The sequence below is a fragment of the Equus quagga genome, chromosome 2 (genome assembly GCF_021613505.1).
Source record: "Equus quagga isolate Etosha38 chromosome 2, UCLA_HA_Equagga_1.0, whole genome shotgun sequence".
Classification (NCBI taxonomy): domain Eukaryota; kingdom Metazoa; phylum Chordata; class Mammalia; order Perissodactyla; family Equidae; genus Equus; species Equus quagga.
The window spans coordinates 172,237,635-172,309,169 of record NC_060268.1 but is presented as its reverse complement, the minus strand read 5'-3'; the positions used below and the strand labels follow the sequence as shown (position 1 = coordinate 172,309,169).

At 46.9% G+C, this 71,535-nt stretch overlaps 1 protein-coding gene across 2 annotated transcripts; it reads right to left on the bottom strand.

The window, feature by feature from the left end:
• Positions 1-40,579: 40,579 nt before the first annotated feature.
• Positions 40,580-64,479, bottom strand: BAG3 (BAG cochaperone 3). 2 transcript variants are annotated; one of them, XM_046653777.1, is made up of 4 exons: positions 63,948-64,479; positions 47,367-47,696; positions 45,569-45,973; positions 40,580-41,940 (listed from the first exon to the last, which is right to left on the bottom strand). In XM_046653777.1, exons 1-4 carry the CDS (start codon positions 64,131-64,133, stop codon positions 41,116-41,118), a joined length of 1,746 nt encoding a protein of 581 aa, XP_046509733.1. In that variant the 5' UTR covers positions 64,134-64,479; the 3' UTR covers positions 40,580-41,115. The 2 variants fall into 2 exon arrangements, with proteins under 2 accessions (XP_046509733.1, XP_046509732.1); XM_046653776.1 differs by having other exon boundaries at positions 40,580-41,943; positions 63,948-64,410.
• Between the last annotated feature and the right edge of the window lie 7,056 nt (positions 64,480-71,535).

Sequence of the window (71,535 nt, the reverse complement as noted above, 5' to 3'; positions counted from 1 at the left end):
CTCTCCAGTTTAATCAAGTGGGAATTCTAGGTTGCTGGGGTCATGCTTATAAAGCTCCAGCTCGGGGGGTTCAGTTCAGTGCAGCATTGAAGTTAAAAAACAGATCCATTCCATACAATTAAAAATAATTTGAGAAAACTCAAGTCTTTTCTGTGTATTTCTCAAATACTGTAAAGCCCTCTGTATGTTTTTTAAAAATCTTATGTCTTATTTCTTTTCTTCTGGCCATTGTCCTCACGCAGCACAGATAACCCCATACTTCTCTCCAAACTCTTCACCAGGCTCCTTTCTCTCTTTCCTCTCATTGCTGTGAAATCTGACCAAACCACGTAGGGCTATCTCCCCTGGGAAGCCCACCCTCCTTGGAGGGTGGGAGAGGGGAAGAGATAGCACAAGGCTAAGCCAGAAAGCTCTCCAGCAGTGGGAAAAAGGGGACAGGCTGGGAACAACTCAGATTCTAACAAATCTGTCCCATCGCTTCAGCGTGAGCCTTTTCCCCCTGGGGATTCAGTAAAACTATTTTCATTTTGAATGGTAAAAACATGTGGCCTGTAGAAATTTCCTGTGGGGCCCTTACATTCAAAGGCCACAGACTAGTATCTGGACTTTTCTTCTCTTGTGGTTTCATGATTGGAACTTGAGTGTCTGGCTCAGACGACAGCAAGCTTTGGGGACTGCTATCTGCCTGCAGAGACCGACAAGCTCTAGACCTGAAGGCATTCCCCAAAGCACCACCAGTCCCTTGTTTTCTGCCGACGGGGCCTATTTGGAGCAAATTGCTTACTGTTCTGCCTGTCAGCTTGAAGCTCAGAAATCCAAGGCAGGTGGAGAGAGACAGGAAGGAAGGATCAGTATGGAGAGGCAGGCAGTTTAGATGAACTCTCTTGCCTTATTCTCTCCTACTCTACACACCACCACCCCCAACCCCAGGAAGCAGAAGTGTTTGCCAGTTGTGTTTACCCCACCCCGCAACCTCCAGTCAATGCTGGGAAGTGTTGAGCCCTGGCTCCCAGCCCACCTCCCCTATCAACCTAAGCTGTATGTGCTTGGGCAAATCTCCTAATTCTCCAAGGTCAGTTTCCCTATGTAAAATGGGGATATAATATAAAATTTCCTTTACAAGTTTCTTGTCAGGATTAAGTGTTTGAAAGAGTGTCCTAAACTATAAAGTGTTCTAGAAATGTTATTTTGTAATTTTTTAAAAATCTACTTTATGTGTAAATTTTTCCTCTCTAGATCTCAGATTATTTGACAGATTCCTAACATGTTATATATATATTTTTTTCTACATATATATTGTAAATATATGTGATTCAGATGCTTTCAGCTCAAATCACATCATTGGTAAATAGGAATAAAGGATATTAATCATATAACTAGAAGGTGCATATTGGCTGTGGTTCCCAACCAGAGACAGAGGACTCACCCTGAGGCTGATGAAACTTGAGCTTCAGGACAGTGGGGTTTTGTCCAAGGCCGTGTACCTAATTCTACATTCATTATTTTGTAGTCTTCTTTCTAAAAAGGACCCTCCATATTTTAAAAAGCTCTAAGTGCCACAAACATTGCTCCCAACACTAGCATAAAAGAACATTCTAGGAGAATTTTGGGGCCTGTTCTTTGTCTTCTCTTGATGTGTCCTTCTCTGTTTGATCATTCTCTTGTGTCACTTGAGCCCCTCCCCCTTTTCTAAACTCAGATGTACTTTCTGCTACCTCCAATTCTCTAATCCACTCACAGTCATGTAGCTGGGAGAACACACACACATACTCGCTTCTATCAAGAGATAAATTTAGAGATCGGAAACAGTGTGTGCAAGGATAGCACCATTCATCCCAAATGACTCAGAGAGAGCTATTCCCGTTAATGTGGAGCCCTTAGAGTGAAAATAGAGCTAGGAAGAATTCTTTGATTCAATAATGCTAGGGTTATAGATTTTCCAGGAGTGGATTCAAAAGTACTATTAATAGGAAGAAAATGTTTTCATCATGTGATACTAGTCTAAGATGTCTTTGGAAGAAATGTTACACTCAATGTAGCAAAGTGTGCCTGCCCTTGGGTGATTTGGAAGGAACCTGACCACAGCCATTCCTGGTCAAGGAACTCCCTGGAAGCAAGCAAGGCACCACAGTCCTCCCCTCATTGATAGCAACCCGAGCTCCCTCCCCCAACCCCCTGTAGAACCAACAGAGCAATATCCTCAGTAACATCAGGCTGAAGCCTGAAGTGGTAGATGCTTGGGGAGATAGAGGGCAGATCCCAACCTCTTGGAAGGGTTGGAATTTTCAAAATAGGGGCTCAGAGACATCAGACTAGAAGGGGCAGGAGGGCAGGAGACAGACACTCAAAAATTAGAGAGAGAGAGAATTGAGGGAACAGGTAGTATCCATTCAGAATATTCTCTGAAAGCCCAAACTGAGAGGCCCCAACCCCACCCTGAGTGGCAGGAGGAAAAGAGTAAGTTAGATGAAGGCAAAGCTTCCAGCCCTATTACTGGACTGTTTTAGGTTGCTTATCTGACGTTTAAATGAAAGCACAGACTAAACCCCTGAGGCGGCTGATCAATAGCCCTCAAAGATATCAGGCCCTAAGCCCTGGAACCTGTGAATGTTACCTTCTGCGGAAAAAGCGTCTTTGCAAATATGAGTAAGGGTCTTGAGATGTGATTAAAGGTCTTGTCCTGGATTATCCAGGTGGGCCCTAAATGCAGCCACGTGTATCCTTCTGGGAAGGAGGCTGAGGAGATTTTGCACACAGAGGAGAAGACGATGTGAAGACAGAGCAGAGAGGGATTTGAAGATGGAAGCCTTGAAGATGGAAGTGATACGCCACAAGCCGAGGAATTCCAGCAGCCACTAGAAGCCAGATAAGGCTAGGAACCGTTTCTGCCCTAGAGCCTCCGAAGGGAGCAAGGCCCTGCTGACACCTTGACTTTGACACAATGAGGTTGATTTTGGACGTCTGAGCTCCAGAACTGTAAGAGAGCAAAAGCGTGTTGAGTTACCACAGGAAACTAAGACAACCCATGACAGAATTCTGCATGTGTTTGGTCTGGCAAAGATGGGCAGCACTGGCTTCTAATCATCAGACGTGGTGGTGATGACTTGTGGGTGACCAGTGGAGAGGGCCGCTCGTGCCAGGGTCCTCCTGTCCTGTAGGAGGCTGTGTTGGTTCCCTAGGGCTGCTCCACAAATTACCGCAAACTTAGTGGCTTACAACAGAAATTTATTCTCTCACAGTTCTGGAGGCCAGAAGTTCAAACTCAAGGTGTTGGCCAGGGTTGCTTCCTTGTGGAGGCTCAGAAGGAGAATCGTTCCATGCCTCTCTCCCAGCTTCTGGTGGCTTCTGCAATCTTTGCCATTCCTTGGCTTGAAGCTGCACGGCTCCAACCTCTGCCTCTGTCATCACATGGTTCTTCACATGTGTATCACTCTGTGTATCTTCTCCTTTTCTATCTCTTTTAAGGATGTTAAGGTCTTTGGATTTAGGGCTCACCCTAACTAGGATGATCCCATCCAGAGATCCTTAAATTAATTACATCTTCAAAGACCTTATTTTCAAACATTCACAGGGGCTAAGTGTTAGGATGTGGACATAGCTTTCGGGGGATACTGTTCAACCCACTGCAGGGGCCAGTGCCCCCTGTTCCCACTCATGGGGCAATGATAGAGAATTCTAGCAATCATCTAGCCTAATGAAGGCTCAGCAAGTTGCAGCAACTTGCCTAGGATCAGGCAGCAAACTTCTGACATCAGGCCTCGCAGAAACCAACCTGACAATTTTAATCCGGCCTGATTCCCACCATACCACTAGCCGCTCAATAATTCTCTACCTAGGAACGAAGCTATTTCATTTACAATCAGCTTCAAGTAGTACCTCGCTAATCCTCCCACAACCCTTTTTGGCAGAAAAGACAAGCATATCATAACTAAACATTAAAACCAGGGCTTCGGGGGCCGGCCCCGTGGCTGAGTGGTTAAGTTGGCACGCTCTGCTTCGGCGGCCTGGGGTTTCATCAGTTTGAATCCTGGGCACGGATATGGCACCACTCATCAAGCGATGCTGAGGCAGCATCCCACATGCCATAACTACAAGGACCCACAACTAAAAATACACAAGTATGTACTGGGGGCTTTGAGGAGAAAAAGGAAAAATAAAAAATCTTAAAACCAGGGCATCATATTTCAAGTTTACATCTGAAAGATTTAAGATAATATTTCAGTTCCAATAGTTACCTTCGTGTACCTATTGTTGAATGATAATTCTTCTCACAAAGGGAAAGATTTCTCAAAAGTCAGCTGATTTTACATCCCGGAGCAGCTATTCTGATGTTTCAGAATATAGATCTTTACACTGGAGGTACCATAATCACCTCACAATTTATGAGGCATTCTCCAGTTCCAAAGCTCGTTCTATGTGTTAGCTTATTTGACACAATGGGTCCCCTAAGATGTCCTCATGGAACTTCAGTCAGTGGTTTCCACTTACTGTGTAGTGTGTTTGAAAGGAAGGGAGAAATATTTCTGAGGGTCTGTGCTAGACACTTTCCCACTTAGATAAGTGTGTGAAGTCTTTTCCACAGGTGCGAAGTCTCTTATTTGGACCTGTAGCTACTGAACAACACGAGCCATCAAACACTGTGCCTGGCCCTCCCCTGCTCACTTCCTGTATCAATTTTCTGGGGCTGCTGTAACCAGGTCCCACAAACTGGAAGCCTTCAAACAACACAAATCTATTCTCTCACAGTTCTGGAGGCTGGAAGTCCAAAATCAAGGTGTTGGCAGGCCTGTGCTCTCTCTGAAGGCTGTAGGCGAGGATCCTTCCTTGCCTCTTCCTAGCTTCTGGTAACTTCTGGCAATTCTTGGCATTTCTTGGCTTACAGCTGCATCACTCCAATTTCTGCCTCCATTGTCACATGGCCTTTTCCCGCTCTGTGTCTGTGTCTCTCTCTCGGTTCTCCTTTTCTTATAAGGACTCCCGTCATGGTGGATTTAGGGCCCACTCTAATCCAGTGTGACATCATCTTAACTAATCATACCTACTTGTAAACAAGGCCACATTCATAGGTTCCTCATGGACATGAATTTTGGGGCAATACTATTCAATCAAGAATACTTGCCTAAGGGAGATTTGTAGGTTTCTTTGGATGGTTTGGTTTTCTTTTACTGCCCCTTTTAATACATCAACTCCTCATGTCACTCAGAAAGAAAAGCCATATAGAGAGTAACTGAAGCCTGTACAAATTAATTGTATTGTTTCCTTCTATTTCTAGACAGTACAGATTTATTTACTCTTAAGGAAAGGTAAAACATCAGCCATCAGGGAGTTGAGTACGACAGCAACCAAATTATTATAGTGTGAATATTCGCAGCCGTCTCCCTCTGCTCCAGGAGTGTATGTTGTTACCTGCACCGCTTCCCCTTCCCTACCCTCAAGAAGGGGTCCATCTCTGCCAGCCAGGCCATATATAACGACATGCTCAGAGCTTTCAGAGTGGTACCAAGCAGATCTCCCAAGTGATGGCCACCTGTCCTCCTCCATGCCCCTCCCACTGCCCTTCACGCTGAGCCCCGCAGCAGGGAGGGACTTGTGGCCAGGACCCAGCTGTATTAGCATCTCGGGCTGCCATCACAAAGTCCCACAGACTGGGGGGCTTAAACAACAGAAATTAATTTCCTCACAGTTCTGGAGGCTGGAAGTCCAAGATCAAGGTTTGTCAGGGTTGATTTCTCCCAAGGCCTCTCTCCTTGGCTTGCCATTGACCGTCTTCTCATTGTGTCCTCACGTGATTGTCTCTCTGTCACGTGCTGTCTGTGTCCTAATCTCCTCTTCTTATGAGGACGCCAGTCCTGTGGCATTAGGCCCACCCATATGACCTCATTTTACGTTAATTACCTCTTTAAAGGCCCTGTCTCTAAACACAGTCACAGTCTGAGGTACTGGGGGTTGGGACTTCAGCTCCAGAATTTTAGGAGACACAATTTAGCTCATAACACCAGCCAAAGATCTCATCATCAGCTTTCCTACTCTCCTCTCTTCTTCCCATCTTCCCCTACCCACCGTGGGGTCCCTGCAATCACCCTACAAGATGTGAAATCCTTTCTCTAAGCACAATGTGAAACATGAAATCATGTGGACACATATAAACTGGATACTCTCAACAATCTACCCATGATTGACATACTCTGTAAAGTTCTTGGATAAATGAGAGTACCTATTAAAAATTATCATTTTAGAGACATATTGCAAATATCGTAACTGTGAAAATGGGAAAAAACAGAGTTGAGAAATTTAGTTTGTTTTTTTTTTTTTGAGGAAGATTAGCCTTGAGCTAACTACTGCCAATCCTCCTCTTTTTGCTGAGGAAGGCTGGCCCTGGGCTAACATCCGTGCCCATCTTCCTCTACTTTATATGTGGGACGCCGACCACAGCATGGCTTTTGCCAAGCGGTGCCATGTCCGCACCCAGGATCTGAACCGGTGAACCCCGGGCCGCCGAGAAGCGGAACGTGTGCACCTAACCGCTGCACCACCGGGCAGGCCCCCCTAGTTGCATTATTAATCTAATCTAAAACAACAGATTTGCTGTGTGCTAAAAATAGCACCAAGAGTCTGAATGAGCAAGATGATTGAGAATAATCATGGGCTTTTAAAAAAATTATAAAAACCTCAATCTCGGGGCTGGCCCCATGGCTGAGTGGTTAAGTTCGCACACTCAGGGTTCACTTTACTGGCCCAGGGGTTTACCAGTTCAAATCCTGGGCACAGACCTACACACCACTCATCAAGCCATGCTGAGGTGGCATCCCACAGGCCACAACTAGAAGGGCCTACAACTAGCATATACAACTATATACCAGGGGGCTTTGGGTGAGAAGAAGGAAAAATAAAATCTTAAAAAAAATAAAAATAAAAACCTCAATCACAACCAACAACTAACATGAGAAAGTATCTTCTTCTTAAAGCACACAAAAAAGGTGAACGATGGGCAACCAAAAGTCTAAATTTCAGAGACAGAATGAGAGCCAAAGGGTTGTAAGCGTAGAAAAATAAAACCAAATAGCTATTCATATTTTTCTTTAGGGCTTGAGGAAAAAGAACGCTGGTGATTCTCTAGAGAAAAGTTAATGCTGAAGCTGGAGTGTAAGCACACAGAAATATCTCTAGCACCAGAACAAAGGATTGCTCTTTCAACAGGCAGAGCAGAACCTGTTTTGGAGTTAGAAAACACGGGACCAGAGAGCTCATCACTAACGGTGATGTAATTAAGCACTGGATCTTTTTTCGGGTCCTCAGCTTCGTGTCAGTTGCAGGTTCTATATAATTCACTGTGGTAGTGAGAGGTGTGAAAAAAAGCTTGAGGTCAACACGGTTTATATCATTTTCACATATTTACAAAAAAAACCCACAGTGCTGGGGATGCATTCCATTTACACTCATCTTTACAACCTAACAAGAAAGGGAATCTTAACCAAAATATCCTTCTCTGCTATAAGTCTATGAATGGATTGAAATAAATAGCTGAGTTCTTGACAGAATGGAAAAAATACCACCTTTCCTTAGGTGTGGAATCACCAATGACATCAGAACAAGAATTATTGTCAGGTGCCAAGGAGAGGAGGGCTTGAGAGAAAAGATATGAAAAACAAGTTCTGAGGAACAGAAAGTCGGTTTAAAAAAAAAAAAAGAAGAGGAGGCAAAGAAAGATAAAATGCTACCTCTAATTTTCCACAGCAGCCTCTATAGAGCTCAAAATACTTGAAAGACGTAGCTTTCTTCTGATTTAGCAGGAAGTAAACAGCAGCATTTACAGACGGTTTCGGTGATGTCTGTGTTTTCCCTGCAGGATCAGCAGCCCTGGATGGAGCAGCACAGGAGAGGACTTGAAGAGAGAATGTCTCTTTTTTTCCTGGGAGCTTACCAACTCTGTTGTCAGAAAGTTTCCCCAATCCAAATCTGTATTATTTTAATATAAAAATACTGTGTATTAATAACTGTATTAAAGCATCCATCAGAAATCTCAAAGCTATTGACAGCAAGAATTAGTCCTATTCTACAGATTAGAATAAGAGAGGGAACAAAGAGATGTGGTCATCTGGTCAGTGTGTTAGTTTCCTAGGGCTGCCGTAACAAATTACCCGTGTAGGGTGGCTTAAAAGAACAGAAATTAATTCTCTCACAGCTCTGAAGGCTGGAAGTCCAAAATCAAGGTGTTGCCAAGGCCATGCTCCTTCCAAGGGCTCCAGGGGAGGATCCTTCCTTGCCTCTTCCAGCTTCTGGTGTTGCCAGCAATCCTGGGCCTTCCTTGCCTTGTAGATGCACCACTCCAGTTTCTGCCTCCATTGTCACGTGGTGTTCTCCCTGTGTGTCTGTGTCCAAACTTTTCTCTTATAAAGACACCAGCTGTTGGATCAGGGCTCCAGTATGACCTCATCTTAGCTTGATTACAACTGCAAAGACCCTATTTCCAAATAAGGTCGTATTCACAGGTACCAGTGCTTAGGACTTGAACATATCTTTTGAGAGGATACAATTCAACCCACAACAGTCAGTTTAAGAACAGGATATTGCTACCTAGGGGTAAATATGCTCAAAACCACCAAAATCCACGTCTCTCCAGGCAAAAAAGGAAGATAACACCGTGTTTACCAATGAAATAGCCCAGAATTTCTTTCTGAATAAGCTTTCTAGGAGTTCTTCTCATTGCTAAGATGCATGATTCTATGACTTGAAACTTACTGTCACACATAATCTATCTATAACATCTTGTGTGACTTTTCCATTACAAAATTTTCACATTCCCGTCCCTAAAGCTGGTAACAGCATTTTTCAGAGGAAATGTCTTCAAAAATGGGATGGTCTCCTCTAAATGATGCATCTACTCTTTAGAAAGAAAGGAAAAGAATTTCCGTAGGGGAAAAAACATATAATAAGAATAATTAACATTTTTGAGCTTTCATTCTGCATAAAATTGGGTGGTAGTCACCAAAGGTCTACTTAATCTATATGATTGGCCCTATTTAGGGACATGGAAGATGAGAGGCGGAGCCCACGAGGAACTTGCCAAGGTCTCATAGGCCCAGGAGAGTAAAGCATAAGCCACAGACAGATGCAGCCTATTTCTGACCCAAAAAGCAAGACAACTGGGACTAGAAAGAGGAGAGAGGATGGGGCGGGAAATGCCCAGAATGGAAGCTTCCTTCCTTCCCTCTGCGCCAAGCAATGGTTTGTTTAGGAGCTGCTGTTTCTGTTTGTGCAGTGTTGCCTCTGACTGACCAAAAGAATCAGAATAAGCCTCTCAGACAATACTCTACAACAGGGGCCCATTGTCATGTGAGTCAGGCGGCTGTGAGCTAAGCATTATTCTCCTCATCTGTATCGTGCTTTGTTGTGTGGCCGGAGGAAATCATGAAATGTAGTCATTCTTTCTGAGTCTGGTAACAGAGTTGAACGATTCATTTGTGGGCGCTCCCACATTGTCTCATTTTACCCTACAACATTCTTTGTCCACCTTCCCCTTAAAAAGCATTTGTTCACTCAATAACTACCGCGTGCTAGTTTTACAAGTTTATAGCTCAAAGTAACTACTAGATATCGGCTCTCTTTTTTTCTTTAGAGTTGCTAAACCCTAGAGAGGCAAGTCATTATAACTCCAGAAGATTTCATCTCAATACAAGAGAAATATAAATAACCAGATTTCTTCTTCTCCTCAGGCTTAAAAATGAAATTTCACGTCATTTATCTTTGCACTTCCAAGAAAACGTTAACTTCCCATTTCCTCCTTTTTACCTTGTTTTACTTCTTCATTTTCTGAATTATTTTATATTGTCTTCTTTGTCCTTGGAATTTTCCTTTTCCGTCATTTTCTTTTTCCTTTCTCCAGTTTCCTAATTGTCCCAGCTGTTTGACTCTGTCTTCCTTGTGGTTCTCTCTAGATCACAAAAGCATAGAAATTTAAGGAGAAAAGGACTTTCAGCTAGTTTGACAGCGTTTTACAGATAAAGGGCTAAGGTCAGGGAATTTAAGGAATTTGCCTAAAGTGATGCAGTTAATTTGTGGGAGGAGCCAGCACTGGAACCCGGGTGCCTTGATTACCTCCACACAGCTCTGGTTCCATCTTTGGAATTTTCACATCACTGCCATGCTTGTTGATCTCTTGTGCTGTGCAATAATGTCAAATCCAGACCCTGGCTCATCAAGTACAGATTTAGAAAAGTTAGTCTGCGGCTTCAAATTTTTGAGGAGTCATTCCTGGGTAGTTGGCAGAAGATGTCACGAAAGTTTGTGAAATGTGGCATCCTTATTCTTTAACTTTACAAAAAAGAGAAAGACAAAGAAAAGAAGAAAAGAAAAAAGGGGAAATGTATTACCAAGAGTAAAAGTGTTGAGAAAGAAAAAGGAAGTGAAATTATACAACTCAAAAATTACTCATGGTTTACTCATAAATTTCCCTCATGAGCACAATCTAATAATAAAACATTTAGGTCATAGGTCAAACAAGTAATTATAATCAATAGAGGGAAGACAATGCTTTCCATTGATTAGAATGCGACCAAACTTTATTCAGTGTTGTGTCTCCCCGGTCCTCACAGCTCCTGATGCATCATAAGTGCTCAATGCACTTAGTCTAATAAATGCTGATGGCAGTAGATATGTGGTCTACAGAAAGTTAAGTTAGAAGATCACCTCGACCCTGGATTCAGGGTTCTTTTTCTTTTTTTTCATTGTGGTCATAATAGCTTATAACATTGTGAACTTTCAGTTGTACATTATTGTTTGTCATACACCATATAAGTGCTCCCCTTCCCCACCCCCGTGCCCACCCTCCACCCTCCTTCCCCTGGTAACCACTAAACTCTTCTCTTTGTCCATAAGTTTGTTTATCTTCCACGTATGAGTGAATCATACATACAGTGTCTGTCTTTCTCTGTCTGGCTTATTTCACTTAACATGATGCCCTCAAGGTCCATCCATGTGGTCGCAAATGGGACGATTTCATCTTTTTAATGGCTGAGTGGTATTCTGTTGTATATATATACCACATCTTCTTTATCTAGTCATCAGTCGATGGGTGCTTGGGTTGCTTCCACATCTTAGCTATTGTGAATAATGCTGCAAAGAACATAGGGATGAATAAGTCTCTTTGGATTGATTATTTCAAGTTTTGGGATAAATACCCAGTAGTGGGTTAGCTGGGTCATATGCTATTTCTATTTTTAATTTTTTGAGAAATCTCCATACTGTTTTCCACAGTGGCTGCACCAGTTTGCATTCCCTCCAGCAGTGGATGAGGGTTCCCTTTTCTCCACATCCTCTCCAACATTTGTTATTTTTTGTCTTGGTGATTACAGCCATTCTAAAGGGCATAAGATGATATTGAAGAGAAGTTTTGATTTTCATTTCCCTGATGATTAGTGATGTTGAGCATCTTTTCACGTGCCTATTGGCGATCTGTATATCTTCTTTGGAAAAATGTCTGTTCACATCCTCTGCCCACTTATTGACTGGGTTTTTTTTTTTTGTAGTTCGCTTGTGTGAGTTCTTTATATACTATGGAGATTAACCCCTTGTATCGGATATATGATTTACAAATATTTTCTCCCAGTTGGTAGGTTGTTTTTTCATTTTGATCTTGGTTTCCTTTCCCTTCCAGAAGCTCTTTAGTCTGATAAAGTCCCACTTCTTTATTTTTTCTTTTGTTTCCCTTATCTAAGTAGACATGGTATTCGAAAAGATCCTTTTAAGTCTGATGTCAAAGAGTGGACTGCCTGTATTTTCTTCCAGTGGTTATGTGGTTTCAGGTCTTCAAGTCTGTGGTCCATTTTGAGTCTATTTTTGTGTATGAGGAAAGATAATGGTCTACTTTCATTCTTTTCCATGTGGCTGTCCAGTTTTCCCAGCACCATTTATTGAAGAGGCTTTGTTTTCTCCATTGTATGTTCATGGCTCCTTTGTTGAAGATGAGCTGTCGTAGATGTGTGGTTTTATTTCTGGGCTTTCAATTCTGTTCCATTGATCTGTATGCCTGTTCTTTTACCAGTACCATGCTGTTTTGATTACTATAGCTTTGTAATATATTTTGAAGTCAGGGATTGCAATGCCACCAGCTTTGTTCTTGTTTCTCAGGATTGCTTTGGTTATTTGGGGTCTTCTCTTGCCCCACATGAATTTTAAGATTCTTTGTCTTACTTCTGTGAAGAATGTCATTGGGATTCTGATTGGGATTGCGTTGAATCTGTAGATTGCTTTAGGTAGTACGGACATTTTAACTGTGTTTATTCTTCCAATCCATGTGCATGGAATATCTTTCCATTTCTTTTTTTTTTTTTTGAGGAAGATTAGCCCTGAGCTAACTACTGCCAGTCCTCCTCTTTTTTGCTGAGGAAGCCTGGCCCTGAGCTAACATCATGCCCATCTTCCACTACTTTATACGTGGGACGCCTACCACAGCATGGCGTGCCAAGCAGTGCCATGTCCACACCCGGGATCCGAACTGGCGAACCCCGGACCACCGAGAAGCAGAACATGAGAACTTAACTGCTGCACCACCGGGCCAGCCCCTCTTTCCATTTCTTTATCACATTATCAATTTCTTTCAGTAATGTCTTAAAGTTTTCATTGTATACGTCTTTCGCCTTCAGGGTTCTTTTAATGCCAACATCCTATAATTCCAATTTTGAAAAGCAGCACAAAAATATCACCAGTTAGTAATAAAAAGTTCCCAGTTTTGAGCTTCTTCCATTCACCAGATGTTGAGATGATTTGAATTCCTTGGTTTCAAGTAACAGCAACCAACTCAAGCTAGCTTACACAAAAAAACAGAACTTATGTGACACGAGTATGTCTCGTGAAACCTAGTACTCACCAAATAGTCCACGTCTTCCTCTGCATTTCCCAGCCTTGCTTGCACTTCATTTGGGGCCATGTGAGCAGCCAACGGATTGCAACACATGTGCCACTTCTGGACTGATGAGCAGCTCTACCTCCTCAAAGACATGTGCTAAGTGAAATAAGCCAGTCACAAAAGAACAAATGTTGTATGATCCCACTTATATGGAGTACCTAGAGTAGTCAAATTCAGAGATAGAAAGTAAAGTGGTGGGTGCCAGGCGGAGCAGGGAGGGGAGAGTGGGGAGTTACTGTGTAATGCGTATGGAATTTCAGTTTGGGAAGATGAAAAAAGTTCTGGAGATGGATGGTGGTGATGGTTGCACAACAATGTGAATGTACTTAATGCCACTGAACTGTCTGCTTAAAAATGGTTAAGATGGTAAATTTCATGTTATGTATATTTTACCACAATTTTTTAAAAACCAGAAAAATTAAAAAGCAAGGTAGAGAAAATGTATATAACTTTGAATAAGGAGGGAGAGGACTCTATGCACATGGTTGAATATATTTTAAAAAGAAAAATAAACATAACTTTTTAATTGTTAACTTTAGTGGAAAGGAGAGAATAGGGTTGAGGGGACAGGCCTATAAGCTAGATTTATTTGAATGTACCTTGCTTTGTAGATTGAATTTTGAAACTCTGCAGATATGCTACATACTTATAAAAATAAAATAAACAGTCAAAAGAAGAGTGGCTGTACGTCCTCCATCTCTCTTTCCTCTATTCCAGCAACTTTGCAGGCCACCTATCCCAGACAACAAAGGTACAAGAGACAAGGGGCTACTGACCACTAAGGACTCATGTGAGGCACGAAATAAACTTGTGTTGGGTTAAGCCACTGAAACGTCGAAGAAACTAAGGTCGAGTACCTGGCCCATCTACCACATGATGCAGGTAAAGCACTTGGAGCAGGCGCTCTGGCCCATACTAAGCACTCAGTACCTGTTACTAGGGTTACCTTTAACCTGAGAACTCAAATGCAGCCAAGCCTCCTAACAGCCCTGGAGCCAAGAATGAGAACTATCCAGGCTCCCCGTCAGACTCATATTTCTTCCTCTCTTTGAATGTATGTTTTATTTTTTCCCATGTAGAGATTAGTTTTCTCTCTCTCTCCACATGATAAACGGAAGTCCCACAACCCACACATTTATTTTTCCTCCATTCAAGAGAAAAGTTCAGACATTGGCTATCTCTCAGTCCAATTCTAAATCCCCTGAAGAGAGGATGTTATTGGCTTAGCTTCGGTCAAGTGTCCATTCATAATCCACTAATATGGTCACTGGGAGAGGGTCCCGCCACCCTCCAGCCACTGCCATGAGTGGGGCAGGCAGTCACCCAAGAGCAGTCCCCAGCAGATTCCGCCAGGCATGCCCTGCAGAATGACTCCAATGGTTAGGGTATGGCTTCAGAGACCCAACATTATAATGGCATAAACAAGAGAGAACAGTCTTTCTTCCTCCGTCGAGCAGCTTGTATAGGCATTCTAGAATTTGTATAGTGGGTGTAGTGGGTTGAACAGTGTCTCTCCACAATTCATGTCCACGTGGAACCTCAGAATGTGTCCTTATTTGTAAATAAGGTCCTTGCGGATGTAATTAAGGATCTCAAGATGAAATCATCCTCAATTTAGGGCGGGCCCTAAATCCCATGACTGATGTCTTTATAAGACGAGGAAAGGACAGCGAGACACAGAGAGGCCATGTGAACACAGAAGCACAGGTTGAGGTGACGCTGCCACAAGCCAAGGAGTAGCTGGGGCCGCTAGAAGCTAGAAGAGGCAAGAAAGGATTCTTCCCTTGTGTCTTCAGAGGAGCATGGCCTTGCCCACACCTGGATTTCAGACTTCCAGCCTTCGGAACTGTGAGAGAATAAATTTCTGTTGTTTTAAGCCACACAATTAGTGGTAATTTGTTATGGCGGCCCCTGGAAACTAATACAGTGTTTCTCTGGGCATCTGAGACCCAGGCTACTTCCAGGTTCCTTTCCACCACCCTACAAGGTGGCCCTCAACTTCATGATCAAAGCTGGATCTGTAGTCTTCATATCCACTGAGCATTGGGATGGGAAGGAGAGAAAAAGGAGCCCACGGTCTTTTTTTTTTGAGTAAGCTCATCCCTGAGCTAACATCTGCCAATCCTCCTTTTTTTTTTTCTTGCTGAGGAAGACTGGCCCTGAGCTAACATCCATGCCCATCTTCCTCTACTTTATATGTGGGACCCCTGCCTCATCATGGATTGATGAGCAGTGCCATGTCCGCACCCGGGATCCGAACCGGCAAACCCCGGGCCGCCAAAGCAGAGCGTGCGCATTTAACCGCTGTGCCACCGGGCTAGCCCCCAAACTCTCTCCTTTTAAGAACACATCTCTGAGGTAGCACTCATTACTTCCGCTTACATCCTACAGCCAAGCCTAGCAGCAAAGGAGCTGGGGAAATAGTCTTTAGTCTGAGTGGCCAAAGGCTCGGCTAAAATTTAGGTTTCTATTACCAAGGAAGAAGAGAAGAAAAGATATTGGGAGACAATGTACAGTGTCTATCCCTATGATGAAATTATTTCTAAAGTTTTTTTTTTTTTAACTTCCTACCATCTTCTTATTTTGTGTTTTAACAAAAAGATCAAGGACAGACTTCTGGAGATTTCACTGGATCTGGATGTTTAATGATGGAATGGGTGCCAGAGAAAATCAGCAGGAAGGGCATTCCAGCCCAAGGGGCAGCCTGAGCAAGCACACGGAGTCCTGAGCTTAAATCGATCACTTCTTTAGGAAAACCTTCCCTGGCTCCTCAAATTAGGTTACGTCCTCTGTCTCACACCCAACCAGTCCGCAGTTCTCCTTTGTAGCACTCATTGTGTCTGTCCAAGTCTGTTGACCTGATAAAGGAAAACTCCTTCAGGGCAGGGACCGTGTCTGTCTTGAGCATCTCTCGTGTTCCCAGCACCTGGTTCAGTACCCAGCACACAGTAGGTGCTCAGTAAATACTTGTGATTGAATGAATGCAGGAACTAAGGCAGGAGCGTGCATGTTTCAGCAAGATCAATAACGTATAAGGCCAACAAAGAGGGGCGTCAGCTTCTGAGCTGTGGAGGAGTGGGCCAGAATGAGGACTGACTGGAGACTGGAGCCAGATTTGGTGAGGAATGGGCGGCTGCTACTTTTTTAAAGCAGAGATTTGCCTTCAGAGAGTTAATACAGTCATGATAAATAGGATTTCCTCTTTTAGAAAATGGAAATAGGGGCCAGCCCTGTGGCCGAGTGGTTAAGTTCACACGCTCCACTTTGGCAGCCCAGGGTTTCACTGGTTCGGATCCTGGGCATGGACATGGCTCCACTCATCAGGCCACGCTGAGGCGGTGTCCTGCATGCCACACCTAGAAGGACCCACAACTAAAATATGCAACTATGTCCTGGGGGGCTTTGGAGAGAAAAAGCAGAAAAAAGCAAATGGAATGACACATATTTGGTAGGGGTGTTGGGAGGATGTAATGAGATCCTAGTGCCTGGCTCCTAGGAGGCAGTCAGTAAACAGTCTATGACTAGAGGAGGGAAAGGCTGAGGGACATAAGTCAGTTCACTCATTTATCTGTCAAATGTTTGAAGATGGCACCCAGTGAGTTGCCGAGAGTCACCCTGCCCCTCCAACTCCAGGATGCACACCAACAGAGCATATGTCCAAGGATCTCTAGCCAAGTGGGAAAACCAACCTTCACACAAAGCTCCAGTAAGATTTGAACATGGCTTAAACCCAGGCGTAAGGGAAGCAGAGGCCTCCTCTCTCTACTGAGCTGAATGGAGCAGGACCCAGAGGGCCAGGGTCAGTGGACCTGCCCATGCAGCCACAGGGGAGGCAGCCAAGAAGAAAGAACGACAGATCCCCACTTCCCTCTCCCCCAGGAGGGTGGCCTGTCAAGTGTGCTAACTCAGGAAGTGAAAGAAGGGTGGAGCCTGGGACCTGACCTTTAAGACCAGTTAGTTACTCCACCCACTGATGAGAGTGGTCCCATCACATCTCCCTCTCCCCTGGGAGGAAGCAATTAAAAAGGAGGGGAAGCGTGATGAGAAAGTTTCCTCTGCTATTCTCCCAAATGGGGAGAGAAGCAGGAGTCTTCTTTTCTATGTCCTGGGTCTAAAGAGGAAATAAAGAGGAATTAAAACGGTATCTGGTTCTCTTTAAGCTGTCAGACATTTGAAGGTTGGGGAGGGTGTTCCTGGGATGAAGAAGAGGATGTGCAAAGGCGTGGAGCCATGAAAGAGCATGGCAAGTCCAGAAAGCAGTCTGTAGTTCATTTTGTTTGCAGCCTAGTGAGTGTGTGGAGAAAACAACAGAAGTCTCTAGACAGGTGGGCAGGAACAAGACAGTTTGTCAAGACTGCTTAATTTAAAGAAAAGTTTCTTCTATGGTCTGAATGTTTGTGTCCTCCCAAAACTCATGTGTTGAAATCCTAACCCCTAAAGTGATGGTGGTATTAGTAGGTGGGGTCTTTGGGAGGTGACTAGGTCATGAGGCTGGAGTGCTTATGAATGGGATTAGTGCCCTTATGAAACGCTCCAGTGAGCAATCTAGCCCCTTCCACCAGGTGAGGACACAGCAAGACGTCTGCCACCCGGAGAGAGCCCTCACTCAACCATGTTGGCGCCCTGAGCTTGGATTTCCAGGTTCTAAGACTGAGAAATAAATTTCTGTTGGTTATAGGCTACCCAGTCTGTCGTATTTTGTTATAGCCACCTGAACAAACTCAGACAGAAATCAGAGATGAACAGCAAACATCGTATTTATCTGTGAAATACTAGAGGCAAAAACACAGATAAAAAAGAATAGGAGGCATAACGATCAGAAAGGGTGAGACAAAATTATCACCGTTATCGCAACAAAAAGAACAAAATACCTTGGGGTAAGCTTAACTAAGGAAGTGAAGGACCTATATAATGAAAATTACAAGGCCTTTCTGAGAGGATTGGATGACGACATAAGGAGATGGAAAGACATTCCATGCACATGGATTGGAAGAATAAACATAGTTAAAATGTCCGTTCTACCTAAAGCAATCTACAGATTCAACGCCATCCCAATCAGAATCCCAATGACGTTCTTTACAGAATTAGAACAAAGAATCCTAAAATTCATATGGGGCAACAAAAGACCCCAAATTTCTAAAGCAATCCTGAGAAAAAAGAACAAAATGGGAGGCATCACACCCCTGACTTCAAAACATACTACAAAGCTACAGTAATCAAAACAGCATGGTACTGGTACAAAAACAGGTGCACAGATCAATGGAACAGAATTGAAAGCCCAGAAATAAAACCACACATCTATGGACAGCTTATCTTCGACAAAGGAGCTGAGGGCATACAATGGAGAAAAGAAAGTCTTTTCAACAAATGGTGCTGGGAAAACTGGAAAGCCACATGTAAAAGAATGAAAATTGACCATTCTTTTTCACCATTCACCAAAATAAACTCAAAATGGATCAAAGACCTAAAGGTGAGACCTGAAACCATAAGGCTTCTAGAAGAAAACGTAGGCAGTACACTCTTTGACATGAATATTAAAAGGATCTTTTCGGACACCATGTCTTCTCAGAGAAGGGAAACAATAGAAAGAATAAACAAGTGGGACTTCATCAGACTAAAGAGCTTCTTCAAGGCAAATGAAAACAGGGTTGAAACAAAAAAACAACCCACTAACTGGGAAAAAATATTTGCAAGTCATATATCTGACAAAGGCTTAATATCCATAATATATAAAGAACTCTCACAACTCAAGAACAAAAAATCAAACAACCTGATCCAAAAATGGGCTGGAGACATGAACAGACATTTCTCCAAAGAAGATATACGGATGGCCAATAGGCACATGAAAAGATGCTCATCATCACTGATCATCAGGGAAATGCAAATCAAAACTACACTAAGGTAACACCTTACACCCATTAGAATGACAAAAATATCTAAAACTAATAGCAACAAATGTTGGAGAGGCTGTGGAGAAAAAGGAACCCTCATACACTGCTGGTGGGAATGCAAACTGGTGCAGCCACTATGGAAAACAGTATGGAGATTCCTCAAAAAATTAAAAATAGAACTACCATACGATCCAGCCATCCCACTACTGGGTATCTACCCAAAGAGCTTGAAGCCAGCAATTTCAAAAGTCCTATGCACCCCAATGTTCATTGCAGCATTATTTACAATAGCCAAGACATGGAAGCAACCTGAGTGCCCATCAACAGACGAATGGATAAAGAAGATGTGGTACATATATACAATGGAATTCTACTCAGCTGCAAAACAGAACAAGATCATTCCACTTGCAATAACGTGGATGGACCTTGAGGGAATTATGTTAAGTGAAATAAGCCAGTTAGAGAAGGATAATCTCTGTATGACTCCACTCATACGAGGAATTTTAAAATGTGGACAAAGAGAACAGATTAGTGGCTACCAGGGGAAAGGTGGGGTGGGGAGTGGGCACAAAAGGTGACGAGGCGCACCTACAACAAGAGTGACAAACATTAATGTACAACTGAAATTTCACAAGATTGTAACCTATCATTAACTCAATAAAAAAAAAATTATCACTGTTGACAGATGATGTGATTGCCTCCCCCGTGCTCTATTACAGAAACAGCTGGATTGGAGGCTGTGTCAGTCTGCTAGCGCTGCTATAACAAAGTACTATAGATCAGCAGTGTAACAACAGGAATTTGTTTTCTCTCAGTTCTGGAGGCTGGAAATCCAAAATTAAGGTGTCGGCAGGGTTGGATTCTCCTGAGGCCTCTCTCCCTGGCGTGCACATGGCTGCCTTCTCGCTGTGTCCTCACATGGCCTTTCCTGTGTGAGCTCACCTCTTCTGTCTCTTACTTTTCTTATGAGGACAGGGCCCCACCCTCATGACCTCACTTAACTTTATTATCTCTTTAAAGGCCCTATGCCCAAATACAGTCACATTAGGGGTTAGGGTTTCAACATATGAATTTTGGGGAGACACAAGTGAGTCCATGACAGAGACTAAGACCTATGGCCATCACTGGACTCCTTGATATCTTCCCTGCTGGACTGATCTGAGAGAGGGAAGAGAAAGAGAAAGGGAGAGAGCAGAGATAGGGATTCAAGTCAAGCAAGCACAGTAAAAGCTCCCTCCCTGGTTCTCACTTGTCCTGGGAGAGGAGGGAATGGGGAAGAGAGAGAGCAGGCGTGTTACTCACAGTGGCTCTCAAGCCTGGCTGCTCATTAGAATAAGCTGGGAGCTTTACAAAATTGTCAGTGCCTGGGCCCCACCCACAGAGTTTTTGAGTTAATTGGTCGGGGTGGAGTCTGGGCTTGTGTATTTTTTTATTGAGATATACTTCACGTACCATAAAGTGCACCTTTTTAAAGTGTACAATTCAGTGGTTTTAGTGTGTTTACAAAGTGGTGGAACTATCACGGCTATCTAATTCTAGAATACTTTCCTTACTCCAAAAGGAAACCCAGACCCACTGGTAGTCGCTCCCCATTCCTCCTTACTCCCAGCCCCTGAAAACACCAATCTACTTTCTTTCTTTATGGATTTGTCCATGCTGGACATTTCATAGAAATGGAATCATACAATATGCGGCCTTTTGTGTCTGGCTTCTTTCGTGGGCTCGTGTACTTTTAAAAATCTCTCTGGGAGCCGGCCCCATGGCTGAGTGGTTAAGTTCCCACCCTCCGCTTCAGTGGCCCAGGGTTCGCTAGTTTGGATCCTGGGCACAGACCTAGCACTGCTTGTCAGACCATGCGGTGGCAGCATCCCACACAGAAGACCTAGAATGATCTACAACTAGCATATACAACTATGTACTGGGGCTTTGGGGAGGGAAAGAAAAACAAAAGAGGAAGATTGGCAATAGATGTTAGCTCAGGGCCATTATTCCTCACCAAAAGACAAAAACATCTTGGGGCTGGCCCCGTGGCCGAGTGGTTGGGTTCACGTGCTCCACTTCAGCGGGCCAGGGTTTCACTGGTTCGGATCCTCAGTGTGGACCTAGTACCGCTCATCAAGCCGTGCTGAGGCAGCATCCACACCGCACAACCAGAAGGACCTACAACTAGAATGTACGACTGTGTACTAGGGGGCTTTGAAGAGAAGAAGAAGAAGAAACAAAAAAAGAAGATTGGCGACAGATGTTAGCTCAGGTGCCAATCTTTAAAAAACAGAAACCTCTCTAGTTGTGGAGCCGGGGTTAAGAACCGCTGTGTTAGTAGAAGTCCTTTCAAGGAAACAAGAGAATTCCAGAAGAATTTCTCTGAGCCTTATTTATGGTCAGACCACAGCAAAAGAGATTCCCAGTAGCTCTAGCAAAAAAAGGTGGTAAAGGGCTCTCACTGGCCCAGAGTGGGTCACATGTTCACCCACTGGCAAATCACAGTGGCCAGGGTATAATCACATGATCACTCCTTTGAACTTTAGCTTAAGGAAAATGGGGAAACTGCTGAAGGATTTTAAGTAGGGGAGGACATAATCAGATTTAGAAAGATCTACTTGTCTAGGAAGTTTAAGCTGCTAAGGAAAACCTAATTAACCTTACGACCCAGCATATTAAGAGTCTGATACAGTGATGCTACTAACAAAAAAAGGTATTCTCTGTTATAGACTGAATTTTTGTGTAAGCCCAGAATTCCTATGCTGAAGCCCTAACCCGAGAGTGATGGTGTTTGAAGGCGGGGCCTTTGGGAGGTGATTAGGTTTAGATGAGGTCATGAAGGGGGAGCCCGCGCCATGGGAGCAGTGTCCTTACAAGAAGAGGAAGAGAGATCAGAGGTCTCTCCACCATGTGAGGACACAGCAAGAAGGAAGTTGTCTGTGAGCCAGGAAGCCCTCACAGAGGCCATATTGGTACCCAGATCTTGTACTTTCCAGCCTCCAGAACTGTGAGAAACAAATTTCTAATGCTTAAGCCACCCAGTCTATGGTATTTTGTTATGGCAGCCCAACCTGACTAAGATATTCTTTAAGTCCAGTTACCAATATATAGGAAATAGAGAAGACTGAGGACCTAGTTAAATGACACCATGGGGATGCCATCAACAAAACCCAGACTGTGGGAAACTCTACAGGACAACACGTTTCTTTTTTTCTTTCAGTAAATAAAATGCAAGGAAAAGAACGTGATAGAAGGCAAAACAACAGATTAAAAGACATTTAAAGACACAGCAACCAATCACAATATATGGCCTTATTTGATCCTAATTTTTAAAAAACTTATGACATTTATGAGATAATGAGAAATCTGCACACTAGATATTTAATGATACTAAGGAACTATTGTTAATTCTTTTTAGGTGTTATAATAGTATTTAAAAAATCTTTATCTTTTAGAAATCCATACTGAAATATTTATGAATGAAATGATAGGATATATGGGATTTGCTTCAAAATATTATGTGAAGGAGGAGTAAACCGGGATAAGAATGCAGCAGGCCTGGCCTGGGGTGACGGGCGTTGGGCTGGGAGAATGGAAACACAGGAACATTGTAATATTCTGTCTTCTTCAATGCATGCTCAAGATTCTGCATAATAAGAAGTTTATAAGTAATAAAAGTATATATTTATATTAAAGCAGTCCTGCCTCCATTTTTTATAGTGGTTTGGGTCTTTGTGTATAAATAAAAGTACTACAACTATATTTGTTTTTTAAAGAAGGAAGGGAAAGAACACTCTGGTCATAGTGGGCTCACTGGATTGGGGTGATTGAAAACTAAAGGTGAGGAGCCCAGTTAGGGGGCTGTTTGAATGACCCAAGGAACAATGGTGTTGGTAGGAGGGAAAAAGAAAAAATAAAGAGATACTTAGGAAGTGAAATCCTGGGTCTCTGATATATTAAGGAGTTGTTGGTTCTTTTGTTTGGTATTTGGTTGGGTGCAGAGAGTGACAGGAGATAGGCATTGAGTATGAGGCATTGAGTATTGGGCAAGTGGGTGGCACCATCTACTGAAGTAGAAAATATCAGGGGAGGAGAAAGTTTGAGAGAGAAGGTGGTGAGTTCAACTGTACACACAAATGTACACACAATGACTTTGAGGTCCCTGTGGGACATCCAGGTGGTTAAGGGGTCTGGGAGGAGGTCGGGCAGATCGATAAAGTTGGAACCTATTAGAATAGAGCAGGTGATTGCAGCCGTGTGGGAGAACAGGATTGCCTGGAGAGGGGCTAGAAAGGAAGAAAGGTCTCTGCAGAAGAAAGCAAAAGCCAGGCCCAGGCTGGCCCGGTGGTGCAGTGGTTAAGTGTGCACGTTCCACTTTGGTGGCCCGGGGTTCGCCAGTTCGGATCCCGGGTGTGGACATGGCACCACTTGTCAAGCCATGCTGTGGTAGGTGTCCCACATATAAAGTAGAGGAAGATGGGCATAGATGTTAGCTCAGGGTCAGTCTTCCTCAGCAAAAAGAGGAGGATTGGCAGCAGATGTTAGCTCAGGGCTAATCTTCCTCAAAAAAAAAAAAAAATCCAGACCCAGAGGAAGGCCAACTTTAAAAGGAGCAGTGGAGAAAGAGGAGCCCACAAGACAGGCTAGAAGGAAGCAGCCAGAGAAGTAGGCAGAGAACTAAGGTGTGTAAATTTCATGGAAGTCATAGGAAGCAGGAGAAGTGCCAACAGTTTCAAAAGCCACCGAACATTGATATACAGAAAGATATGAAACTATGTATTGGATTCAACAACAAAGATGTTGTGTATGATCTCAGTGGGAGCGGCCTCCGGGCTGCTGAGCACATAAGCCAATTGCCTTAGGATGAAGAGTGAATGGGAGGAAAACAAAGATGCTTCTCATGGCCTGCTCTCCCCCTTCACAGCCCCTTCTCAGGGACGCTGCCCAGTCCGTGATCCTGTGGCCCTAAATAGCCATATCCTGTAATATAAGGGTAGTGACCTATGACTTGTCTCCTCAATTGAAGAAATTACCAGACTAATTAGATTCCATCTCTCTTGGGACTCTGTCTATTGACAGTGGCAGCTGGGCTAAAGATCCTGAGGTTGACTGGAGCTGGAGTGATCATTATGGGATGGTGCTCAATGAGAAGTAGAGAGAGGGGAGAATGGAAGAGACAGAGAGACATAGAGAGGAAAGGAAAGAGGAGGAGAAGGTAGGGGACAAAAGGGGAGAAAAGATGAGAAGCATCTGATCCTGACGGGCTTGCAGTCCCTATGCCAAGTTTCTATGGGACCAGCTGTGCTTCAGTGTCTTATCCCCAGATTTGCACGTGGTTTCCAGTGTGACCCTACAAGAGGCAGCTCCCTTGAGGCACCCAGATGGGTCTCTATTCCAAAGGAACTTGGGTAAAACAGGAAGTGAGGAAGCAGAGGTGACGAGTGTAAACAACTCCTTCAAGAAGCTTGGTTTTGCAAGGGAGGAGAGAGATGGGGCAATATCTGGATAGGGTGATGAGGGGACTTAAAGATATTTTAAAGTTGACGGGAAAATCACGAGAGAGAGAGAAGCTGGACACACAAGAGAGCTGGCATAACAGATAATGCAAGGTCTCAGAAGAGGTGGATGGTGAGATCATCCTCAAACAGAGCCCGTGAGCTCAGTGTCATTGGCACTGATGCATCGGGCTCTGCTCCCAAGGACAGAGTGGGTCTTCTCTCAGCTGCCCCTCTGATCATGCCTCAGGAGCCATAATGACCCTCTGCTGTGTCTCAATCCACCAAGCCATTCTGTCAGGCCTGTAGCAGCTTGGGATCACTGTATAATATGTTGTGTCAAATGCCTCAAAGACTTGCTAAGTCACTGCCCGGAGGCATTTGACCAGTGTCCGTTACTGCTGCATTAGAGCAGCACCCAGCTCTAACACAGAGCTTCAAAGACAGAGTTGGTTACATTCTGGCTGTTTCTAGCTGTACCGTTTAATATCTGTGCTCTATGATACAGCTCACTTAAACATTATAAACAGTGGTTCTAACAGATAAGTTGGGGAAAAAATAGTGATGTTCATCTGTATAGATGATGTTAAGGAATGAGGAATTTATACAAAAGAAATTGCTATTTATCTTTATTCAAATTACAAAGGAAACCCATGGTTTTTCCAAAAAGTTCAAAGAATATAGAAATGTAGGACTTACAAAGTAAAAGTTTTCTGTATTTCATTTCCAGAGAAAATCTCTATCTATAATATGATACGTATTTCCCAGACCTAGAGCACTAACGTAAGATATATACATAAATATAACATAAATGCTGCCATTCACCTTCTTTCTACATCTTGGTTTTTCACTTAACAATACTCAAAATTGAACATCCGACCTTATAATTTTGCAAAGTATACACACAGAGAAAAAATAATAAAGGGAAATATAACATAATGCCAATAGTGATTATCCCTGGATATTAACATTATGGAAGAGTTCTTTCATTATATATTTTTTGCCTTCTGAATTTTCTGCAATGGGAGTACATTACTTCTAAAGTCAGAATATACATATACAACGTGCACATATATGTATTATCTATATACGCATACATACGTATACACATATACATACAATATGTATACCTGCACACACACACACACACACACATGCACAGATATATATATATATTTGAAAACAAGAGGCAAAAATGATGAATTATGTACAGCTTGGTTAGTTTCTCATTTGAATAAGTTGTCTGTATTTCTACTAACGTTGATGTCACTACAGAAATCCACTGAGATTTATGCTGAAATGCAGGCCCAAGTCTTTTTTTTTTTTTAAAGATTTTATTTTATTTATTTATTTATTTTTCCTTTTTCTCCCCAAAGCCCCCGGTACATAGTTGTATATTCTTCGTTGTGGGTCCTTCTAGTTGTGGCATGTGGGACGCTGCCTCAGCGTGGTTTGATGAGCAGTGCCATGTCCGCGCCCAGGATTCGAACCAACGAAACACTGGGCCACCTGCAGCGGAGTACACGAACTTAACCACTTGGCCACGGGGCCAGCCCCAGGCCCAAGTCTTTAGAAACCGAGCCTCCTTTTCGTTGGTGAACCACGGCTACCTGCCTCCCTCACACCTTGGTGCCATCACCATCCTGCTCTGAGAGTCTTCAGGGCAGAAGGCAATAATAGATGGGGAAAGGAATTGTGTCACAGACCTAAGTGGCCCTGCTGACAAACCCAAGGATTAACATTTGTGGGTCAGAAGGAGAAAGGAATGCAAGTCAGCAATGTATTAGTTCAGACTAGTTGCAAGTGAAACACAACACAAAACAAATAAGAAAACGTATTGGTTCACACACTGAAAAGTCCAGGTGTAGGTATCTGTCAGGCATGGTTGGATCCTGGAGTTCAAATTATGTTATCAGAACTTGGTCTCTGTCCACCTCCCAGCTTTGTTTTCCTCTGGTTGACTTCATTTCGGCATGTACTCTGCATGGTGACCCCTGGAAGCTCCTGGTTCTCCAGAAAAAGACAGACTCTCATAGCTTCAGCAAAAGCCACGGAGCTGGCACGGGGCTCTGATTAGCCAGGCCTGAGAAACAGTATGGAGAGCAGGGGAATTCGGGCCCCTCTGAGCCACGTGGGCTGAAATTGCAGGACCAAAGTTTCCCCAAAGTAAATTGAGGTTCTTCTGTTAGCAGAAGGGGAAATGGCAAGCAGGCCACAACATCAGATGCCCATATTGGTGGTTGGGTTTATTCTGAGATCTGCCATTACCTGCGGACACTCATGTCCACGTCTGAAAATGAGAGGGTTGCACCAAAAATCTCTAACATTCTTTCCAGCTAGAAGGAATAAGTATGAAAAAGAAAAAAAAAAGTAATTTCTCTATAGTGATCATGCTTAAAAACAATTTTTTTTCCCAGAGAAAGATTGAGGGTGTCAGCTGCTGAGCCTTGGCCGTCTATCGGGCCAGGGATCTGATCTCCCTAGGGATTGGGGGTAGGATGGATCCTGACAGGGGACCCCCGTGTCCCACAAGCTTGAACTCAGGCCTCAAGATCCATCCTATCTATCACACACGTGCTGCTGTCCGTTCCACCTTGACCTCTGGTTCAGCCCTGGCGAAAGCAGGAATCAAGCACAAGACAGCCCCTTGTCTAGTGAGTTTATACGTGTAATGTGCCACTTCTCTGCTCAATAGATTTCAGTAGCTCCCTACTGCCAATCAAATTTGGCACAAGGCCTCCTCTTGAGTTTCAAGGCATAATATGGCCCTTACATACCTGGTGGATGTATTTCCCACTCCTGTGCATATACTCTATGCTCCGGCTACTCCAGAGAGCTCTCTGTAGAACTTCTCCCCATCAAGGCCCTGAAATTACCCGTTTCCTTGTCAGTCTGTGCTACTAGCTCAACCCTAAGCAACTTGTGGGGCGGGACCAAGTCTTGTTTGCTGCTGTACGTCTAGCTCCGAGCACAGTGCCTGGTATACAGTAGGCTCTCAATCACTGTTGAATACAAATTTCCCTGAATGCACTTCATACTTTTCCACCTGCAGGTTTCTGTTCGTGTTACTCCTGCTCCCCAGAAGATTCTCAAAGTCTTAACTAGATGCCCCTAATCTAATGTCCTCTCTCTCTGTGAACCACTCATAAGAGCCCTGATTACATCTGCATCTTATTAGCAGCTTCCATGTTGTCCTGCATTGCCCCAGCACACTGCACTCAAATATTGGTCTACTTGCTTCATTCACCCCTCTCACCCCCGCTAGGCCGAGGGGAGCTCCCTGAAGGCAAAGGGTAGTTCTTATCCCCCTCTACATCCCGGTCTTACTCTCTCTGTCTTGGCAGCAGTTAGAATAATGTCTGCCACATAGCACTTATCAACAAATCCTGCATAACCCAGGCGGGACAGGTCCCTCTTCTGTGTCCTGGAGTACTTCTTGCTAAAATATGGCAGGGAGAGTGAGAACAGGAATCAGATATTCAGTTCACTGCCTCCCAATTTGGAGGCTGCCCTCAGACAATAGGCCTCTCTGAGTCTGGTGACACCTGATGGTACCTCAATGGCAGAGGTGGGAGAGGAGGAGAACTCAGCCGCAGCCCAGTTGGAGACACCCTCCCAGTTGATCAGAAAGTGCTCACCACCCCTTTGCCTGCCTTGCTAGTCTTTGTTAACTCGAACATCACTGAACTATGTCAGGCCACAGCTGTGGACCAAAGGTGCAGGTGGAGCTCACAGAGCAGCCAGTATAGTCTTTAGAGGAAGGAACAAAAGAAATGTCTGCACTTACACAGCTCCCTTGTGCCGCCCACGGTGGGGAGGTCTTATAGCATTAGGCCTCTAGGAAGCGTCTATAACAAAGACGCTTCTCTTCTCTCCATCTCTGTCCATCTTCTCTCATGCCCCTCTCCTCCCAGCCCCTCTCTCATGTAATTAGACTTGAGGCCCTGTTCTTTCCCTCCAGAAACTCTCCCCTCTTCACAACTTATTAACCCTGTGGTTGAAATCTTGTTGATTTTTTTCTGCTTATTCCGTCAATTCCTGAGAAATGTGTCCCAAAATCTGCCATGATTGTGGATTTATCTCTTTCTTTTTATGTCTGTCAATTTTGTCATCTATTTTGAAGGTATGTTGTTTATTAGGTGCTGGATATAACATATAAAAAATTATAGATATAATTTGAGGCTCTGGATGATGGTAAGATTTATTTTGCTTCTGGCGGGCAGTTAGGGTCTGGGCAGCTACCCTTGAACTCCTAAACCAGAGGCAGTTTTGCCCACCAGGAGACGTTTGGCAACGTCTGGAGACAGTTTTGGTTGTCACAACTTAGGGAGAGGGTGCTACTGGCACCCAGTGGCTAGCGGCCAGGGATGCTGCTAACCAGCCAACAATACACAGGACGGGCCCCACAACAGAGAATTAGTTGACCCAAAATGACAATGGCACTGAGGTTGAGAAACTGCCTTAATCCAATCAAAACTGAGCTGATTGGAAGCTGGGCTTCAGTCTTCGTGGGGGATCTCTATTTTCACCCCTCCCCCTTCGGTGAGGCCCTTTGGAAATCCTAGCTGAATGCCTGAGCTGTTTACTTGGGCTCCTCCTCCTTGGTGGCCCCGAACTCCAATTTTTGTACCCTTAGCATAAGATGCTGGAAGCTTCTCTGCCTCTTGAGAATGGGCAATTGCCTCAAAGTTAATCTCTCTGCTAACTCTTCTCTCCAAGATCTTGGCTCTCAAATCCTCAACACCTTGGTAAGCTCACCTTCAGACACATGTCTTATATGTTTTGTCCAGCTTTTCCAGATGTTCTCGACAGGAAGCTTGAACCGCCAATCTGCCTTACTGGACCCACCTCTCTCCATGGAATGAAGTTGCCTCTCACTCTTTTCTTGAGCCTTTCAGATGTAGGCTTTTGGCTTTGCCATGATGTTCAGTTTCTTCTCTGCCCATACGCTGCCCATTCTGCATGGAGAGGGGCAGCTCTGTTCCCAAGGGGAAGAATAAGGATGAGGGCTCTGATTTCCCATAATTATTGTCACCAGCAAGAGTTGGAGTGGAGGGCTATTTCTTACTAGTTATCTAAGAAATAAACATGCTTTATCATTAATTTTTCCATTCTCGTACAAGGGTAAACTTGTCCGGTCTCATAAGGAAATTCTATTTTTCCTCTCAACATTATTTTGACCCTGCTCCTTATGAAAGAATAAGCCTGGCATTAAAGTGCTCAGAACATTTGCCTTTTCCCCCAAAGTCTGGCTTACATTGCTGGAAGACCAACCAAGATGTGACTGGGCCAGATCTCAGACGGGTGTGGTTAGTTCCCATTATTAGAATGGAACGCTAATCGGATTGTGAATTAGATTATTCCTGATTCACGAATCTCCCTAATTTTAGAAAGTGGGAGTGCCTCGTTTATTTATGGAATGAAACAGTGAATGAATGCCCAGCTGTGTTCCAACCTTTAGATCAGCACGCTGCCCGTCCTGCACTTGCTTCCTTTACTGGGTTTTCAAACAAGGCCTTAGTCTTTATTAGGGTATCACTTGTACTATAAGAAATAAAAAACCATGAAAGTAGTAATTCATTCTGAAATGGAGCCCACAATCATAGGAATAACTTCCTGAGAAGCAGGAAATGATTTCTTTGGGCTGGGGTAAAAATGGAAGGCACAGTCATGAGTCGCCCCCTACTGGTCAGTGAGGGAAATACCTCACTTCAGATTTTAATAGTTTGTGCCTTTGAATCCTTTATTAAGAATCATAGAACTGAAGCAGAATTTCTTGAGTCCAAGCCAAAGAGGCTTGCCAAAACACACAGTGAGTTACTGGGATGCTGGGATGAAGACCCTGGATCTCAGCACTCCAGGGCCTAATTTAACAGGGCCTAATTTAACAGCCGCAGTCCCCTAAGGCCAGAGGCTGCCAGCCTTAACCTGTACTCATAAATTAATCCCCCTGGAGATTTCCAACCTTCAAATAACTTTGGTAAAGCCTTGGCTCTAAAGAAAGATTTTGAGTTTCACATTCCAATGTATCACCAAAAAAATCACATTGAGGGGCCAGCCCAGTGGCGTAGTTCACACTGTTCTGCTTTGGTGGTCCTGGGGTTCACCAGTTTGGATCCTGGGTGCAGACCTATGCACCACTTGGCAAGCCGTGCTGTGGTAGGCGTCCCACATATAAAGTAGAAGAAGATGGCATGAATGTCAGCTCAGAGCCAGTCTTCCTCAGCAAAAAAGAGGATGTTAGCTCAGGGCTAATCTTCCTCAAAAAAAAAACACCACCACATTTATCCCAAATCAATCATTTCAGCTATATTTTGTACTAATTAATAAGTTATTCTTGGGACTCACTTCCTTCTTCCATCCCTCCCTCATTTCCTCTTCCTCCTCCTCCTGCTTCTCTCTCTCTCCCTTTCTTGTCATTCTAAGAAACTTTATTCTTAAAACCGTTCATGAAATGATTATGAAATGTCATTTTATTTTATTTTATTTTTTGAGGAAGATTCGCCCTGAGCTAACATCTACTGCCAATCCTCCTCTTTTTGCTGAGGAAGGCTGGCCCTGAGCTAACATCCGTGCCCATCTTGCTCTACTTTATATGTGGGATGCCTACCACAGCATGGCTTGTCAAGCACTGCCATGTCCACACCCAGGATCTGAACCTGTGAACCCTGGGGCCACCGAAGCAGAACGTGTGCACTTAACCACTGTGCCACTGGGCCGGCCCTGTCATTTTATTTTTAAACTCTCTACTTTCTATCTTGACCATTTTTGTTCACTAGTATAATGAACAAAATGTCAAAATGGGAGAGTTACTATATTTTTAATATTTTTAAATTCTGAGGGTTTAAAAATTTATTTGGGATAATGATCTTTTTGTCTTTTTTTGTCTGAAAGAACTTTATGACCCAAATTTGTCAAAATTCTCTCAGAAAATGTTAATGCAAATGGGCATTTATCGGGAGAAATTTCTGAATTATGCCAGCTGCTTCTATGTCAGGGGGTGGACCCAGAGTCATCTTAGAACTTTGGTTATTCGGGCAAGAGTCTTGGAGTGGATTCTTTTAGTTATGAAAACATAGGGCAAGCAGGCACTCGTTGCCCTGAGGAGAAAGTGGCGTAAAGCTTTCTAAAGCGTGGATGAAGGCTGCCCCTCCCTCAATATCTCTGCCAGGGAGAAAGAGTATAAACTTGTCTAGCAGTCAAGGAGCCTCCTGGGGGTAAAAGCTCCAGATTCTAGCCCTTTCTCTCGGAGATTCAAAAACAGGAAAATCTGTTGGCATAGATGAAGGCTCAGTGACAGAAAAGAACACCAAAGGGCGGAGAGAAACTCTGTGCGGGAAATCTGAACTGGAGAGCAGGGGCATGGTGTGAGGGTAGAAATATGGCAGGGAGGCAGTAAGGAGTTTAGTAAGGGTTCATGGAAAGGTCTCTGCAAAAGGAGCAAGTGTCCACCCAACACAGAAGGGCCCGCTTTCAGCAGCAACACTGCGGGTGCCTCCGAAGCACTGCCTGGGAACGAGTCACACCTCCTGTTCTCTCTGCCCACGCCTGCAGCAGGAGGGCCTCCTGCTGACCTGAGTGAGTGCCCCTGAGGTTCTTGAATAATTCAGGGAGGGAGGGATAGGGCTTACAACGGAGAATGGGCTTCTTGCTCATAAGGGCGCGCAGATGCTCCAAGAACTAACTGGAAAAATTAGAGACTCGACTGCATGTGGACCCCAACGTGTTGGTTGAAGCAGATCAAACTAGTTACAAGGTCTCCTGATTCGTCTTGTTTAGAGTCCCAAGAGAAGCAGTACCATTTTCTTTCTTTAGCCAAGCGCCCTCTCTGTGCACATGGCCCGGGGATGAAGCTGGTATCCTCCTCGAGTGCCCTGCCTTCAGGGACTCATGTCATTCAGATCTCTTCTCTGCCCCAGATGCTCTGCTGAAGGGATGTGCATCTGGTAGTCGTTTTGAACTACATTACTCTGCTTCATCACTCTGGCCCTAGCTGATTGGACCAGGGGTGAGTATCTGACCCAAGGCAGACCGTCCATGAGCTAGTCAGTGAATACCTCACCTGGTACTAAGAGATGAGCTTCTGTCAAATCTGTGCTCTTAAACATGTTAGCTTGGGGCAGCCCTGTGGCTGAGCGGTTAAATTCGTGCACTCCAATTCACAGACCCAGGGTTTGATGGTTCAGATCCTGGGTGCAGACATACACACTGCTCATCAAGCCATGCTGTGGTGGCATCCCACATAGAAGAACTAGAATGACCTACAACTAGGATATACAACTATGTGCTGGGGTTTGGGGGAGAAAAAAAAATAAAGAGGAAGATTGGCAACAGATGTTAGCTCAAGGCCAATATTCCTCACACACACACACAAATTTCAGCTGAGATATATAGAGAATAAGATGTGGAGAAATTGGAACCTTCCCATACTGCTGATGACAATGTAAAATGGTGCAGCCATTTTGGAAAACAATCTGGCAGTTCCTCCAAAAGTTAAACAGAGTTACCACGTGACCCAGCAATTCCTCTCCTAGGTATATACCCAAGTGAAATGAATACACATGTCCACAAAAAAGTTTGTACACGAATGTTCATAGCAGCATTATTCACATTAGCCAAAAAGTGGAAACAACCCAAATGTCATAAACTGATGAATGGGTAAATAAAACGTGGTATATCCACACAATAGATGCCTTTCGGTAATAAAAAGCAGCGAAGCACTGACACATGCCACAACGTGGATGAACCTTGACAACATTATGCTAAGTAAAAGAAGGCAGTCACAAAAGACCATGTATTGTATGATTCCATTTATACAAAATGTCCACAATAGGCAAATCTATAGAGACAGAAAGTAGATTAGTGGTTGCCAATGGCTGGAGGGAAATGGGAAGTAAATGCCAATGAGTATGGTGTTTCTTTTTGAGATGATGAAATTCTAAAATTGGTTGTAGTTCTGGTTGCACAACTCTGTGAATATACTAAAAACCATTGAATTGTATATTTAAATGGGTTAATTGTATGGTATGTGAATTATGTCTCAAGGCTTAAGGAAAAAAAAAAAAGACATGTAGAGAATCAAAGAGTGAACAGTGGAAGAGGAAGCTAAAAGGTTCGGCTATAAAGAGAGACCACATGGCCGTGGAGCGCCTGTGTAAGCCCAAGTCCCAAGTATGAAGAAGCCGTGTCTCGAGGGAGGGATTAGAGGAGGAGGAAGGGGATGAGAAGATCTGAAGCTGTATGATTTCACTGCTACCAATGCGGTTGCCACCATATCTAAAGCTCTCCTATAACTTTCTAGAACTCTCTGCCTCACACAGCTGAAAGCTGGCAGAAGAGCATCCTTGAGCCCCAGAAGGCAAGAAATCAGCTCAACAGCCTTCGAGCTTGAGGGTTAACTGCACTGTTCACAGTGCTCCCACACTGCAGTGGTCATTTGAACCTACAGTCCCAAGAATCTGTAGGCCATAAAGCGGCGCATTATCGACATTCCCAGAGCTTGTCTACTGCGAATTGCCAGGTAACTGATTCCTGACCCAGGCCTTTTTCCTGGAAGTTTGTCTATTCTGTCCCACCCATCCTGTACAGTGGGAGAATGGTAGGAAGACACGTGGGGTACGTGAGGCCAAGCACGTGTGCCTTTAAGGCTCCAGGTCAGGTGCTGGCCCTCCCATCTAGACAGATCTAGCTCAACACCCCACCACTCAGGACTGAATGTGCTTACATTTTATTTAGAAATGTATAAAGGGGCATCACCCTTTTTGTGTCTCAGTTTTGGAGTTGGACTGCCCCCCAGGTCATTACCCTCCCGTACACACATGTTGAGGGGCACTGAAGGGTGACTGCTGTGGTTAGGTCCAACTGCCGGGCCACTGATGGTCAGTGTGCTCTATATTCCTTTGTGTTTACCAACAGCAGTTTCCAGCGCTTGGGAACCACCCTGCTTCCTGGTCTCACTTTGCAGAGGTCATTCTCCCTGAAGGCTCCATCTCGGGACAGTTGGAATGGCCAGTGGTTGCCAACTTAAGTGCTTTCCTGATGGCATCATGGGCCCTGATTCTTATGTCCTACTCATTGGTGGAGAGAGGAGAACAGAGCAGTTTCAGGAAGAAGAGCTGGCAGCTTAGTTTGGTGGCAGACCCTGGGCCACTCTAGATCCAAGCCTCTTCAGCTCATGCTCCCTTCCAGGCCTGGCCTGAGTGTTTCCTGGGTTCCAGGGCTCAGAGATCTTTTGCAGTAAGTCCCATTGCTTGGCGTCCTTTAAGGCAGTCTCTGTTCCCTGTTCCTTGCAAGTGTAAAACCCCTGCCTGGAACGCACTGTGAAAAGATGTCCTCCAGACTTGAGCAGGAGGTTGCAGAGATGCATAGAGATGGCAGGCAGAGAAGAAACAGGAGTGGTGTGCGATTACCACTCCCCAGAACTCTGCCCAGATACCATCTTGAGGTTGGAGAGCAGCAGGACCAACACCCTGGACCTGTCCCTGGGCCCTTTTCTCCTTGTCATCAGTGGTATGAAGAGAAGGACAGTAGAAACAACGCTCCCATTCATTGTCTTGGGCAAGTTGTCCTCAGGATTAAATGTCACTTCACGTAGAGTTAGGTACTCTTATTGTCACCACTTAACTTAGGGAGAAACCGAGGCTGAAAAAGTGTAAGAACTTGTCAAAGGTCGCAGTTACTGAGTGAGGAAGCTGGGATTGGAACTCAGCCCATCTGACACCAGAGCTGACTCAACCACTACCCTCAAAATACCTCTGATCAGTAAAAAGAGGCACAGCGATTCGAATGTGAGTTTCATTTACACGAGGGGACCTGACAGCAGCATGTGGACTTCTTTAGAACTGATGGGTCAGGGGCTGGGGGGGACCTTGAAGACAGGCTCACTAACCTAAGCAGGGTGCAGTAGAATGTGGACAGACATTTGGGACCCCATCCCCCTGGTCTAAAAGGCAGATCCAGCAAGCAAACTGCATAGGCTTTCAGTCAGTGCAGTAAAATCCATGCTGTGCTGGGCAGCAGCTGAGCAGGCCATCTTCCGCCTGCGACAAAGCGACCTTGCAGCCCCACGTCTCATGACTGAAGATGCCAGCTGGACAGATCCACAGCAGGAAGAGAGAAAGGGCAGCTCGCTGTCACATTTCCCAGCTGCATTTCTTAGAGACTGAGGGACTAATTCAACAGTCCTGGTCCTTGCCTCCCTCCACACATAGATGATGTCAGCATCTCTGAACTTGTTTGAGGTGTAACCAAGGAATTCTTGTTTATGTCACCTTCAAGTATCATCTGGATGAAAGCCCAGATGTGCTCTATCCCCTTTTTTCTTTTTAACATATATGAAATCAAGTTGTAAGGTTTTTTTGTTTTCCTCTTCCCTGCACATGCACTGTTTTGTGAAAGAGATAGAAGGTGCATCTGAACCCACACACCTCGGAGCGGGTCCATCGGAGCGCTCTGCTGACCTGCTTTCCTGGGGTTTGAACTCCTCATGCTGATTATCCAATAGACCCCTTCGCTGAGCTCGCCCAGACTCTTTATTTCCGTTGAGAAGGGTCAAAGAACCCAGCGCCACAGTCCTCGCTCTCGACACTCACAGGGACAGAGGGAAGGACAGAAGGGACTCGAGACAGAAGTAAATATTTACCACACAGCAGGACTTGGAACTCACTAATTGGCAGCCCTCAAGCCAAACGTGGCCCGCAGATGGGTTTTGTGGGGCCTGCCCAGGTTCTCTAAAACATTTAAAAATATTTAAAAATGGAGAGATTTCACATGAACAGATTTCTGGTCTGTCTTGAAAATTGGAAAGCTCTTACAATGCTGGCCCCACGTCCCCATCTGGCAACCACTGGCTGGGCTGAGCAGCAGCCTGTGTCTGCCCTTGGCCCCACCCCCCCACTGTGACAGCTGGCTCTGCCACTCCTCCACCTGGTGGCCTCTGTGAGCATGCGAGATGGCACCCCAGGGAAGGCTTGTGCTGAGGGAGCCCCGAAAGAACCCCGGAATTTGAATTCTAGGTTCCTGGAGGATATCAGCTGGTTCTTCACCTTCCTGTGTGCCCTGTAGGCAACTGTGCATATAAGTCTGGTGATCGGGAGAAAGAGGGTACCAGAAACATAGACCCAGAGGTGACTGGGGTCTGGGAAGTGGAACCCCGTGACCCAGTGAGAGTGTAAATGGTATGTATTAGTCAGTGTTCTCCAGAAAAACACAATAAATATGAGTGTGTGTATGTGTGTGTTTGTATGTATATGTATGTATTTATCTTTTTATGACGTTTATTTTAAGGAATTGGTTCACGTGATTGTGGGGATAAGTAAGTTGGAAATGTGTAGGTCAGGCTGGCAGGCAGGAAACTCAGGCAGGGGCTGATGCTACAGTCTTGAGGCAGAATATCTTCTTTTCCAAGAAACCTGTTTTTGCTCTTAAGGCCTTCAACTGATTGTATGAGGCCCACCCACACTATGGAGGGTAGTCTCCATTACTGAAAGTCAACTGATTGTAGATGTTAACCACAGGTCACCTACCAGATGCCTCCACAGCAACACCTAGATAGCGTGGGATTAAACAGCTGGGTACTGTCACCTAGCCAAGTTGACACACAAAACTAACCATCACAAAGCCAGAAGAGCAGTGGGTTGAGGAAGGGAGCTTGGGAGACATCCCTGTTGAAGAGTGGGCGGGGAGGACGGTGAGCCCGGGCGGCACTGATGGGGAGGAGCGCTGGGAGACGACCACCCAGGGCAGCACTGCATCCACAGATGCAGTGGGGGGGAAGGCAGAGGGCAGAGGGCAGAGGGCAGAGGTGTGCCTGGGAGGTGGGGTGGGGGTGACTTCAGCTGGCTCTTTTGGGATATTTGATAGCAAAGGGGTTAAGCTGAGGAGCAAGCAGGAAACGTTTCTTTTTGGTTTGCACCTTGTAGGCTAAGGAGAAGGAAGGAGCCAGCTGGGAGAGGAAGAGGCAGAGGAGAAGCGAGGCGCTGGTGGTGGGGCTTCTCTCTGGATGAGAGGAGACCGTCCTTCTCAGCAGCAGGGCCCCGGAGAAAGCACAGGCTCCATGTGACAACACAGGACGTCAGAGCAAAGCTCTGGCTAGAGCAGGCAAGGACAGGAAAAGGAGTGTTCTAGAAAAAGGCCCCTTCTGCCTGGAATACTTTTTCCAGTCCCCTCCACACATCCTCACACATCCAGCTGCAGCCAGAACTCTGCCCCATTGTCCTGGGCTCCCGAGTCTAGGGAGGACCCATGCAGATGGCCTGTGGCTGCCTCCCCTCCCTTCTACCAAGTGCAGATGGCACCACTGCTGGCTTCTCCTGCTACCACCTCTGGTCCTGGACTCTCCTCGCCCTGCTGGGACTGAAGTAGCTCTTCCCAGTCCCCAGTGATTCAAGTGGGCAGCACTGAGCAACGGGCAGCTTGAGTATCAGGAGAGCAGGGACACGCCAAGCACTTACACACAGAACTGGAGGAATTTAACTGATAATTTTTTTAAAAGCAACAGACAGACTGTAACACGGCAAATTCAGATCATCCTTACACTTCTTTGGGGCTTACTACTGTTTTTATTTTGAATCACATTATGTGAGGAGGCACCACAATTACTTCCATGCTTGGGGCCCGCAAGGGTTTAATCCAGCCCCACCTCTCAGCCCTTGGCACTCAAGCCCTTCAGAGCTCGGAGGATGTGGTGGCACAGCCGACAAACAGGGAGGGCTGCTCAGGAAGGCCTTGCCGCAACACAGGGCGTGTGCACCTGCTGGAGCTTTTTTTGTGCCGCCTGAAAGTTCAAAACATGCCGGAACACGGAAAGAAAGGTATTTGCCTGAGTGACTCAGACATGTTCCAGCATTTTCCCACAGGCTCTTGCACATCCCAAAATAACCGCAACCCTGGATCCTGTCCCTTGGCATATGATCACATTTGTATAATGTTACAGAACAGGGGGCAGACCGGCCACACTCACATGGGAGTCGCAGGAATGCACAGCCCGTCATGGAGAGCCACGCTGCATGGCTCACCGGATAGCGGAGAAAAAGCAAGTGCAGAGGACACGACAGTAGGAAGTGCAGACGCACCAGCATCATCCAGACCATCGAGAGGGGCCTTGGTCAGTGCCCACCTTTCACAGATGTGGAGAAAGAGGTCCAGAGAGGAAACAACTTGCCCAACCGTACACATCTGGGGATTTCAAGGGAAAGGGGGCGAGGGAACTGGCCTTCAACTCTCCTCAACTAATGCTGCTGTTTATTTCTGAATAAACATCAATTTAGCCTTGAAATCCAAAGATCTTAAATCAAAGGGGTGTTAAGGGCCTCCTGGCCATCCAGGCTGCCCATGTGCCCCTGGCAGGGGGGGTGTGGATGCTGAGGTGAGAGGAAGGAGGGGTGCTCCAGACAGCTTTGGAAACCACCCCAGGGATCTGGGCTGCCAGCATTGAGGATGCAAGTGACTTTCAGCGTAGGCACCACTACTTACTAGTTCCGAGTCATTTGCTTTATCTGGGAGACAGGAGTAATCTCAGGATTTTGAGACAATATATTAAAAAACAAACGCCCTGACCTAGGAAGAGGTGAGAGGTTATTTTCAAATTTCTGTGGCACTCAACCAGTCCTTCCCCTCTGGGACACCACAGCCCACTTAGTGTTAAAGATGGTGCACTGTGGTGAGACTAACATGGCCTTTGATGTCCCGTGGACCTGGATTCAAATCCTGCCTCTGCTGCTGGCTCTGTGGCTGTGAGCAAGTCATTCCCTGTTTTCTCCTGTTACACGGAGGACAGTAATAGCAGCTAACGTTAGTCATGTGCCAGCGACTACTTTCACTGCTTCACATGTCTGAATTCATTTAATGATTTTCTCCCCCATTTTACAACTAAAGAAACCAGGAAGGAAAAGGCTGCATAACTTGTCCACTGTCCCAGAGCTATTACGTGAAGCTGTGACTTGAACCCAGGAGTTCCGATTCAAGCCTCTGTTCTAAAGGGTGATGTTCTCTTAAAGAGCATTGAAATGACTACATATTACATAAGCCCAAACCCCCGACACTAGGCAGATTCGCTGGATATCTATCCCCTGACTCTTGCAGGGGCCAAGACAGTTACATTAGTAAGAGCCCAGCCTGCTGCCCCCAAACAAGGCCCAGGGACCACTAACACAGGCCAGGGAACTCCTGTCCTGACAGCCACGTACCATCTAACGTGGATGATGGAAAGTATCCTTAACCACAGTAAAGCGCTACCTATTGATGATGTTTAGTGATAAAAATAACATCAGCCTAATTCAGCAACCACTCAAGAAGGGTTAATGTTGAGGTCCGTTGAGAATAGCTGCCCAAGTCACAAAAACAGTCATATTCTTTACCTTCATTTCATTCTAAAAATAATCCAGTAGGCTTTTTTTCTTCTATTTACACGTTTGAGTTTCTAGAATCGGTGGTGTGTCTTTAACCGTCAGCTTGTACTCCCCAAATGAGTTCACCCAGGAATGATGCTGGCGGATTCCCACCGGAATGACTTCAACCTTTCTCAGCAAGCTAAGAGTGGCAAGAACACCAGCGTATATTTTCGTGCGGCACCGTCAGGCACCAATATTAAACTCAACACAGTCATGAGGAATTCAGCTCGGGGGCTCAAAGTCAGCATGCTCCCCAGGCGTCCCGAGGTCTCAGGCCTTTCTCTTCCTTTTCAGGTTTATTTGGCAAGCAGTTAAAAAACCAAAATCTAGCACATTCCAGGGCTGTGGTCCCTCCCAAGCTTTTAAAAACCATCGGCACAGAAAGATTCTTCTCCCACCCAGTGGCTCCTGAGTGCATCTGGTCCCTAACCCCAGTGGCTTCTAGGAACCCAATCTGAGAAGATAAACCCAGACTGGTTTGGTGACTCAGAAATGTCAGATAAAGATGACCCCAAGACACTCACACAACACATTCCCAACCCCCAGTGACCCAGACTCCACAGAACACTTTGGCTAGCCTCAGGCAACACTGGGAACTGGTTTCCTCTGCACTTGTGAACCATCTCAGCCCCTTGGGAGGCCTGAGGCCAGGTGGGCAGAAAGGCTGCCCAAGTGGCACCTTGGCTGGGGCAGTCTGGAGAGGTGCGGCGGGCACATTCCCCTGACCTGAGCTCACAGCCCTGAGTCCTCCCAGCTTCCACCTGCAATCTGAGAGTGAAAAGCGACCCAGACTCACTCTCTTGTGAGCTGGGCCAGTAGAGATGTTATGAATCCCAGAGCAGGCTTCTAAGTGCGCCTGCCATTTATCCTTACTTAATGCTGCCACTCTTTTCAAAGTTTTAGAAACCACAAAAAACATTTGGAGTTATATTATTACTTTATTTTCCTTTTTTTAAATGTTATCATTAAAGTCATCCAACATACAGATATTCCTATGGCTCCTTACACATTTTCTTCTATCTAAAGTTAAGTATTTTAGCTATGAGACGAAGAAAATCATCCCATTAAAACAGCAACGCTTCTGAAAAATGGGTTTCATGTTTACATGATGGGAAGTCGACTCCCCATCGACCTACTAAAACTCCTTCAGTCCAGAGCTCTATGAAGACGGCTCACTACCACGCGGGCCCGAGCAGAGAGAGGGCCCCAAAACGACAAGCGATGGGGTTAAACTTTTGAAACAAGCAACTTCTTTATTTATACAGAATAAGAATACAGAAGAAAAGCATCATCTTCCTTTTAGCCCTTTTATTAGTGTGTTTTGCCTCCACCCCAGTTACTGCCTACCAAGCGGTTATGAATAGTAAAAACCAGCTGATTTAAAGTCCCTGAAATGCATGCAACTTAAAATTCCCTAAAGCAAACCATCAGTTCCCAGTTCCCGCGTCTGCTGCTTATTTCGTGGAGGCTGGTGCTGCTGGGTTACCAGCTGTGTCTGCCGTGCTGCTGGGGTCTGGAGCTGCTGCTGCTTTGGCTTCTGCCTGCTGGGTTTCAGTTTGGGGCTCTTCTCCATGTCCGGCACTTTTCTTACTCTTGTCTGCTGCCACGGCCCCCATCTCCATGATTTCCTGCAGCGGCCGATCGGTTTCAAGGGAGCTGGGCTGGAGTTCATAAACCTGGACTTGACCTGGGACATCTATTGCTTTCTGTTCAAGTTTTTCCAGGATGGTCTGAACCTTCCTGACGCCATCTCTCCTGGCCTGACGGACATCAGCTCGTCCTTCGGGGTCTACTGAATCCAGGGCCAGCAGCTCTTTGGTCAAATACTCTTCTATCATCAGATACTTTTTGTCTGTCTTCTTGCCTTCAAAGTTGTCCACAGCCTGCTCCAGCCCCTGTACCTTCTCCAGGATGGCTTCCACTTTCAACACACCCGGATGTTTTGGGGGTGCTTCAGCTTCTCCTGGTTTTGAGGGTGCGGGTTCTGCAGGGGCAGGGCTGGGGGCTGCTCTCTCTTCTGCAGCCACACTCTTGGGGGACGAGGGGACAGCAGAAGGGGCAGGGCTGGGGGGACAAGGAACCTGAGCAGAGGGAACCTTTACTTCTACCTTCTCAGAGGGAGGTGGGGGCTTCTGGGAGACCGGCTGGGACTCTGCCTCCTTACGGATCACCGGAATCGGGATGTGTCCAGGGGGGAGATCTGGTCCCACGGGGCCTGGCTTGCTTTCTGGTTTGTTTTCAGGTTGGGGAACGGGCGAAGGTTCTCGATGGGTCATGGGCTGCTGAGAAGAGGCAAGGACACAAAGACATTTTTAGTAATTGGCTGAGAGTCACAGGCAGTTGTTTGCAGCTATGACTGACTAGAAAGAAACTGGCAAATGGCTTTCGCAAAGTTTAACAGTATAAAAGAGATTTCAAAGTCAACCAACAGCTGCTACAAAATAAAAATATGGTATTAATCATCTCTGTGACCAAACCATTTGTTATGCTTCCATTCATCACCTTGTTCTGTTACCTCTCACTGGATTTTTTGGTAGACGGTATTCCTAGGGCAATGAAAAGAAAACCAGTATTTTCAAATGGAAATACCAAAAACTCATGCTGACTGCTAAGCCAGTTTAACTCAAAGCAAAGCCCTGGGTGAGTCAGACGCTCAGGTAATGCAGCCATGAAGGAATAATTGCCACTTGTCCCCCTTCATGCTGTGTGGACAGCCTCTGTTCAGGGTGTGACCTTCCCACGTCCTGTTTTAGAAAAGTTATAATCTTCTCCCCTAAACTTATGACAGCCTAGTGGTTTCTGCCCAAACTGATATAGTTTTTGAGAATAAGCAAGATGTGCAAAATAGTTAACCCTGTAAGAATGTTGCTTGGTACATCTGCACCAGAGCTAACACTCAGCGGGGCAGCATCTCCGCACTGACTTCTGGCTGCGCAGGCTGAGACACTCTTTAATGTGACATAAACTACAGCCAAATACATATATTTTAAACAGCAAGCATTTATCTTTCCTTTTTTTTTTTTTGCAGAAGATTTGCCCTAAGCTAACACCTGTTGCCAATCTTCGTGCTTTTTCCTCCTGCCCCCCCCCCCCAAGCCGCAGGACATGGTTGTGCACAGTTGCAAATTCTTCTTTGTGAGCTGCTGCCACAGCATGGCTCCTGACAGATGAGTGGTGTAGGTCCCCACCTGGGAACCGAATCCGGGCCACTGAGGCAGAGTGTGCCAAACTTAACTGCCAGGTCATCAGGGCTGGCTCTATAGCCAAATATTTTTAAATGAGCTATGCCTAAAACAAATATCTTGTCTCTTCCAGCATTTAAGTGAATATCTAAAATTCCTTTAAAAATATCAACACATCCTAATTTCATTAACTGGGAAGTAAGAGTTGGACTACATCATCATAATTATTATTTTTTTAAATAAGAGCAGTGTCGCCTTTATTTTTTATTTTTAAAGATTTTATTTTTTCCTTTTTCTCCCCAAAGCCCCCCGGTGCATAGTTGTATATTCTTCGTTGTGGGTCCCTCTAGTTGTGGCATGTGGGACGCTGCCTCAGCGTGGTTTGATGAGCAGTGCCATGTCTGCGCCCAGGATTCGAACCAACGAAACACTGGGCCGCCTGCAGCAGAGTGCACGAACTTAACCACTCAGCCATGGGGCCAGCCCCAGACTACATTATTTTTAAAGTACCCCCAACTTAAACTATTGAAGTCTACTATAATGAATGTTCAGTTAGGTCACATCTTTGCAAGCCTCCAAAAAGGGATCTTTGAACAAGCTATAAAGGGAGGCCACACAAACAAACAAGGTGAAGGGAAGTGGAAATAGGATTAAACACTGTTTCAGCAATTGAAGGAAATATATGGGAAAGAGAGGAGGGGAAGCCTCCAGCTCTGCAAGTGGGCACCTCTTTCCCGGGATTACTGGGCCCGAGTGAGGACTTTGTGGACACTTAGCTTCTGATGCCAGCAACCTCCTTTTCCAGCCAAACTCTCTTGCAACCCAGACATCCTCAACTTTGACTCTTAACCCTCAGGAACCAGCCACACGCCTCTCTGTGGGTTTTAAAACAATGGCTGGGTGAGAAGTGACTTTAGAAATACCTAAGAGGAGGTACTCTACGGCTTGTACTCTTCAAAAATGTCAAGGTCATGAAAGCAAAGGCAGGCCGGGGAACTGCTCCAGATTGAAGGAGACTAAAGAGAAATGCCATCTAAACGCAGTGCTCATGATTCAGATTAGAGCCTGACACAGGAGCAAATTCCTATAAGGGAGACTTGAAAATGGACTGTGTATTACACAATAACATTGTAGACTGTTAAATTTTCTGATTCTGATAATTCCACAGTGATTGTGAACAAGAATGCCTTTTTCTTATGAAAATACTCGAAGTATTTATGGGTAAAGGGGCATGATATTTACAACTAAATCTCAATTAAAATATATAGGTGATATATATAGAGAGAAGAAATGACAAAGCAAATGGAGGAAAATATTAATAAACAGTGAATATGGGTGAAGAGCATACTGGATTTCTTTATATGATTCGTATAACTCTCCTGTAAGGTGCAAGTTATTTCCAAATAAAAAAGCTAAAAAAATAAGAGTAAAAGGAGAGTGATCTCTTAGAGGGCCCAGGACAGTGTCACTATTTATAGTAAAAAGATACCCTGTATTTGTTTACAGAAGGACTTTCTTCTAAAAACTATGGTGGAGGAGCCGGCCCAGTGGTGCAGCGGTTAAGTTTGCATGTTCCGCTTCTTGGTGGCCTGGGGTTCACTGGTTCGGATCCTGAACGTGGACATGGCACCGCTTGGCAAAAGCCATGCTGTGGTAGGCATCCCACGTATGAAGTAGAGGAAGATGGGCATGGATTTTAGCTCAGGGCCAGTCTTCCTCAGCAAAAAGAGGAGGAGTGGCAGTAGTTAGCTCAGGGCTAATCTTCCTCAAAAAAAAAATTAAAATTTAAAAATTTAAAAAAATTAAAACTGTGGCAGAGAATTAACTCAGCTGCTCAAGTCACAGCCAGAGGGGGCTCAGGGTTGCAGAATGTTCTACTGCTAAGGTACAAGCTGATAAAACTAGATGACCTCCTCCTCCAGGAACCAGACCCCCACGTGTCTCCAATGAAGGATGAGTGGACCAGACCCGTGCCTGTAACTTTCACCAGGCCGGAAGGTTTCCCATCCACTCAGTCGGCTGGCTCATCAGCCAGGCAATCTGGTCCTCTACCGCAAAGGAGAAGAAAAGTGTAAGACACAGTCCCTGTCCCCAAGCTCAGAGCCAAGCTGAAGTGAGAATATGAACACTTTTGAAATGCACAAAATCATCACATGCTGAACTGTAAGGGACTCACAGGAGACGCCGTGAGAAGGATGAGCGGGCTTCACGGAAGAGGCAAGACCAGCGTGTTCCTTGGAGGATGGGGAGAACTTGGGTTGTAGAGACATTTCAGGGAGGGGTTTGGCATGAGCAAAGGCTCAGCGGTGGGAATGACAAAATAGGCTTGCAGGGTGAGAAGGGCCACCAGTGAGGAAGGCGACAAGCTGCCTGGAGGAGGCGTGACTGGGCTGTGAGGGGGTCTGAAGGGTCCTCAGAGGGTGTGGTGGGCACTAAGACACCAGACCCCCAGGTTCTGCCCAGCCATTTCCTATCAGGGTGGCTGGCACTCTGCCTCTAAGGCAGCTGCAATGAACAATGAGCAAAAGCTGTAGAAAGTACTACAGGTTCACAGCCCTCGTCCTGCATTTCTGCTGACAACCTGCCATTTCCAGGATCTCACTTTCCCCCAGATAAGGTGTGTAAACTAGGTGGGGCTGAGGGGAGAATCAGGGCACCTGCATGGAGCTCCTCAGCCCCTGGAGAGAGGCTGCTGTGGCCAGTGTGCTGACACCAGCTCCCGTACCTGAGGCCTGTCGACCACGGTGTGCACACGGAGGGGCGAGGGAGAGTGCACTGGTGTGCTGCTTCTGGCTGGAGAGCCCTCCCGGCTGGATGCACCTCGGACAGGCACCCGGAATGGGGATGCTACTTGCGGGGGCCGGGACTCCCAGTCATCCGCCTGGATCTTGTGGTAGACGGGCTGGTGGGTCTGGTATTCACCCTGCTGAGCCGGGTAGTGGATCTTCTGGGCTTGGTGGGAGGGGGGTTGGGCTGCCGGCCGGGTGGCGTTCTGCTCGTGGATCACGGGGATGGGGATGTAGCCCCGGGGGAGCTGGTGGCTGCCCAGGCTGCCCCGTGCGGAGGAGGACGGCAGACTGGCCGAGGAGGATGAGGACGAGCAGTCCGAGGCAGCCGGAGACTGGGATCGCTGCAAGACACAAGGGTAGAGGCCTGGCCCTGAGACAACCTTCAACCTGGCCCTCCGACTCGCCTCCACTGTGCGCCTGCTCAGTGCAACAGGTTTAACAGGACCTCCCAGCTGTGAGCCTTTCCGTTTTCAAGACTGGGAGCTCGGAGTCAAGAGGCCTGGGTTCAAATTCTTAAATGCCCCACAGCTTTCTGAGCCTCATCTAAAATATGGAAAAGCGTGCCCCCTCCCTCACTGGGCTGGCTTGGAGATTCAGTAACATAATCTGTATATGTGCCTTAGCACAAGTGCCAAACACAGGAGGTGCTCAATACATCCCCATTTGCTAGCATTCATCACTCCACTCCCTCCTTCCTCAACCCTTTCCCTGCTAATCTACAGAGAACTCAGCTGGGCATTGAGAACTGCGTCCCCTGTGTGGTCCAAGGCAGGCAGGCCCCTTTCCCTGCTGGGTCACCCTCTATTCACCTAGAAAACTAGGAAGGCATTTCCCCAGCTGCTTCTAAGGATCCTGCTAGCTCAAACTTGTTGGTATTTCTGATTGATGTGTCATTTTTGACATTTATAACAAAAACATTACAAATAGAGGTACTGCTTCTCCAAGAAAGGGGTCCCACATGAACAATGATTTGTCACCCCCAAGTAGGCAGTGAAGCCAAACAGATCCAGAATAGAGCCAAGGGAGGCTATCCCCGCTCCTGTGCAGACGAGGAGCTAGAATCTGTGCTCTAGAACAGTGCCAGTGGGCACAACGGGACAGGGTGCAGATGGGAAACACAAGAGGGCTTAGTGCTCAGGCCCCTGCTGGGTCCACTGCCCTCAAATCTAAGAACCGGACGAAGAACTGTTCTTCAGACATGCGCACACTCAAGTTTTTAAGCGTATCATAAACCCGCTGCCTTCCTGACTCCTTATTTTGGATTTCTTTTTAAACTGTGGGACCCTGGGAGGGCAGGTACGCTGTCTCATTTTCACATCAGGAGAGCTCCAGGCAGTTAACACTTATCAGTAAATACTGAACTAAGTAACAGGGTACCTCTGTGTTTCTGAAATAGAGCGCCCAGTGAGTGAGGAGCATCAAATGAGGAGCCAGAAGGCCGGGCTTCTAGCCCCAGCAACGCCACTTCCACCTTTATGTATTTGGACCAAGCTGTTTACCCTTATGAGCTCCAATTCCTTAACTACAAAAATCAGCCATGATCCCTGCCCAGCTGGAAAAAACACCTGTGAAACACAGGGCAACAATGTGGGGCTGTCTTTGCTGGGTGACCGCTGATGCTGCAGGCCAGGCCCGGATGCCCTGCATCTGATCAGGTACCCGGCCCAGGCCACGGGCAGCAGTCTGAACTCCCAGGCCGTGCCCCACAGGCTGGCATGCCGGGCCTCTTCTTACCTCAGGTCTGTGGGAGGCTGGGGGCTGCGCCACCTCAGCTGCTGTCCCCGCCTGTCCACTCTGTTTATCTGGCTGGGTGGCTTCCGCCACACCCCGCAGAGGTGACTGGGACCTCTGAGGAGCCGCCGTGGCTGCCTCGGTTCGGAATCGCTGCGTCCCAGGCTGGGGAAAGGCAGAGAAAGGGTGTGGCTGCCGGCTCTCGGCGCCATCGTGGAGGACTGGAATGGGAATGTAGCCTGGTCGGAGGCGGGGGTACACAGCATGGCCCTCCCTAGTGGGCAGCAGCCTGGTGCCCTCCCGGGAAGGGCCATTTGCCGAGGATGGCGGTTCCTAAAAGAAAAAGAGAAGAAACACAGACTGGTTAGAAACCAGGAATGAAAGGCTCCTGAAAAGGAAAAAGGATGGTGCTGGGTGCTCCCCTCTTCGAGGGTGACACCCCACAGTGTCAGACAGGACGGCTGAGCACAGGGAGCATGGCTGCGCCCCCTCTTCTGTCAGTCACCTCCTCCCCTATGGAGGCAGCTGTCTGGCCAGCAGTTTAAGAATTAGGGGCATCAAGAAAAAGCAGGTGAGCTGAGGTATCTGTTGAGCACAAGAGAGGTCCCAATTTCCCAAACTGGTACGACAGGTTTCTTTTCTGGGTGACAACCGGGCAGCAGTGTACGTAGGAGAGCCAGTGCCTGTCTCCCAAACCTTCAGAGACCCAGATCAGAAGATGTGAGGAGGATTCAACTCCAACTCGCTAGATTATCGCCAGCTTCTCTGCTTCCTAAAAGGTCCTCACGTTTCCTAACAATACAGAGTTGTGCTGGACCCAAACACAAGCCACAGCTTGGAAATCTTTGCAGAGAAAGGGCGGCGGGGGAAGGCTGCCTCCTCAGAAACACTTTCAGAACAAGCGGCAAGAAAGGGAGATACACAGGGAATACAGAAGCAGCACAGGATGAGGACAAAAACCCGGGGATTAATTGTGCTGGTCTTACGATGCCAACAAAGCCTGCTTGGCCAGGCGGCTGGGGTCCCTCTTATGTCCTCTCATGAAGTTCTCCCTTCAGCAGCCTAGCTATTTTGGGACCCTTGAGAAGGCCAAGTTCCAGATGTACCACAGAGAAAGATCTTGTTTCAGACAACAAGGCTGGCCAGTCACTCACCGGGCAATGTCATTTCTCACCAAGTAGAGCTGGGCGACCCGAGCCAGGGACCCCCAAGGCTTTCAGTCCTATCTCTTGAACACTAGAGGGTCCTTTTACAGCGGAGGGGGCTATGGATGTGCGCCACTTACACACATCTGAGTGGGTCAACTATGAGGAAGGAGAGTGATCCCTCCTTAAGGAGGCCTCTCTCTGAACTGGAAACAAACGCCAGAGGCTGAGCATCCATGAGCTTCTCGGTGTAATCCCCACTGCTGCAAAATGGGTCACAAGTACGGACAGCCAGGAACTGTCCTGCCTTCTGAGTGATGGACCACTGTAGTTCTGCCTTGTTTCTGCAGTTGTGTGCACCAGGTGGCTGACCCTGGAATTTAGCCCTTTTAGACCCATTGACTGCTTCCCTCTTGCTGAGACCCTGCCCCGGGAGGGCCTCCAGCATACAGGAGAGGCAAGGGTGTCACCGTGTCCTTGGGGACAATAGCAGACAGGCACTCTCAGATTAGAATACCCACGTGCTCAGGGCGGCGGCATTACTTTAGCCTGCTTTAACTGTCAGGTCACCCAAGAGCAGGGAGTGGGTCCAGGCCTCACATTCAGAACCGAATTCCTGCTGAGAGACAGGCAGCGAGAGGCACTGCAGAAACCCTGTGCTGCTCAGTACTGACTCCTGACACGTCTTGCGGGCACTGTATCCACTCAGTGGGGCACTCTTCCTTCCAGCCTGAAGCAGGGGCAGGGACAAGTCCTGGAACATCTGTCTGCTGGCTGCCCAGGGGCACTGTTTCCTCCCAACCACGCAAAGCCTCCCGCCTTCTGCACAGCCCACGGAGCTGGGCAGTCAGCAAGCCCTCATCCACAGACCACCTCCTGTAAACATCCTGCTACCGAGCTGCTGGGTACCATGGGGTTACCAAAGCAGCAAGGCACAACCCCTGCCAGTGAGGGGCTTACAAGATGGTGTAAGGCTCCATGAAATGACCAGAAAGCAAAACCACCCGGAGAACATGGGAGGCCCTGCAGATGGGGAACACCATGGGCTTTTCTAGCTAGGATGGCACCATCCTAGACAGGGTGCAAGTTTATTCTTACCTCTACTAGTAACAGTTCTGGGGTAATTCTCTTAACCTCTGTGAGGCTTAATCCCCTTACCTAGAAAATGGAGCTAGCAATATCTACTCCACAGGCCCGTTGTGAGGTTTTATGAGAACATATCAAGAGGGATGCCCAAAAGGTCGAAACGCATGTGAGTTCCCTCCCTAAGGCAGCAGGGGATTATGCTACTCAGACCCCAAAGTGTCAAAGGAATCAAAACTGAAGGACAAAGTTAACTGACGGTGATTGGAGACAGGATGGTGGCTGCCCCTGACGGAAACGGTGATGCATGGCAAGGGTCTTCAAAGAACCTTCTGAGGGCATGGGAATGTTCTAAATCTTTTTCTGGGTGGTGGTAAATGGATGTATACCTATGTACAAATCTACTGAACTATACACTTCCCTGGCACCCCCACGCTGCTCATTCCTGCCACCTGCCACCCACACTATCTGGTTTTAACAGGTGAGAGCTGCCAACCCCACCATCTCTGCACAGCCGCTGCGAGCTGCGCCTCCAACTCAGAATCTTCCAGGGTCTGGAAACCTTAGCTGGGCCTGGCTGAGGCTTGGTTCCTCCTGGGGGAAGCCCATGAACCCAGAAGGCACTGGAGCTGGCCTGCCAAGAGCTGTGCATGTTATGCATCTCACTGAATATACTTTGTACCTCGGTTGAAAGAGAAAAAGGAAGGAAGGAGGGAAGAAGAGATAATGAAGAGCAATTCTGCCTGCCCAAGGGACTGTGACAGCAGAGACTGCTTCCTAGGGCCAATATTCGACCTGGGGCTTAGAAGTGCCACGTTTGGGTCAGTGGAGGAAAGCATGTGGTCACTGTAGGTGGGGGCGGGGGTGTCAGAGTGGCGGTGGGAAAGGGGGTAGCACTAGAAGGTAAGTCCTGAGCTGAAGAAGATAAGGCTGGGAGCCCAGAGGGCTGAGCTGCAAGTGAGGCTCCACGTCCACTGTCCTGAGAGTTGCTGACAAGAGATGCCCCAGCAATGTGGGAGGAACCGAAAGGAGAAACTAGGACACATCAGGAAACGAGAGAAGTCAGGGATGAGAGTAAGGAAGTAAGGGCGAACCAAGGACCGAGGGCAATGGAAAGGAAAGGAAACCGAGGCGGCGAGATGGAAAGGCTGCCATGGCTGGCAGGACAGGAGGAGGAGCGAAGGGAAGGGGCCATCACCAAGACTCGAGTTCTGAGCCTGCAACCAACTAAAAATGATGCTGTGAGCTGGCACAGACTGGAAGGCAGGGATGGTTAAAGGCGGCCTGGAGGCAGGTTCTCCTACAGTCCTGAGGTCTGCGCTCCAGCTTCTGTGTGAATTAACAACCCATTTATGCCATTTAATAAAAAACCACAGGAGCCGGCCCCACAGCCAAGTGGTTAAGTTCACGCACTCCGCTATGTGGGCCCAGGGTTTTGCTGGTTCAGATCCTGGGTGTGGACATGGCACCGCTCGTCAGGCCATGCTGAGGCAGCATCCCACAGAGCACGACCAGCGGGACCACAACTAGAATATACAACTATGTACTGGGGTGCTTCGGGGAGAAAGAAAAGGAAAAAATAAGATTGGCAACAGATGTTAGCTCAGGTGTCAATCTTAAAAAAAAACAAGTTTTTTTAAAAAGAAAAACACACATCTCTCCATGAGCCTCACATGTAAAAGAAGGCCGGCCTCCCCTCTACTCTGGTGGGGTCTTGTTTAGAAAAACACTGCTTTAGGTAAGTTAAAAAACCACATCAGGGGCCAGCCCCGGGGCCGAGTGGTTAAGTCCAAGACGCTCTGCTTCAGTGGTCCCGGTTTGGTTCCTGGATGTGGACCTACACCACTCACTGGTGGCCATGCTGTGGTGGCATCCCACAAACAAAATAGAGGAAGACTGTCACAGATGTTAGCTCAGGGCGAATCTTCCTCAAGTGAAAAAAGAAAAAAAGAAAACCACATCACTTTTACAGAATAGAAAACTAAACACTTCTAAGTGAATGAATAGTTTTAACCAAAAATGAAACTCCTACCCACAATAAGGCCTGTACCAGGAATGCTGACGCCACCTTCTAATGTTTCTACTCTGCTATCATTAGAGCCCTGTCAATAGCAAATGCTTCAGCTTTTATCAATAAAAAGCACTGCCTGAAAGAGTTAAATTGCCCTTTCTATCTTCTACAGTGTTTTCATCACAATGTAGTAAAAAAAAAAAGATATTTTTTAAATGAAAAAAGTAAAAAAAATGTGTAATATTTATGATTTATCCTAGAACATGACTAGAACATGTCTCATCGGTCCTGTAAGAAGTTTTCTCAAGTTCAAGCACAAGTCCAGAAAAAGCCCTCTGCTTACAGCAGCATCTTCCATGTAAGACTCACTATGCGCCCCACTGACTTCAACGGGGACTGGGGAATCCGCCTTCCTGGGTTCTGCCTGTGTGACCACGTGACAAGGCCCACAACCTCAGTGACTGCAGACAACTGTGAGCCTGCCTCCCCGGCTCGATCTGCCTGCAGCTTCTCAAGGACTGATGATGGTACCACAGGAACCATTCTCCAGGGCAGCTTAGCTCATTATCCTTATCTTTGGGCAAAGACATCTGAAATACATACCTATAAAATCCAATTAGGAAATAAGAGCCAGCGTCCTGATGTTCATGGCTTATCTCATCACATTAATTTATAAAATGAATTCCTTAATTCTTCTCCCTTGTTTGTGCACTGCCTTGAAATCCTGAGGCGTGTCTCAGAGGGCACCAAACAACTCCATGAGATGCCCAAGATAAAAAGTAGGAACAATTACCCCAGATGAGCCAAAATGTGCCTTATTAAGTACAAGATATTATTATGAGAAAAGCCTTGGGGTCAGGTTCTAAGTTTGGGCGAGACTTTAGGCTTATTACACAAGTCTTGCTTGCTTAAGAGCGCGTCTAAACTTCGCTCCCGGTTTTTAATAACAATGTGGGCACTAAGGGGACAGCTAGGAGACACAGAAAGAGACTGTGCTTGGTCTGAACCCTGGATCCGCCCCTAAGGATGTGTGCTACATAAACAGCTCACATCCCCCCACTAGACCTTAATTTCCTCAGCTGTAAAATGAAGCGGAGGCCCAGATGTTCTGTAAAGCAGTGGTTCTCAGACTCTAGGGAGCACGAGGAGCACTCAGAAAAGGCAAAGGAAATGCAGACTATAAGCCCAACCCCAACCAAGTCTGATTCGGTAGGTGTGTGCTGAAGCCCAGCCATAACTACACTGAGAAACGGAGCTAAATGAAGTTCCCTCCAGCTCTGACATTCTCTGTGGCCTCTGATTAACTCTGAACACCTACATAAAGCTCAAAAACAAGGAAAAGTTGATGTCACAGAAATATAAAAATGACCACTCTTAACTGCACTCAGTTAAATCACATCAGAAATTGCTGGAAGTCAAGGTGCCCCAAAGCTTCACGTACCAAATGAAGAGGAGGAAGCTGCTGAGCCCTGGGAAGGACTCCTATGTCTTACAAGCAGGGCAGGAACATAAAAGTAGGGCAGGAACAACAGTCCTTGGTCTCGTGCCAGGCACATGCCCACCACTCTGCTGGGGTGTCACGCATTCACGGCCTTAGCTGCTTTGGGAACAACTGGAGAGCAGGGTTTGCCTTGACCCACCCATAAATGGTTCCCTATACAGAGAGTGGCTTCTGAACCCTGAAAACAGCCCCTGGGTGAGCCCCCACCTCCGCTCCATGGTACAGTGCTCTCAAAAGATGGGCTCAACACCTACAAAGCCCAGCCCCCGCCAGTGTGGTCTGAAGGAAGGTAACAGCAACAAAAGGTCACTCTAAGCGCTGCCCCACAGCACTCGCCTTGACAGCCCTGGGTCTCAAGCAGGATACAGATTCCATTAACTAGGATTTTAGGCCAGATGAGCCTTCACACCGGTCAAGTGCTGACTTTTACCAAGGACATTTCTAAGCGTCTAAACAAAGAAAAAAAGATGGAGGGAAATAGGAATCCTGAAACTCCCCGTGTATCTAGGACTTGCATCAAAATTAAGTGGCTGGGCTGAGCTCTATTAGGGAGAAAACAAAAGAAAAACTGCCTTCTAAAGCACAAATAGAGTTGAGCTTCAACATCCTACCAAAACTTCCCATTTGGTTATTACAGGCCATAGAAATGAATCAACTATTATTGCCAATTTGAAATATAAACATTTATTTGCATCCCCACAGCCAAACTTAAAATTCCTCAGTTCCCACTGGATAGTGATCCCACTGTTCCCAGCCGTGTTTGGGGCACATAATGGAGACTGGGTAAATTCTGAATAATAAGAGAAGTCTATATTCACTGAAGTGCGATTACTGTGCTCCTGGTAAGACAAGAGTCTGTGCTGCCCACCAACTCCGTAAGCAATCTGGTCCCAGGTGACTGGAGGCTTTATCTGATGCGCCCTTTATTAAAGTATATATACTCTGTCCTGGGATTACTAAGATGGGTGTCCCTGTGTGTTTCTACCGGGGAAAACGTTTTTAGAAGATGAAACTCAACATTGCTTCTTTTTGCAGCTGAGCCCAAACAGGGAGGAAGGACCCAGCACGAGCCCCTGTCTTCAAGTTGCATCCGGGGCTCCAATACCGCCCCGCTGCTCACCAGCTGCGTGCCCTCAGACAGGACTCCTTGCTACTAAGACTCAGTTTCCTGAGCTGTAAAAATCCCCATGCCTCCCAGGGATTTTTGCAAGATTTAAGTGAAATAAGGCACGAAAAAGTCTTCATAAACCCTGAGCTGCTCCATGACCTACATTATCATGTTCCTTTATTCCACAGATGGACCAGCTTTTCTCAAGCAACAGTTGGTGGACCTACTGTTTATAGAACTGTAAATTTGTGTCTAATTCCTAAGTGGTCTCATCAAGTTGGTAATGAGCCTGTTAGAGTTAGAAGCCCCTTTATCTGAGAGTCTTAAAAGCACTAATTAGCAAGGATGCCACTTTCTCTGCTGAGAACTATCTAAAGTTTCACAACTCGGAAGCAAACCGCTAACAACAACTCTAGGGGCCAGAGCCCTAAACTCCCCTCTCCCTCCAGCAGGCCCCAGGCAGCTCCTCTGAAGCGGCCTGAATTGTGGACAAACTCCCTGCTGAGAAGCACCCACTTGCACTAATTGTGGCTCACATCACATCAGAAATTGCACTCATGCCCGAGGCCCAGAGGAAAAAGCTAAGCCAGGCTGGGGCAGGAGGATCCACCTGGGAGCAGAACATGAACTGCTAGCTCCCCAACATGCTCAATGCACCCCCCATCAGGGCATGTAAGGGGCCTCCAGGCACCAGTGACCACAGCTGGGTATTTCCCCTGCTGGACTGAGTGCCGGGGGCTCAGAGTCAGCATCCAGCCTCCCCAGCCTCCCAGCCCCTGAAGCCCTTCTCTAGGATTCCATGTAGCAGATGTGGCCCAAGGTCACATGGGAAGTCACTGCAGATCCAGGTGAAGAACCCCAGTCACCAGACTCTCAGCTCCTGAACTGACGGCTTCCGGGAAATTAAAAACTACCTACTTCCACTTCAGAAAAAAAGAAAAAGAATAGGGACAGCTGCTTTAATAAATCTAAAGCCCTTGGGGCTGGCCTGGTGGCGCAGCAGTTAAGTTCGCACGTTCCGCTTTGGCGGCCTGGGGTTCCCCGGTTCGGATCCTGCGTGCAGACATGGCACTGCTTGGCAAGCCATGCTGTGGTAGGCGTCCCACATATAAAGGAGAGGAAGATGGACATGGATGTTAGCTCAGGGCCAGTCTTCCTCAGCAAAAAGAGGAGGATTGGCAGTAGTTAGCTCAGGGCTAATCTTCCTCAAAAAAATAAAATTAAATAAATAAATCTAAAGCCATGAATCACAGATGGAAAGTAGTGAAATTCCCATATCGGGAAGCAAAGTCTGTCTGATTTCAAAGAAACCTCCTCATGGTACATTTCCATGGGTTTCTCAAGGCCTTGTCTCGCACTAAGGTGGAATCACCTGGTTCTTCCATCTGCTAGATGCACACCACGCAAGTGTTTGTTGGCATCAGCGTGCAAGGCTTCAGCCATGCATTTTGTACAAAACACAATTTCCCCAAAGAAAAAAGCTCCAGTTCATCAACTGCAGCTCAGGCAAGGGGAGACCATCTCTGACCGATGTTGGCTGCCCTGGAGGGAATTCCTGGGGGGGACTCTCCTCCCCACCCTAAGCAACTACTCAAAGCATGCCTCCTCCAACAACCATACTCCTCCGAGGGAGGGCCATGACAATTAGAAAACCCCTCCCTTTCCTTCCTTCCATGGTGACATTTCCACCCCTTAGAGCTGAGTCCAGAATGGCTGTGCAGATGGCTGGCCCCTCGTTAACATGGCTCAGTTTCCCCCCAACACCAACTAGGCACCTAGCTCCTGCTGGCAGTCTTCAGGCCTGCACAGAGATTCGTAGAGACTCTCCCCTCAAGGAGTCGGGGTTGAGGGTAAACACAGCACCCCGTACAGCACAGGGCAGGAGCCACAATTCCCCTGGCCTGCTTAGGGTGAGGGAGCAGGCACGAGTCTCCAGGTGATGGGGCTGTGGGCTGCAGGTCTGGCTAAGGCTCCAGAAAGCCAACAGCCTTCATCTGACGCCTGGGCTGCACCACCGAGTTACTGCCCAGCTACATACCACCCTCACGAGGGGCACAGGAACTCCAGGGAAGGGTGCTGAGGGTGGAAGGAGAGCCAGCTAAAGTGGTACAAGGGGGATAAGAGGAGGCCTTGCTTCAGAGAGACTTCAGGCCTATCTGGGAGCAGACAGACCAATATCCAATCAAAACTGTCTACCATGTGGGGAAGCCAAACATCCCTCTGTGAACCCCCTCCGCTTCTTACAGGAGCCTGTGATCATTCCCATGGACCACACACACCTGTCAGGCCGGGCCCTGACTCATCGCTTTCCACGCACCAGCCCCCTTGATGCTCACAACCTTGCTAGAAAGTACTGCTGGATGCCTGTTTTACCGAAGGGGAGACTGAGGCTCAGAGACGGTGAGTATCTGAGATCACCAGAACCCAGGTGTGTCTGACGCCAAGGTCAGGGACTGCCTTTCGCTATTATCATCCTTTCATGACTCCTGCGCCATCCGTACACTGTGTGATGAGAACGGTTTGTGGCTAATGTCTTCAAACTCTTCATCTTCCTGGGGCAAAACGCAGCAGGAGGGAAAGCATTTCACTTGGTCCAGTCGAGCTGGGCTGAGGCTCAGACCTGGAACATTCAGTTCGAGTGCGCCCCGGGTCAGGGAGCCAGCGCTCGGTGCTGAGTCACTGCCTGGCTGAGGCAGGACAGCAAGAGTGAGGGCACTCGGCTCCATTCTGAGTCACCACGGCCTCAAGACTCCACATGCGCCCAGGGTCTAGGACGAATCCGGAAGATACAAAAAACCAAGTGGCTGCCTTCTCTTCTGCACACGCATGTGATTTCCTATCCTCCCGCTGTTTGGATTTTTAAACTATTCATTCATTCATTCAGTGTCCTAGAAGAATTTAAAATAACTGAAAAAAACTACAATTCTACTTTAGTGAACACCAAAGCAGTTATTTTGAAATAGGAAATGTCTGTTCTCCAACAGGATGCTAAGGAACTTTCAGTGGAAAATCTCACCTCAATCACTGGGACACAGCTCTGTGCTGGGAGCTCTGGGGCAGCCGAGCTGGGTTTTTTTGTTTGTTTGTTTATTATTATTTTTTTTTGAGGAAGATTAGCCCTGAGCTAACTCCTGCCAATCCTCCTCTTTTTGCTGAGGAAGTCTGGCCCTGAGCTAACATCAGTGCCCATCTTCCTCTACTTTCTATGTGGGATGCCTGCCACAGCATGGCTTGCCAAGCAGCGCCATGTCCGCACCTGGGATCTGAACCAGTGAAGCCCAGGCCACCAAGAAGTGGAACGTGCACACTTAACCGCTGCGTCACCGGGCTGGCCCCAAGCCGAGCTGTTTACAGGCTCCTGATGCAGGCAGTGGGCAATCTGCAATTTGGGGCTTTTCTGAATTGACAGTGAATAAGCAGCTTCACTATGCAATGTCTGGCCTTACTGTTGGCCACACGGGAAAAACGCAAAACTGAAGAGAGACTCCTTTCACCACGCTCAGGGAGTGCCAGGGCTGCCCTCGGCGCAGCTGTGGATCGGCAGCATCTGGCTGCTCTCAGCGCTCAGGCTCTCCAGCAGGCCTGCTCCAAGATGCTGTGTCACTGGTAGGGACAGAAAAGACCTTCTCCAGACCGTGAGGATGAACTCAGGGAATCAATAGTGAAGTTCTTCGTGTAGAAAAGGCCATTCAGAAATGCGATAAAGAGGCACCAGCTCCTACGGGACATCTGGGAGACCAGGACAACAGTGTAGCACGTGGGAACCAAGAGAAGGCTTCCCTCGACACACACACTCCAGTCTGCGCTTCAACACGGGCGCCTTTTCTTTAACCGCCCGTCCACTCCGGAGCCCAGGCCCACGTTTTACTCTTCTCCACACAGAATCATTCGATTTGTACTGAGCCTGTGGATCCTGCCAGGCACTGAGAGGCAGAAAGATGAAACAGATGCAGACGCTGCCTCCGGAACTCTCAGCCCACGGAGACATGACCCCAAGGCAAAGCAGAAAAGTGCTGCCTTTTGGAGGAAAGATTCAAATTAAATTAATGAGGAGTCCAGAGCAGGGACAGCCTGCTTCTAACCCGAGACAGGCAGGAATGCTTCACGGAGAATGGCACTGAAGCAGGCAGAGCTGTCCTCTATATGGCACTTAACATCATGCCTTGCACAGAGCAGGCACTCAGCAAATTTCAGATGGGATGAAAGAGGGAAGACTTGGGCCCATCTCCTAAGTGCAGACCCAGGCTCAGGAAGTGAGCCAACATTTCCGATCAGCTGTACAGACACAGACCCAGGGCTGTTTATTCCCGAGGCTGTGGCTGGCGGGCTCTGAGTATGAAGGACTACAGCCTGGCCCACTCTGGGCAAGTCTTTCAGGCTTCCCCAGTGGGGGTAAACCTCTGGCCACAAGACTCTTTTTGTTTTGTCATAACTGACAGGCCTCAGGTCAAGAACATCCCCTCTCCAAGTCTATTTTCTCACGCATAAGATGCACCTAGTAGGTTCAATCTTAGAGAACTGCTTTGAAGATTTAAAGAGATAAGGTTTGTAAAAGCATCCACCAATGTCTGGCACATATATATAAACACGTTGACAGACAAAAAAATATTAGGTTCATTCCTTCCTAAAGAAGCTCTCTCTGATTAAGCTTTCACAAACTGCCTGGCTTCCTGAAAAGCTGCCAAGGCCCCCAGAGAAATCTTTGTAGAAATATGCAAAGACTTGGTAACACCAGGTATCTCACAGAGTCACACAATGCCAAGCGAGGGGGGGGGGGATCCACTTCCACATCTGCAAAAGGAGGGGATGTGCTTAGATTCCGAAGTCCAGGTATGAATCTAAGAACTGAGGCAGAGGAAGACCCTGGGGCTGGAGACTTGATTCACAGGCAACGGGGAGCCGGGAAGGGCTGCAGATTTCCACAGTCAGGTATGATAGAGCTTTCTTTAGCGTTCATTAGCACTAGGGGGTCCTCAGAGATTCCTCATAAGCAAGGCCTTTGTCTTCTGCTCCCAGTTTTTCTATGTAAGGTGTCTTAAATACTTAAGAACAACATTAAAACAGCACAAATGTGAAGGAGAAAGAGCAGGTTTGGATTATGCATGGCTTCCTATTTTTGACGATAAACATCAGATCATTTTAAAACGCCAATAGGAAGTAATAAACATGTAGAGTGGTTTATATAAGGCAACCATGTGTCATTCCAGAAACGAGGACAGCGCTAATCAAGCCTCATGGGTGGTATGAAGCTTTCTGACTCACAACCAGCCCTAAGAGCATCAAACAGCTAAGCCTTCACCGGCCCTGGCTAACGTCAAATGCCACCACCATCCTGTGTACCAACTCTACCCTCACAAAGGGCAAACCTACTGTACAAAACAGGGGACCAGTTCTTGCATAAGCCAAACACAGACTGTTCTTTAGAGGGGAAAATGACGGTCTTGGATGAGCTGGACTCCTAAGGCATCTGGCCATGTTCTCTATCCCCAACAAATCACTGGTCATCAGTGGCAAAGGAATTTGCTCTGCCGTAACTGCAACTTGCTGGAAATACAAAGGAAAGAACGGCCACTCATTTCCTGACTGTGCTCTGATTCTGCTGGGAGGCATAAGAGCTTGCAATCGATCTGCCAAAAGCAAAATGATCTCATCTTCAAGAAAATTCAGGAGGCTCTGCTGAACCTGAAGCAGAATAAATGGGTGTCTCTACTTCAAGCATAACTCAAAACATCTCCAATTTCCTCTGAAAGGATATTCTACCCATCTCTCACAGGGCCTGCGTATAATCTGTCAAATTATTACAGTGAGCTTGTGCTGGGAGAGCGAGACAGGAAGGAAACCCCCTGGCTTGCTTCCTTCTGCATAGAGGAGGGTCTTGGGACCACCCTGAGTCTGACCACCTCCCCACACCAGGCACTGCCACTTTGCCGATTCCATCCATCCCCGTGCCACCCCCACATTCACACTCCCAGAGGCCAGCCACCGGGGAGTTTCACCAAGAAGGAAAACAGAGGCTCTGGCAAACGCTCTGTAGGTTAGATGTTAAGCAGGTGCCACTTGAGGGAGTCCAGGGCCTACGTGCAGGCATACACTATGTCACAGGGCCCCACGCACTGCCCCTACAAAATGGGAATGCCGTCCTTCAGTCTGGCTGAATGAGAATCATCATTTTTTGACTTACAGACTTCTGGGCCCTTCTGAGCGATTCAGATTCAACAGGGGGTGGGGGTGGCAGGCGGGTAGCAGGATGACGCAGCTGGTCATCTGTGTTCTTAAAAGGCTTCCCTGGAGACTGCCAGGCTTAGGAATCTGTGCTGGTGACCTCCGAGTTCCGCAAAGCTAGAACAGCCCTGCTCCTTGACGGAGGGGGGTCTCCCTCTGGTCCCGGCGAGGTTTGTGAGGGGGCAGCCCAGCGACATACTCCAAAGTATCCAGCCTCTGTTTATTCAGTGAGGACACCCCAGAGGAGCGGCTGCACCGGAACTGAGCATCTCTTGATTCCAAAGCCAACGCCACCCTCTCTGCCAGGGAAGGGGCCTGGACTGGTATGAACTTGCCAGGGGATTAGCAGGAAGCCCACGTGTGCAGAAAATCGATATCCAGGAAGGCTGCAGGTGGGGAGGTTCAACGGCTCAGAGTGGAATTGGATAAAGCCCACTGTCTTTGCCTCTAGCTGTACTGCCTCTGCAATGAAGGGCAAGACACTTGCTTTCACTTGCTCCCTCTGCCAAAACAGGGATAATGAGGGGCCAGCCTGGTGGCACAAAGGTTAAGTTCATGCGCTCTGCTTTGGGAGCCCGGGTGCAGACCTATGCACCACTCATCAAGCCATACTGTGACAGCATCCCACATACAAAATAGAGGCAGAGTGCCACAGATGTTAGCTCAGCAACAATCTTGCTCAAGCAAAAAGAGGAAGATTGGCAACAGAGGTTAGCTCAGGGCTAATCTTCCTCACCAAAAGAAAAGGGGGGGTGGGGGAGTGGATAAAGAGCCACTTTAACCACTTCAGGGGAATGTGGGACGATCAACTGAGGACAGAGGATAAGACTAAATAAAACACCAAGTTCTAGTCTTTCTCTTCTTTCCGTAAAAGTCATTCCTTTACCAAAATGGTTAAACTGTAAACACCCAGAAGCTGTGTTCCCCAAAAGAGGCCTTCCTCTGTTTTTCATGCTCAATGAATAGCTCTTTATTGACTGATAACATCCCCTCTTGAAGGTAAGGATGCTTGGAGGGTCCTCTCGGCCCAGGTCCTCCAAAATGACCCTTTTCACATTCCACATTATACACCAGGACCCTTTTCTCGTTATACAATAAGAAACCAATTTCTGATATAAAGTAATACTGAATTTCCACTGTATTTAGTCTGGAGTGAGGTGTACTTCATATAAGTGAAAGTAAATTAGTCACCCAGATGTTCTGTGTGTATCAAAGCACGTGTTTGTAAAGCAAGGCAGTGCAAAGAGCTAATGAAGCGAATGTTTTCTCCTCACGTCTTGGTGCCATGCTGACAAATCTCAAGTAGTTAATTTGGTAAAGAGAAGTCTTTTCCTGAGTTAGTCACATCCAGCCACTACCAAGCAATGACAGCACAGAAGTTACCCACCCACACTAGGTGGTCAGGAGGACACAAAAAATAATCAATTATTCCAGCCCGCACACTTCACAGTTTCATAAAAATTCAAGACACTTCTACCTTCTTCTGAACAGATACACTGCCTGTTATTAGGATTTTCTGGTCCAGTTCTCTGTCTGCTGTTAGTACTAGCTGAGTGACCACTGGAAACACACTTGAATTCTCTGGGGTTTTTCCTCAGTAAAATAAAGAGGTTGAACTAAAACATCTTTAAGCAGCTTTCAACCTTAAAATTCTGACTGTTAAATTTTCAAATCAACTTTTCCAGCGTCAGACTTCTGACTCAGTAGCTCTTACTTTCTACTTGTGGGGAACAATAACAGTAACTCCACCTGTCTTTCCCCTCTTGAAAGGGATAACGAAACCACAGCCTAACCCATCCACCAGATGGGTAACCGAAGATCTCAACTTGCTGGGTGAGTTTCACACTGAAAACAAACTACTGGCAATCTGGGTCTCGTACTGCACTCACAGTGGATATGTTCAAACTTGATCTTCACGCATAACCAAGGATGCCAGCAGACTCTGACCATCCCTGTCTCTATAGGAAGGAAGCCTCAAAATGATAGCTTTTTGGGTTTTTTTTTTTTACTACGCTAAAGATTAACATCCATGCACACTGCAGTAATAGGGGGGGTTTGAAAAGAGCATTAGTTTCACCCAACAATGGGCTGACCAGACACACAAAAAAGAATATATAAGTATGCCCAGCCCAGCTAAGTACAGCCTCTTGTACTAATTTTCAGAAATAAATACACAGTTAATCTCTTGTAAACGTAAGCTGCTGAATATATAATGTCTCACTGTTGGGCACCAGAGTGTTAACACTAGTTTTAAGAAAAACGCACATAAAAATGAAGGTGTATAATACAGATCTTTTTTCTAAAATAATGATGTAAAAAGCATTTTTAATTTTGTGAATTTTTAAATCTTCAAAATAACTTACTGGCTCTTTACAGCTTTTATGTTTATTTTGCCCAGACAGCATAACATTACTCTTTCTTTACGTGTATTTCTTTTTCCCAAGACTTTTATTTTGAAAAAGCTCAAATTTACGGAAAATTACAAGAGTAGTACAGTTCTAACTTTTTAAATTAACAGACATTTCAAATTTGTATTTTCAAATTTTCATGTTCCTAAGGGTTAAGTAGTACATATCCTTGCATATACGTAAAAGAGGCATATTTCTGCTGTATTCACAAAAGTATTACTATTCAGTTATTTGTGTGTTAGAAACAAACCCTAGGTATTTTCATACCATAACAAGGAAGGGAATGTATGCCATTAAAAAAAAAAATCATTCTCTTTCTCGCCAGTGTGAGGCAATGTCGTAAGGCAATGGCCAACTATGAGACAGTCTCACGTATTTAGTTTAGAAACTGCCTGGAAGAAGAGCATCTTGTTTTTAAACAAGTCACACTAGAACATATTCTTCTTGAAAACGGTTTCAAGCAATAATACAATTCTAATTTCAAACGCAGAAAATGGGAAAAAAAGGAATGTATTCACATCACTCTCCTGAGTCACTCTGCGCCTGAGACTGGAGAGCAAAGTCAAGAAGCCCCTCAACCAAGTGGGGGACCTTCAGGGGGTCAAATTCCTACGAGACCACCACCCAAGCCTGCGAACCGGCCCCTAGCGCCCACGGAAGCGCGAGCAGCACAGCGAACCCGGGAGCTCAGCCCGGGGAGCGGGCGGCGGCCGAGGCCGCGGCGGGGCCTGGCCCGGGCCTTCGGCGCTGACCAAGGCCGCCCGCCCCTCCCGGGCCCTCGAATCGAGCTGGTGGACCAGACGTGGCGCCACCGCGCGGGTCGCACTTCCCGGGCCGACCCCTGGAAACCAAATGCGGCCCGGGGAGGACAGTCCCCTCCGTGGCCCTCCCCCTCGCCCCGACGCCGGCCAAGGGCGAGCCCGGAGGGGCTCGTAGGGGCGCCGCGGGCCGAGCCCTGGAAGCCGGCGTCCGCCGGGGGACCGTGCGTCCCAGGTGGCCTTCACCGCCCTCCGGGGCCGGGCGCCTCGCGTCCCCGCAGCCCGGCGCCGTCCCCCACCCTCGCCGTCCAGGGGGCCGCCGGCCGGCGCAGCGCGGGCCTGGCTCACCTTGGGGCCCTCGGGGGGCACGCGCGGGTCATTCCACGTCGTGGTGCGGCTGTTGTGGTCCACGAAGAAGGGCCAGCCGGTCTGCGGGTCGATCTTGATCTCCCAGCCGGGGGGCAGGGGGTCGCGGTCGCTGGCGCCGTTGCCGGACGCCATCTGCACCATGGGCGAGTGGGTGGCAGCGCTCATGCTGGGTCGGGGTCGGCCCGGAGGGGCGGCCGCCGAGGTGCCGGGGTGCGGGGTGCGGGGTCTCGGGGTGCTGGGTCGCGGGGTGCCTGGTCTCCAGGCGCCGAGTCGCTCACTGGCTGCGGCCGGAGCAAGAGCCGTGCGCGCCGCCGACGTGTCCGGGAAGCCGGCGCCGGGCACCTTTATGAATTAAAGGAGGGGGTGACGTGGCCCGAGAGGGGTGGAAGTGTCTGGAAATAGCCTCCTCGCTGCCAAAGGGGAAGGAGGAGATAAAGGGAGGTAGCAACTGGCCGGCTAGAAACTTCTGGTCCCATCCAGAGAAGTTGGCGGCGGCGCGAGCTGGATGCGGAGCTCCGCCCTGAGTCATTGGCTATAATCGTGGCGGGGCGGGCCGGGGGCGGGGCCTCAGCCCGGCCGCCCCCCCCCCCCACCCTCCCCCACCCCCACCTCTGTCCCCGCCTCCCTCGCCCAGCGACAGGAGACTGGGGGTCGGGGGGGGGGGCCCCGGGCTGAGATCGCCCAGGGGTGGGTGGGGGTGCTCGCGCACCTGCGGCCAGCGGGCGGGACGAGCAAGCCCCGAGGCCATCGTCTGTGCGCCCAGGGCCGGTTTCGGTTTCCAGACTCGCTCCCTCTTCTTGAAGCCGCGTGGGTGTTCCCGGGACCCAGAGTCCGCGAGCCCGGTGCCTGCTGCCGCTCCTTCGTATAAAAACAAAGTCATCGTTAGCCTTTAAAGTCCTTGGTCTTCAACTAGAGCCTTGCCCCCGACCCCCACCCGCTTTGCTCCCTCATATACTGATACTCAGGGACACGGGCGTCCTTCAGTTACGTTTTAATCACTTTTTTTCACAGGCTCAACCGCTGTCCAGAAGGAGGTTTGGAATGTTGATCTGACACCATAACGAAGCCAGGGAGAAAATGGAAGAGCAAATGGAAACTCACCTGCCTGCCTTTTGAAACCCAACGAAGAAAGATTGCATCAGCTCCTGGACCTCATATCTCAAATATAGAAACTCTCGTTGCAGTGAACAACTTTAAAGAAAAATCACATCCTTTGGGGTTTTGGTCTTTTTTATGGTGGAGGCTGATTCTTGCTATCCTCAATCTTGACCTTATTTGGGAAGTGGAGACCAAATCGATGCATGAAAAAGTTTTGTTTGGTTGATTCAGTGGTGGTTGCACTTGTAGCCTCAACAGGGCATCCCCATTCCTCTGGGAGAGAGAGAGGGTGCTCCAGATAGAGAACGTTTCAGAGCTTCCACTTTAGATCCTTAGGCCTGCAGACTCATTCCTTCCCCCAGAAACATTTTGAGATGCTGCCTTGCACTATTGTGGGGTCCAATTTTCCAACTCAAATTCAGAGAATACCCGGGGACCCTCCACAACACCTTTTGTCTCTTTCTGCCCTCAAATTACTCCTTTTGGAGCAAATGCTAGAGAGGCCTGCTGATTATTTCCGGTGGAATGGTTCCCACTTACATAGGTTTACTTATCAGCTTTGAAGTCCAAAAATGCAGTGTTGTGAAAACACAGAGGTGATTAAGCTACAGGGACTGACTCAGGTCACAAATACACAAGAGACTGATGTATAAACCCAAATGCCAGTGTACTAATTTACCATCAGAAATATTACTTTTGAAGGAGCTGGAGCCTCAAGTTCATTGGTCAGTGTCTATCTGATTCTTACTTATATCTGAAGCTCTGAGCACTGGGCTGGGCCCAGAGTCCATATTCAATAAATACTGATGTTTATTGAAGATTGAATCCAAAGTGAATTTTTATGTCTATCTTCTTCCTTTGCTCACTTAGCTTTCCACTTCAACTACAGTTTAAACACTGAGAGCATTCTTTCCTGGCTTTTTTTTTTTTGCTAGACAGAAGCAGGGAGGAAGCAGGTTCCTCCAGGATTACCATAGCTGCTTCTGAGAGTTGTATTCCACTAGGGGCTTCAAATGCTTTTGTCTAAAATGGAGCCATAAATCTTGGAGTGCTGGCTGGAAGAGGCTCCTCTGAGCCATGCTGGATAACGAGGAAGATGTCTGTCCTTGGTGGCTTTTTTCTCTCTAGGTCTTAGGACTCTCATTCCCCGGGTGCTATGGACGGAATGCTTGTGTCCCTCCAAAATTCAAATGTTGAAACCTATTCCCCAATATGATGCTAATAGAGTTGGGGTCTTCGGGCAGTGATTAGGTCATGAGGGCAAATCCCTCATGAATGGGATTAGCACCCTTGTAAAAAAGACCCCAGGTGCTGCCCATTGCATAGTGGTTAAGTTCAAGCACTCAGCTTCAGTGGCCCAGAGTTGGTGGGTTTGGATCACGGGTGTGGACCTACACACTGCTCATCAGGCCATGCTGTGGCAGCGTGCCACATGCAAAATAGAGGAAGATTGGCACAGTTGTTAGCTCAGGACCAATCTTCCTTACCAAAAAAAAAAAAGAAGAAAAGACCCCAGAGAGCTCCCTTGACCCTTCTGCCATATGATGACACAGTGAGAAGATGTCTGTGAACCAGGACACAGGGCCCCTGCCAGACACTGAATCTGCTGCTGCCTTGATCTTGGCCTTCCCAGCCTCCAGAACAGTGAGAAATAAGTTTCTGTTATTTATAAGCCACACAGTCTGAGGTATTCTGTTATAGCAGCCCAAGCAGACTAGGGCACCAGGCCTTTGAGAGTTCACTTGCCCAGATCAGAAGCTTAACTGTGACCCTGGATTCTCCTTTCTCTCTTACCATCCAGTCGTCACCAGGTCTCTAGATTCCACCTCCTCAATATTCCTTGATTCTGTGCACTCTTTCTTTGGCGCCACCAGCCTGATCCAGGTCACCCTTATCTCTCATCTGGACTCTGGCAACAGCCTCTAATCTTGTCTGTGTCCAATCCATTGCCCACATGGCAGCAGAGTGACCTTTTTCAAGTACAAATGAACCATATCCTCTCTCTGGTTAGAATGGTTTAATGGTTCCCATTGCCCTCTCTATGTCCAAGTCCACACTCCTTGGCCTGGTGTACTCTGGCCCCTTCCTCCCTCTCCCCGGTGCGTGTTCCACGCTGGCCCTGCTGAACTCTCTCAGGCACACACTGCGTTTTCTCATCTGCACACATTCTTCCTCCGCCTTCTCCCCAACCTGCAGCACCTCGCACTCCCTTTGCCCGGTTGACTCCTCTTCATCTCCAGGTATCACCTTTGCCAGCACTCTCCTTCACTGTCCTAGTCTGGGTCATGTGTCCCTTCTAGATGCTCCCTTACAAATCCTGTGCCGCCCTATCAAGCACACTGCATTGCGATTGCTTGTTCGATGGTCTGATTTACTTATGGGTTGAGTTTCTTGAGGGCAGGAGCAGAATCTTGATGGCCACTGTGTCCCTAGCCTCTGGCACAGTACCTGGCAAATAACAGTTACAAAAACAACAATCGTAATGGCCACTATCTATTAAGCATTTACCACATGCCAGGTACTGTGCTGTGGGCTGTATGTGGACCATCTGATTTAATCTTTGTGGCGGAGGCTGTGATGCCCTTTGGAATGAGGGACTTATTCCTCAGCTGCTGGGAATACTCAGAAATACCAGTCTCAGCTGTGGTTTCCAATTGGCTCAGCTGAAGGAAACTGCCCTGCCCAAGGTCGCACCTCCTTCCAGGGGCAGCCTGCATCTACTGAAGGGCGTGAGGGCCTGGCCCAGGTGGTCCAGCTCAGCATCCGGTGCTTGTGCTCTCCCAGCTCCAGAGCGCCCTCTGGGGTTGGCCACTGCTTTCTGTGGGACTGCATCCCCGCTCAACTCCCCCTGCCCTTTCCTGCTTCCTGCTCTCCCCTTGCTGGTCTTACTCTTGAGAGAACTCCCTCATAAAGTCCTGCTTGCTAACTTCTGTTTCACAGTCCACTTCCCGAGGAACCAAACCTGGGACAATCCTCTCAACAGCCTTATGGGTAGGTATTATTGTGATTCTCCCTTTACAGATGAACCAATTAGGGTTTAGAGATGCTAGGTAATTGCTCAGCATCACAAAGCTCATGATTTGTACAGGCGGGATTTGAATTTAGGCAATTGATTCTAGAGCCCATGCTATTAACATGGCACTCAGTAAATATAATAAGTGAATCAGTGGCTTAGTCTCACTAGTCTCCAAGGAAAAAATTTGAAAAGCGACAATTCAGAAGCAAACCTTTGTGCACATAATTTTTCTCAATGCCGAGGAAACAGGGCAGCAGAGGGCCGCTTTGGAAGATCACGAGTGAGCCCTGCCCATGACGTAGACTGGCCTGGCTGACTCGTAGCACAGGTCACAGAGATGACTCAGGCCCCGCTACAATGGCGAGTCCTAAATGAAAATGGCACCCAAAAGACTTCAGTGCCTGCGTGATTTAATCCTTTTCTAATGGAACACATGAGCTGGCACAGGAAAACAGCTAGTTCTCCCCAATCTGTGCAAAGCATTGGTCATCCCAAGTCGTTTTTATTTGCCTTTGGGATGTTTTCAGAGATTGACACATGCAGCCGTGCACACCTTCACCAGCCAACCCCACCTGAGGGGACCCTCCCACCGTGGGTGACCAAACAAGAGGAAGTCAGGGCCACCTGTATGGGCACTATGGCCTCTCTCTAATGTCCCGATGGTCAAGGGCATCAAGAGAGAGGGGTCACGGGCAGAATACATTAGAGCAGAGAGAGGAATAGAAGATGTCTGGTCTGGTTATGCTACGGAGACCTCCATGACGAGCTCTAGAAATACACCCTGGTGGAGGGGGAGGGAGAAAACCAATACAGCTTAGCTGCACAGTTTCAGATTTCAGCACTAACTCTGCATCTGTTTGTTATTAAAAGTTAAAGTCTGTTCCTGCTCAAATCCAGCCGCCCTGTGCTCTCTGGACTCCGGTGGCAGGTACAGCCAGTACCAGGAATCTGGGCCTTTAATCATAAACTATCCTGTTTTGCTATTTAACTCTCTGTGTTCTCCTCTAGAAGGATGGCAGGAACCATCGAAATAGGGACTCTAGCATTAAAAGCTAATTTTTAAAAATATCAGGCACTGTAGTAAGCACCTTGGGATCTAATCTTATTTATTCCACCCAGCAACCCTAGGAGGTATTAAGCCCATTGCATGGATGAGGAAACAAGCTTAGAGATGTTGAGTAACTTGCCCAAGTTTACATGGGTGACCAACAGGTAGAACCAGGATATGTAACTACGTCTGTCTGATTCCACAGCCTCTGCTTAACTGCAAGGTCCTCTGTCCTCAGTGAGTCCTAGCTGCCCAGCTATACTGGCTTGAATAATGTTCCGTGAAATTTTATATCTACCCAGAACCTCAGAATGTGACCTTGCTTTGCAAGATGTAATCAAGTTAAGATGAGGTCATACTGGATTAGCGTGGGCCCTAAACCAATGACTGCTATCCTTGTAAGAAGAGGAAAATTTCGACACAGAGACACACAGACACACAGAGGGAAGGCATGTGACAAGGGAGGCAGAGATTGGAGTGATACCTAACAAGCCAAGGATTGCTAGCAACCACCAGGAAATGGAAGAGGAAGGATCATCTTCTAGAGTCTCCCACAGAACATGGCCCTGCCAACACCTTATTTCCAACTTCTGGCCTCCGGAACTCTGAGACAATAAGTTTCTGTTGTTTTAAGACACCCAGTTTGTGGTACTTTGTTAAGGCAGTCCTAGGAAAGGAAGACGGCAGCCATACTGTCAACCTTTATCACCCAACGCACATGTCACTTCCGTAATTCGTAGCAAGAATCACCCTTTGGAGCGTGACTGATAAATTGTTTCATTTGTCCCTCGTCAAGCAGAGGAGTGCAGAAGGAGGTCTTTCTTGACTGCTCCTTTCCCCACCAGGCAAAAATCAAGCCTTTTCCTGTTTGAGGAACTGTCACCCCTGAGAAGTACTAAACTCTCAACTCAGTTGAAGTGATACTCTTATGTATTTTGAAATGATTTTTTTTTTCCCTTCCACCTATCAAAATCCTCCAAATCTTATGGTCAGGTTTTAGTCATGTCACTCCAACTAAACATAGATGAATTCATAGCTGATCAAGCCAAAAATCAATAAATAGTGATAGAAATGTAGGAAGAGAATAAAAAATGCCTAGTTACCCATTTATTCATTCACTCCAGCAAACATTTGAGGGCCAGGCTCTGGGACTATAATGATGAAAGAAATGTAGGCTTCGCCCCTTTTGTGGAGGCAAGAGCCTGCGAAGAGTTAAATTACATTACAATGTGGTAAATGCTATCTCAGAGATACAAACAAAATGTTCTAGGAGCCCAAAAGATGGAGCAATCAACTCTGCCTAGTGAATCTGGGAAGGCTTCAGGGAGGAAGGGACATTTGTGTTGAAAAAAATTTTTAGTTGGTTCTACATGCACTGGATACAGAACTCAAAATGCACCAAAGGACACTATATTAGTTTGGTAGGGCTGCTGTAACCAAGTGCCAAAACTGGGTGGTTTAGAACAATAGAAATTTATTGTCTCATAGTTCTGGAAGCTGGAAGTCCAAGATCAAGGTGTCTGCAGGACTGGTACCTTCTAAGGACAGCAAGGGAAAAATCTGTTCCATGCCTCTCTCCTGGCTTCTAGTGTTTGCTGAGAATCACTTCAATCTCTGCCTTCGTCCTCACACAGTGTTCTCCCTGGTGCCTCTCGGTGTCCAAATTTCCCCTTTGTGTAAGAATATGTGTCACATTGGATTAGAGGTCCACACTACTCCCATATGACCTCATCTTAGCTAATTACATCTGCAATGACCCTACTTCCAAACAAGGTTACATTCTGAGATACTGAAAGTGAGGACTTCAACATGTGAATTTCGTGGGTCACAATTCAACCTATGAAAGGTACACAGAAAAAAAAAACCTCCTTCTCTCTGATATTCCCAAGCCTCCCAGGTCCCTGCTCTAGATCTCACCTGTATCCCCAGGTCCCTGAGTGTTCTTCCAGGGGTCCTCCATGCATTTACCAACATATATGCGTTCTTCCCCCTCACAAATGCTAGCACATCATATGCACTGGCAGTCTCCTCACTCTTTTCACGTAACAATACCCCTGCAAAATTTTCCACATCAGTCCATACAGACCTTCCTTATTCCTTTAAGTGGCTATATAGCACTCTATAATTTATTTAACTGGTCCCCTATTAATAGACATTTAGATAGTTCCCAGTCATTTGCTCTTACAAACAATGCCGCAATATATATTCTTGGGCATACGTCATTTTGTACAAATGTACAAGTACATCTATTAATACCTGGGAGTGGAAGTGCTTGGTCATTGGACCAGTGCATCTTAAAATTTGAGACGTTTTGCCAAATTACTCTCCAAGGAGCTCAGAGAAGGTTACCTTGCACCTGCAGTGTTCACAGTGCATGTTTCCCCACAATCGTACCAGACTGCATT

Excerpts from the sequence above, each read along its gene's own strand:
- BAG3 (XM_046653776.1), bottom strand. The coding sequence starts at position 64,133 with ATGAGCGCTGCCACCCACTCGCCCATGGTGCAGATGGCGTCCGGCAAC. Across the intron at positions 47,697-63,947 it reads TGCCCCCCGAGGGCCCCAAG|GAACCGCCATCCTCGGCAAA; the intron begins GTGAGCCAGGCC and ends TTTTTCTTTTAG. Across the intron at positions 45,974-47,366 it reads CAGCCTCCCACAGACCTGAG|CGATCCCAGTCTCCGGCTGC; the intron begins GTAAGAAGAGGC and ends TGTGTCTTGCAG.